This window comes from Helianthus annuus, chromosome 14 (assembly GCF_002127325.2).
Source record: "Helianthus annuus cultivar XRQ/B chromosome 14, HanXRQr2.0-SUNRISE, whole genome shotgun sequence".
Classification (NCBI taxonomy): Eukaryota; Viridiplantae; Streptophyta; class Magnoliopsida; order Asterales; family Asteraceae; genus Helianthus; species Helianthus annuus.
Window position 1 is genome coordinate 100,258,704 of NC_035446.2, and position 72,089 is coordinate 100,330,792.

Consider the following 72,089-nt stretch of genomic DNA (forward strand, 5'->3'; position numbering starts at 1 on the left):
CATTTCCCGTGCATTGAACATGTTGAAAAATCGATTAAGTATTTAAAGTCAAGTATCTCATGATCCGAAGAGTAATCCGATCGAATGGTAGTCCGATCGGACAGCAGTTCGTTTAATACTCAACTTCAATTAGGTTGATTAAGTGTGGGACTCATGTGCTAGCCGATCGGCTGGCCAGTCGTTCGGCTGTCTGTCCGTTCGGACAGCAGTCCGATCGGACAGCACCTTGTCTTGGTCGGCCTGTTCGTCTAACACTTGGTTGTTTTGATTGTTTGTCGTTTTGTCGAGGTATTTTGATAACGAGTCAAACAACAGGAGTCGCGTCATTACTTAGTTCTCCTGATCGGACAGGAATCACCCAAATCCGGTTGGTGAACGGTTCGGGACGATGTTTGGTGTTTAACGCGAAATCGGTGAACCTCATGGATAGAATCCGGATCTTAGGCCACGCAACCACCGGAATGATTGGTAAGCCGGCACAAGCTCCGTTTCTATCGGTTTTGAAGGCATTGAGTGTAAAAGAGTTGAAAGAAAGTTGGAAAACCATCTTTCAATCCCTTTCACCGCGAATATGTTTAGATTGTGAAAGATCTTTGTTTGTTTATGTAGAAATCTGTTAGATCCAAGTTATTCTTGGTGGATTGGGGCCAAAGCATGAAGTTCTTCAAGAACACATGATGACGTCATCCTAGAATACCTTGAATCTCGATGATTTCACGGTTAAAAGTTAAGATTTAAAAGATAGAAAGGTGTAGGAGTGCGTGCAGATCAAGAAAGTACAAGATTTGGGACGAGATCTTACCGGAATCGTGAGAAATCTGAGAAAAGGTGGAGAGCACGAGCTAGTCGGTCAGAGAGTTTCCAAAAGTGGAAATGATGACAATGACAGGGGTATTTATTGGCTTCCAAATGAGGAAAGTGCTGATCGATCGGCCAGGCAGCTCTATCGGACAGCCTGTCCGATCGGACAGCAGTCCGATCGGCCAGCTGGTCGATCGGCTGGTAGCCCGATCGATCATTTGACTGATTCGAGTGTTCGGTGCGACGATTTTTGGTATTTCGATTTCGCTTTCGATTACGATTGATGCGAGTGCGATAGAGTTTCCTATTCAAATTACTTTTAATCCCAATCACTCATATCGAGCACTATCATTTCTCCACTAATTATCATACTATATCTACATACAATCATCCTTGTTTCATATTGGATTTGCGAGTTCGATTCGTTTTGCGATTGAGTTCGATTGCGTTTCGATTGCGATTCGATTGATTACCACATATAACATAAATAAACATGCACAAGTAACACATAAGGCGCGCACACACACGTATAACAGTAACCCAAAATGCGTATATTCGAGTTTGCGAGCGCGATGTTGATTAGATTAGTTCGATTTTCGTTTGATTAACTTTATCGCATTGTTACTTCTATTATTCACAGTCGTAAAGCGGTTCGCGGCGATAAACAATTCGATTACTTCGATTTTAACTAATTACTCCACATAATACAACTAACGTAAAAACTCAAATAGGCTAACTACAGTCAAAGAAGTCAAAACAGGGATTAAGCAAGGAGTGACAGATCACAATTTGCGATCTTTTCTTCCTTTGACTTCAATCTTGACTTTGACTTTGACTTTCGAAACACGGGGTGTTACAGTTTTTTTTACAAAACTATGGTAGTGTTTTATTTTAATGGGTTGACTCGGTGTAATTTTTTTTCATGCAAACACACTCTCATCTGCCCTGAAAATTACAATTTTGCCCCAATTTAAAATTATAGACTTTCTATCATTTTAGTTTTTTAGCAAAAGTATGGTAGTGTTTTGTCTTAATTGGTTGACTCGATGTAATATTTTTTTTTTGAGATCGTGTAATCTTTCTATAAACAAAAATCCTTTTTGGACACGTGTCATTCTCTGGTAATTTCCCACCCTTATTTTTTTTATCTATCTCTTTTATTAAATAATAATAATAATAATAATAATAATAATAATAATAATAATAATAATAATTGTTAAGATTCTATCCATTGTGTGGTGACTATCCACATCTATAACTCCTATCCCTTTAGTGCATCCATTATGTAGTGACTATCCACCTCTATAACTCTTATCTCTTTAGTTACTATTGTACTAATGTAAGAGACTATATATAATGACATTTGTATATGATGTTGAAATCAATCAATAAGAAATCAATCTCCCATTCTCCCATTCTCCCATTCTTCTCCATACATTGCTAGTAGGTCGTTTTACAACACGTTATTAGCAAGAAAGTGTTTTCACCAAACCCCTAATCCCCTTCCCTGGTTTTCATGCGAACAACGGGCGAAGTAAGCAACTTTTCATCTAAGTGTGTTTAATCAAACTATCCTACGTGTAACTTTTATTCTAACACATGAGATTTATTGTTTATTGATTTTTTGTTACTTATTATATAAATTTCAAGGATTTGTTAACTTTTTGTATTCTATTCATCATATAGCCATGGTAAATATCAAAATTGAAGGTACTGAAAAGGATATTCTAAGATCATAAATAAATCCTTTTGGATCGTAACTAAAACTTGAAATAAATGATATTTTATTCAATCATATCAAATAAATTACTTTTGTGCATCTCAAACTCTTTTGTTAAATATATGTAATCATGGATTTGATATACAGATATATTTATCAACTTATAATCGTCATGAATTGGCACCGTTTTTGTTTGTTTAGTTATTAATTTTAGTTAATGTAAATAATATAACAAAATGGTAATATGGCATGCGTTCAGTTGGTGCCAACTGGATCTTTATTGTAACAAACTTATTAGTGATAGGATAAATTGTTTTTGTTGTAATTTATAATTGGTAATCAAATAATCGTTTAATTTTGTTCTATTTTCTTTGGTGAAGATCAATCCATTTTATAAAATAATTATATCCAAAAGTGTTTATAATTCTTTGTTAAAATAATAAATTAAACCAAGAGATTCACTAAAAATTCATATCTATTCGGTGTGTATATAATTATATGGGTCAGCCCAAATCATATATTTGTGGGCTAGTAAGGGCTCTTTGTTTTGCCAAATTTTGTATGGACCCTTTGTTTTCTATTCAAATTAGACTTGAGAAAATCTAAACTTGAGCCAAATAAAATGAAATTACGAATTCAGTTTTTTAAAAAAAGTTACTATAAAAGTATGATTCGTTGATTACCCTTAACTTGAGGATTGTCGTTTAGTTAAATATTTATTGTAGTAAGATGAATTATGGCTATGATATAATCATTTTATTTTATTTGTTTGAGACAAAAAAAAAAGAGGGGAAAAGTGAGATATAGAAATTATACATGTTCCTTTTTCCTTTTGTCGAGATCCTTTTGAGCTACTCAAGATAGGCTCGTAGCGAAACGAGTTTGGCTCAGTCCTGAAATTTGTTATCTTTCCGTAAGTTGTATTGTTTACATATCAGCATAGTATACTCTTTATACAAAACGAAATCATATATTACATTCTCGTAAATTATATTGTCATTCTAAAAAGGATACCATAATTTTCATTTATTTCACGAAGAAGAAGTTATGTCTTATAATAATTATTTCTTTCATGCCTACTTTCATGCCTACATGTGCATACATGCTTGAATATGCCTAGATGCATGTATTGTATTAGAGATTGAAATTTTTTTTAGTTTGTTTACATGTCACAAGTTTTTTCACTATATGGTTGAATATATGGTCCACGCCCTTTTAATTATAAAGTTTTAAGTGCTTGGTTTAACTGAAATTAGATATCATTTTATTTCATGAAAATTTAGAAGTTTATGTCAACTATTGGTATGGATTTTATTGCATTCTCGATAACATGATTTGTGTAAGAAAAAAAAAATTAAGACTCAAGGAAGTATAACAATGTTTTTTTTAAAGTCACTTATTATTATTGTTGACAGAGAATGATGAAGTTTTTATTGGAAGATCATCACTATTGTGATTTTCTTTAAGGAATCAGAATACATTTAACTTGTTTATGTGATGACATTTTATAACATTACAATTTGATTTTATAATATATCTTGCATTTTGTATGCTACTATTTATTTATATACAATACTACATACTATCATGAAAGGGTATACCTGAAGTGTCATACTCTTTAGATCTCATTATAAAGATTATAAGATTTTATACCAACAAATGTTACATGACTTGGTTCTGTATATATCTCTATTTATATTATACAAGAAGAAGAGTATTTATAAGGAAAAATGGATAAAAGATTTCTATTTGTCACACCTGAGATATGCTCCTGAAGCAGCAGTACCATTAGAGAGTACAAAAAGTTTGAAATGATTCTACATTTGTGTGACCCTTGTAATGAATAAAAGTTATAAAGCTTGTTTCGGTTCGACTACATTCTTTGAAGTGAATGTGACTTTATATTGAATGATGTAAAGATAACAATCATGGAGATAATATTATAATGATGAGATCGATCATGAGAATTGTAATGATACCACCATGAATGTTGTATGGGTATAATATATTCCTTGAATAGAATATGATGATATAATAATTGGTGTAAAGTTCGTGATGATGGTAATTGAGGAAATTGTTATGATGATCATGTAATAAGATCAACCATGTTAATAGTGCAATGACTATACAATGATCGTTATAAAGGTCATGATCATGGTAACTGAGGAAATTGTAATAATCCTCATGTTGACAACCATTTTAATATTGAAATCTACCACAAAAAGTGGCACACTTAGGTAGTGATTATACGAACATAAAACATGGGACACATGTTATAACATGAATGTTGAAATAATATTACATTATTCTCTCATACTTCCTATCGTGTATTGAACAAACACGATTCCAACTAAAACATATACGATCATAAACCAGAAGTTTATAGATCATGATTATTTAATTCAATGGCATGACCGGTCAGACCAACCCGAGTCATTGATGATGTGAAACATATTGAAGAATTGGAAGGAACTAGAAGATTCTTCAAGATAATAATTAGCATGTAATGTTTGCTCTCAAGGGAAATTATATATTTGCAAAATAAACGAGGGTGTGTATACCTAAATATTCTGGAAGCGATTAAAGGATATGCATATCCCAACATGATACCATTTAGTGTTTTAAATCGATGCATCGTCTAAATGGTTATCAAATCCACAACCTGAAGCTTGTGTGATTGTGGCTTAGCTAATGTCATAGCAAGCATATTAATCCAGATTAGTATATTTATTTGATAATAGTGAATTTGATTCCCAAGTTATTAACGGTCATTAGAATATGTGTTATTGTTGAGATGATCACTAAACGTCTACTATTGGTTACAAATCCAATGATCATGAGAAGAGCAAAAGTTTATTTAGGTACATATAATTTTATATATAGTACTATCAATTTACATCAAGCCAATAAGTTATAGTTCTCCCCATACAGTTGGTTTTTGGTCAGGAACCAAATATGTCTCATCAACGATTTTGGTTGTGCGAAATATATTGAAACTCATCCACCACACCGCACAAAGATGGGACTTCTAAAAAGTTTGAGAATATGTTGGGTATAAATAATCGTCTATGATTAAATACTTAAAGCCATTAGTAAGAAATTCGTTTATGGCTCATTGGTTTTCACTTTAGTGAATGAATGTTCCCAATATTAGGGGGAGATAACAAGCAGTTGGAAAGTGAAAAGTGAAATGAATTATCATGTCATCTTGATCCTCAGACTATAAACTATGAACTAGAAGTTTAAAGTATAATTCATTTACCAATATTAAAGAACAAATTACCAGACAAGTTCACTGACCTAAATAGAGTGACTAAGTAAGTCACATAATCAACTGCTTATGCTCCAGTTATCTTTGTGTCCCAAGAGGACAACCACATATTTTTGTAATGAGTCTATTGCACGCCTATAACGTGGTAGACTAGTTGATTCCAACAATAAAATTCCTCGAAAATTGGAGCAAGTAATTAAGATGTCAAGTCGAGGTTATAGTAATAAGATCCCCTGAAGGGACAATAGACATGATGGTTCAAGAAGAACCTCAGGTACCTGAAAATAAAGAGATCTCGCTAAGTTGTATCATGTCTAAGATATGTATGGAATCGAAATAAAAATCGACGTCGTTATACTTTTGTATATATTGTAGCGCTTAAAATGATTAAATGATGAGGATCAAGATTTAAGATCTGCCTATGAATGAATATTAAGAAATGATTGGCCAACTAGAAAGACACAAATAAGGCAGAGTTTAGTTCTCTAATGAAATGGAAAGTTTCTGGACCAATAGTCCATACAATTGAAGTTGTAAAATATGCTGGGTACAAAAGTGTCTTTTACGCGAATCATGTGAAAATCAAATTAAGTGATATAAGTCAAAATTGGTGGCACAAGAATTTTCACAAATACCTATGATTGATTATGAGAAAACGTATTCTTCAGTGGTGGATGCATTGACTTTCCAATATCTTATTAGTCTGGTAATATATAAAAGAGAATTGACACGCGTCTTATGAAAGTTATGTATCACTTGATACTAATTCATATAAAATAAGTTCTCGAGAATATTATGATTATTATATAAATTCAGATCTGAATACATATACATGTTGTATATGTTATTGAATTGAATATAATTGGAACTCCCCATGAGTATCATAGAGCATTTGAGTGCTTAAGAGTTTAATTGAAACACCTTATTAGGGCTGTAAACGAACCGAACGTTCAGCGAACAGTTCGTGAACTGTTCGACGGGAAGTTCGTTTATGTTCGTTCATTTAATAAACGAACGAACATGAACAAGAAATTTCGTTCGATTAGTTAAATGAACGAACATGAACAGAGGTCTCGTTCGTTCGATTGTGTTCGTGAACGTTCGGTAAGGTGTTCGTGAACGTGTTCATGAACATTCGTTTATTTGCGTTCGTTTATGTTCGTATGTTTGTGTTTTAATTGAAGATTTTTGTAATTTCTTATATTTTATTTGTACTTTTTATATTATTAAACTTTTATTTTTTTTATTTCCCTAACAAATAAACTAGGAAACCCACTTTCACCTTGTTTATGCATCATTACCCTTTCATTTCTCATTATTTACATCCACGAATACAATCGACCTCCGTTCCACAATAAGGGATTCAAGTTCGAGTGCTACTCTCTGGGCCATCTATCTTTATCCTTCGTCGCATTCGCCAAATTTATTTGTGTTCGTCTGTGTTCGTGAACCGTTCGCGAACATGCTCATTTCCTTAATGAACGAACACGAACATAAAATCTCGTTCGGTAAGTGTTCATGAACCGTTCGTGAACACATTTATTTCCTTAACGAACGAACACGAACAAGGCCTTGTTCGTGTTCGTTCGGTTCGTTTACAGCCCTACACCTTATGGATCTAATTATAGTCCACCAATACTCCAATAAACATACATAGAAAATGTGTACCTGGTTATTATGGCATCTCAATGTACACTGTGTACAAACATGATACAATATGAATTTTGGAGATAAAAGCAAGTGTTCTTGATATTTTTGCATATGATATAGATATCTATGTGTTAAAATGACAAGTTTATATAGCAAAACTTCTAAGAGTGAAAGCACATGTATATTTGGATAAGATGGAAAGAATTCTCTCATGGATTGATAATGCTAGAAGCATTAATGATGTCAAAACCTCAAGAACGTACTATATCAAGTTCATAGAATATGTATGGACTAAAATAGTTAGATCGAGTGTTATACAACTCGAGATATTTGCATAAAGAGGGATATAAGTTTGATTAAATTAGCCATGTTTTATCGACGTTCTACTTTTAAAAGTTCACTATAATCGCAGTTTACAGTGATGATGTCTAGGCATCATCGAGAGAAATTATCGAGCTTTTAGAGGGAGAATTTTTGAATGACCTTGGCACGGTCTAATTATTACTCGAACTGCAGTTCGCATATATATGTAATTATATTTTACCAATCCCCCAAGTACATCTAGAAGATGATGTTTGGATATTTAGTATGGACATAGTTGAACCTTAAAGTATGTTAAAGGTTGTTAAGTCATTTGTTATAAGAAATGTCTATTATCATATCCTATCAAAGTAGAGATTCTCATTCTAGAAGTACCATCGTTAAATGCATTAGTGCATTAATATGTTTTGCTAGCTATGTATGGTTATAATATCTTTCACTTGAGCTTATTGTCATGACATAACCCGTGTCAAGCGAAGAGACATTGGAATGAGTTCAAAGAAACATTTCAGGTATAAACGATATTTGATTATATTTTACTAACCCATCAAAACAAGTTTGATTAGTCTTGTAGATGCAGGAATGTAACGAAACACAGTCATGGACATATGATAATTTTTGGAAAAAGGCACCTAAAGTCTCGTTAGAAGATTATACAACATTGCTCAACATAAAGGATTGCACATTAAGGGATCAAGCAACAAATCATTCGCTACAAAGGCTTTATTCGACTTTCAAGGAAGATGGACACACGTCATTTAAAGGATACATGTTAAAATGAGGGGGAGACTTATTCAAGTTGCACTCTTTTTCCCTTGACTAAGTTTTGTCCCATTGGGTTTTCTTAGTAAAGGTTTTTAATGAGGCAACATATCTGATCCAAAAGTATCAGGGGGAGAAAATGCGCGCTGCACTCTTTTTCCCTTAGCTGAGGTTTTATCCCACTGGGTTTTCCTAGCAAGGTTTTTAACGAGGCAACATCACCAAGCGTATTAAAGAATAGTACATCATGTGGATAGTCAAGGGGGAGTGTTATGAATCTATCCATTATGTGGTGACTATCCACATTTATAACTCCTATCCCTTTAGTGCATCCATTATGTAGTGACTATCCACCTCTATAACTCCTATCTCTTTAGTTACTATTGTACTAATGTAAGGGCCTATATATAATGACATTTGTATATGATGTTGAAATCAGTCAATAAGAAATCAATCTCCCATTCTCCCATTCTCCCATTCTTCTCTATACATTGCTAGTAGGTCGTTGTTTTACAACAATAATAATATTAAACATCAATTTAACTAAATCAATTTATCTCTTTTGTTTTCATAATATGAAATTCATTTATTTTTAACTCTAAAGTTTCAATCTTTGATAATTTAAGTCTAAAGTTTCAATCTTTGGTATTTTAACCCCTTTGATTATTTGATTTTTCACTTCTAATTTCAAAAGTTTTCATCTTTTGCAATGTAACACCTTTAATTTTTTTTACTTTCAACCCAAAGCTTTTCATCTTTTGCAATTTAGTCTCAACACTTATTTTTTTCTTTCAACTTTAGTCTCTTATATACTTTTCATCCTTCATAAGTTATCCGTTTAATGTGTCGTTCTAAATTTCCAAGTTAACACACTGCAACGTGCGTGTGGGGTTCAACGTTTTTTCATCTATATTTTTCCTGTTTGACATGTTCGTCGCAGCCCGTCTTTTTTTCCCCATTTGATAGGTATGTCACAATGTGCGAGTCAGAGATTGACTTAGTTATTTTTTCTTGGTTTTACACACAGGCTCCTGATCATGTGAGAAACATTTGCCTTTCATCTAACATGATATATAACTAACGAATCCCCGCCACATTACGGCGGGTGATAATTCTAGTTAGTAATATGTACAAATAACCAAAACATAGATTAGTGCCCCACAAAGCGGGTCAATAACTAGTTAAATACAATAACTAGTTAAATACATACACTTTCAGGCATGGCATGAGAACATATCCGATCCGGTTCCGGATCCGGATCTTGGAATCGGATCATCTCATTTTCATATAAAAAACAAAACCCCCTTTCCGAACAATGGCGGGAAAGAAACCCTAGATTCACAAATCAAACACACTGCAACCTACTCAGATCGAGACGAAGAAGAATCATGGAGCCACCGACGCCGACGGTGGTGGAGAAAGTGGTAGCAGAAGCGGAGGAGCTGCCGAAGGCGATAGTAAGGAGGGTAGTAAAGGACAAACTGTCGCAGTTATCACAAAACGGTGCTGATATTCAAGTTCTCAAGGATTCTCTATTGGCCTTCTCCGAGAGTGCCCGTATCTTCATCCATTACCTCTCCGCTACGTCAGTAATCATTCTCTCTTTCATCTCATATGACTATTGTTAACAGATTGAATTCCAACATTGTTTATGCACTACAGTTGCTGTAGAGTAAAGGTGCTAAGTGTATTTTAGGTGTAGAGTTTGAGATCTAAAGTTAAAGTAATATTTTCTGAGTTTGAACAGGCTAATTTTATGTTATAGTTGATTTCAATAGTTATTTTTTTGGAAATATTTAATTGCCGTTAATGTATGGTTCGATGTTGGTGCGGGTTTTTAATTCAGTTTTGTTGTAATAGTTATAAGGCAAATGACATATTAATGTATAGTTTGATGCTGGTATGACCTTTTAATCCTGTTTCTTGGTAATCTTTATAGGTCGAATGACGTATTAATGTATAGTTTGATGTTAGTGTGATCTGTTAATCGAGTTTTGTTGTAAAATTTATAGGGCAAATGATATATTAATGTATAGTTTGATGTTGGTGTGATCTTTTAACCCAGTTTCGTTGTGATTTTTTAGGGCAAATGACATATGCAAGGAATCGAAGAGGCAAACAATTAACGCTGAAGACGTGTTCAAGGCGCTTGAAGAGATCGAGTTTCCAGAATTCATTGCACCACTAAGAGCCTCTCTTGAAGGTCAACCATTACTAATTTACTATGACGTGTGCAATCTCTTGTTCTGATTTATTTTTTGTGTTATAGCTAATCATAGTTTTAAAAAACGCCTGAGGCGTGCGCCTCGAGGCGAAACGGACAAAAAACGAGTCTGAGGCGCGCCTCATGGGGTTTTTACTGCATATGCGCCTCAGAGGGGCTGAGGCGCTTAGAAAGGCTGCGCCTCATGGGATTTTCATAGTTGTTTTTGATGTTTTTGACTTTTTGTGTCAATTTCAAGCATTACATGTCTTTGTTATGTATGTTTTTGATGATTTTGATGAATCTGATGATGAAATTAGTTAGTATTATTATTTTTATAATATATATAATATTTATATTTATTTATTAATACCGCCTCGGCCTTACGCTTCATTTCGCCTCGAGGCTTACGCCTCGTCAGGCGAAGGGAAAACGCCTCGAAACTCGTTTCCGTTCTTTTAAACCTTGTAGCTAATAAAATGTCATGGATCTGTATGAAGCTTTATGGTTGCTATATAACCCTGATGGCAGTGACTGTTATGCTAACAGCTTTGTTCATGGTTTCAGAGTTCAAGCAAAAGAATGCTAAAAGAAAATCCGATTCTTCCAAAGCAAAGGAAGCCAAAAAGAGCAAAACAGAGGAGGAGCCTGTAACGGAGAACGGAGAATCGCACGAAAACGGTGATGAAGATGGGAACACAGTTGCTGATGAAGAGTGATTGTTTACTCTCCTAAGCCCATTCAAGTCATCATTTGTTTTCTTTTAATTCTGGGCTTTGCTGAGGTAAGAACTTGTAGTTCTTGTAGCTGTAGGTAAGTTTGATGATGTCTAAATGGATTCTAATCGAAATATGTATTGGATTTTGGTTTTACCGAAATTAGAAAATACTGCATAAGTGCATATTATGATATGAATTATGAAGTTGTAAACAAATGAAAGTAGTACAATGCTTGTGGCTCATGAGACGTCACTAGACACGTATTTTGTTTAAAAAAACTCGTATAAATTATTCAATCTTTATATACACAAAGCTTATGCTTGATATTATGATTAAAACATTTAAAGTTTGGCATGCATGGATTCATGTCAACAAATTGTTCATCAAACAGGTATAAAGTGTGCTTATAAGCATAAAAGTTGTAAAACTAGACAGTAGACAGCAATTGTAGCATAAGCCCCAAGTATACAAAACTGTCTGAATTATGTACTTGCATTATTTAAGATCTCAACATGGCCCTTCTGTAAAGTAATATTTGTGTTTCGGGAAGGACCCGGAAAAAGCAAGATGTTCGGGTTGGGTGATTCGAGTAAAGGGTCAAAATAGAGTTGGGTTGCGACAGTTGGGTTGACCCGCAGTTACGACATTGCTTGCTTTTATTAAACAATTCACACGCTAATCTCGATCACATATACAGTATGATACATGCAACTTGGGGTTGGGGTGATGTAACATCTAAAAACCCAATGGAAATATAGTGTTTGGGACTTGGGACTGTTTGTGTTATATCAAGGGTTTCATGCTTTTTTGTGCATCATATCTCATCTTTTGTATAATAATGATATTTTAGAGCCATACTTTCATCTTCCTCCCAAGGTGTGGCCCAATTTGCTAACATATATAGTTTTTAGAAAATATCCTAATCAACCTGTTATCAAACATGAAGCTCATTATGGGTATAAAGGCCAGATAAAATACAAAGTCCGAATTTTCTAAGGCCACGCATTATGGATATTTTTTTTCCTTGGTACCAAATGTTTTTTTCACCCATACCATGTACCCTAAGGGTGGGGTGACATCCCACTTTTTCTTAACTTCTCACATCCTCTCTTTCGTACCATCTTCACGTCACCTACTCTAGTGGGTGTTTGGGTTAGCTTATTTTGGAGCAACTTATAACTTATTGACTTATAAAAGTTAATAAGTTATTTTTATGGTGTTTGGTTTAACTTTTATTTAAGTTGTTTTTGTGTGTGAAAAAATTGTTTTTGAGAAGTTAGAAATTCTAATTTATAATTTATGACTTATATAAGTTATTAAGTTGTTTTTGAGAAGGAATGCCAAACACCCCCCCTAATCTTTACTTTTTCCTTTCACAAAATCATTTGCAAATTGCAATGGTTCCTAACTCGTAATTTTTAAATTAAATAACTAAAGTAAATAGTTTGTAATAATAAAGCATTGCCAAATGATAGAACTTGGTGGACCGAAGGTGCTCGTCCTCCTTTGCAAAGCCGATGGTATGGGGCAGATTAGTACTTGAGTTTTTATCTAATGAATTTAGTTGTTAAGATTAATTTGGTGGCAATTTTGTAATTAACTAGTTATTACTAATGGTTGTGACTTGTGAGAGGTAAAAGAGAATATGGTTTCTTAAAAAGAATTATATCACAAAGTTGCGAATTTTATTTACTTTTAATTGAGTATGGTATTGTTATATTTAAAAATTTGCAATGACGTGTGTGGCAAACAATGTGTTTAACCCATTTACAGAATATTATGCAAAGTGCATGTACTCAGATATCTAAAAAGGGTTTTGATTATGCGTAACATAATGTTAGTTTTGTGTTTCAAAAACCAATGTACCTGTGTACATAAATGGACGCGAATATCCCTTGTCCATAAAACCTACGCATGTAGGTCTCTTACGCTTTTTGAAGAAAAAAAAACAGCTTTGAAACTCACATGTATATATTCAACTCACGGCCACCACATGCGAGACCCATTAGCTCTCAATTAAGACAATGATCATGTATTAAGAATGTTTAAAACAAGTCTTTTCCATCAAAAGTGAAGGGGCATGTTCGACCAATTTATTCTCCACCCGATTTAAGAGTCTATTCAACACTTTGACCAAGAATACGGTCGATTTTTGTTCCCTATTTTAATTTTCATTTCTAATCTCAGATGGATTTTCTAAGTGGCATAAATCATATATTTAGTTTACATAATATACATTCAGTTATATAATCGTAACCAAATTGCAAAATATAAAAAATTAGGCTGTAAACGAACCGAACGAACACGAACAAGCCCTTGTTCGTGTTCGTTTGTTAAGGATACAATGTGTTAACAAACAGTTCATGAACGTTTACCGAACGTGATTTTATGTTCGTGTCAGTTCATTAAGGAAAAGAACGTGTTCACGAACACAAACGAACACAGATAAAATCAACAAAGACGGCGATGGCTAGGGATTGATGGTGAGAAGGGGCGACTATAGACCTTGAAGCCCTTATTGTTGACTGAAGATCGATAATATATTTCGATGTGAATAATGATAAGGAAAGTGGAACGATGTATAAACAAGGTGGATATAGGGTTTCCTTAAATTATTCCTTTGGGTAATGAGATAAATAAGAATCAAATACTATAAAAAGTTTAGATAAAACAAATAAATGCTAAAAACCTCTTTAATGAACAACATAAACAAATGAACATGAACGAATATTCACGAACACATTACCGAACGTCCACGAACGCAATTGAACGAACAAGACACATGTTTGTGTTCATTCATTGAACTAACCGAACATAATTTCTTGTCATGTTCGTTCATTAAGTAAACGAACTATTCGCTGGACGTTTGGTTCATTTACAACCCTATAAAATGGTGAAATCCATTTTTGTATAGGATGTGTGTGTTAAGTAACTAGTACTAGCCAATATGGGACTAGTCAATTTGATAGAGACTTATGTCTCTTAGAGTAAAGGTCATAGGTTCAAACCTAGGCAAGGACCTACTTTATCATATATAGGCTATTGCAAATTTGCAATATGAAATTTTGATTACTAAAAATCGGATGTAATAGGAAAGGTCGAACTTGTGTGGATAATAGTCAAACCATTAAAACTTGGAAGAATACTTGAAAGTGAGTTTAATTTCACTTATTTCTCCTAAGTTTTGTAGTGTTTTTACATGAAAAAAGGTATTATATTGAAGAACTACAACAAGATAATTGGAACAAATGCCATTTGAGAGTGTATATATGGGTACATTTACAACTATGGTTGAACGGAAACCATTCTAAGCCTATGATGCTCATACGTAGCTCTTACGATGAAACGAGATTGTACTTTGTGAATAACCAATGTAACTTACAAAGGTTACATGTTCCCTTTTTATTGACTTCTTATATTGTTTTGTTAAGTTACTATATTGTCGTTTTGGTATGGTAACCCTCATCGTCATCTTATTTTCTTGGCATTTGACATAATTAAATGTCAAAATTTAAACTTTCATTTATCTTATTTTGTTGTAATCCTATGCCCTATTTATTTACGTGTGATAGGAATGTACATAATGTGCGAAAGTCTATTGGGCATTGAAGGGGTATGGTCTCAGATCTCGCGTCAGTACGACCGCGAGTGACCATTACCTTTATCAAAACCCTCACTAGCTAACAACTTACCTGTGTCCGTACGGGAACGCACGAACACAGTGGTTGAATCCAATCTGCCCAACGATGGAGGAGGACTTACCTGGAATATGAGAACGGTATAGTAATGCGACATGGCATCGCATCTGGTGTATGAAAACGAAAGTACTCACAGCAATGCGGCCTAGCACCGTATCCAGTGAACACTTCTATCAATACAAGGGAGCTGGATAACAGCAACAGTCATCACAGGCGACGATGCGGCTTGGCACCGCATCTCGCGTATTTCTTGATCAAAGAATGAGATGCGGGAACATCTAGAGTTACCGCAAGCAGCGATGCGGCCCGCACCGCATCCTGTACACTCAGCAAGTGGGACTGACACTACAAAGCAAGTAGCACCAATGGCAGCTGCCTGTCAGGTCTACGTAAGTGACAGGCTGATGTGGCTTCACCTCCACAACCGACAGGTCTGACACACCTGCAAAGGTGCAGCATGTTGTCAATCTATCCATCCACCTCCTCCGTCACTCCACGGCTATAAATACCAACCCCAAACCAGGTTTAAGGTATCTCTTCACAACTCTCTCACTACTACTACTATCATACTTTGCTTCCCAAGCAAACTACTGATTCTCACGCCGGAGAGTGGTAACAAGGAGTACCCCCCACCCCATCCTCCTTGTTGCGAGTTACGGTTTGTTTCCTTGTGCAGGAGATCAACCAGCAGACGATCCAGCCAGCGATCCTCGAGAGAAAGGGATTAACCACGATCCTCGAGAGGAAGGGATTAACCCTTCTTGACGAGACCAGTGTGTTAACCCAGCCCGGTTAACCATTGTTTCATCATTGGCGCCCACCGCTACTCTTATCACTTTTTTAACCATCCCTCTCCCTCTCAAAAAATCATGTCAGATCGACTAAACAACACTGCTGGGGATAGCCCAAACCCCGCAAACCCAGGGAATGTGGGGACCGCTCCCCCAGCCCTAAATCCTGGCCACATTGGCACATCAACGCAAAGGGGTCCATCCCTTACGTTCGGACACGACCTATCACAGTACGCATCTGTGATCCCTCCATACATGGACCCTCGTGCCTGGTATGACCAGCAGGCAGCCCTGCTGGCCGCAACATACAACCGAGCTTGCGCTGAAGCGCAAGTACAAGTCGGGCCTACCCCGGCACCACATACACCTGCGGGTCGTGTTTTACAATACGACGGCAGGGCACCCTCACGTCCAGCCTCCAGAAGTAGGCGTGAAGATCGCGGATCATCTTACTGTGATGTCCGCACAATTGATGAGAATGACTCCTCATACGGGTCCCACAGTAGGGGCCCAGTACATAGCCGCCTAGGCCCTTACAGCGAGGACAGGCGGCAATCCACAGTCCGGCATGGCTCCGGAATTCATAGCCGGTTGGGCCCACAGCTGCATAACGAATGGTATGGTCGTACCGATCCAGATGACGATACGTACCGCGGGGAGTCCCACGCTACCAGCAGCAGACCGGGAGGACGCCATTATGTTCCTCCCACTCATCCCCGAAACACATACCTCCGCGCTGCAAAGCGCCCCGAGAACCAACCCTACAGGCCAAAAGTTGCGGCCGAAAACTCCAAATTTGCCCCAAAAATCGCTCACGCCCATGTCATTACCACAAAATTCCCATTTAGTAGTGGGAAATACAACGGTTCGTCCGACCCGGACGATCACATGAACATTTTCATGGGTGCAGGGTGCAACGGCAGGTGGTGTCATTTTTTCCCCTAGACCCTCACGGGTCTGGCCAGGGCTTGGTTCGATTCTTTGCCAGTAGGATCACTGGCCTCATTTGAGGACTTACATGCAAAGTTACTCGCTCATTTCAGCCAGCAACGCGTCACGAACGTGATTCGATGGACGTCATGAATATCTGGCGCAGAGACGACGAATCTCTTGAAGGGTTCGTCGTCCGATACAATAAAAAATGCCTGGAGATAGGTGACGTAGCAGACCAAATGGCACGTAACCACTTCATCAAAGCCGTCAGAGACGAGCAGATGGTTAATCTCCAAAATAACATCTTTAATTTTACTAAAGAGTAAATTACGTTTTTGGCCCCTGTGGTTATATCACTTTTACTATATTAGCCCAAAATAAGATTTTTTAACATATATGCCCCCATGGTCTCTATAATTAACCATTTTGGCCCTAAGTCTAGAGATCATGGGGGCCCAAATGGTTAGATATAGAGACAATGGGGGCCAAAATTGTTAGACTTTGGGGTCAAAATGGTTAGTTATAGAGACCATAGGGGCAAATATGTTAAAAATTCTTATTTTGGGGTAATATAGTAACAGTGATATAACCACAGGGGCTAAAAACGTAATTTACTCTTTACTAAATTATTTTATAATATTACCCACTCATTTAGAGATATTATTATTATTATTACTAGGTTAGAACCCCATGTATCACACGGGTTGAATAAATGTAATTTTATATACCAAATAATAAAAAAATATATATTTAAAATCTGGTTTATTACTCGGGTTGAATAAATGTAATTTTATATACCAAATAATAAAACAATATATATTTAAAAATCTCGTTTATTACATTGGTTAAATAAATGTAATTTTATATACTACATAATAAAAAAGTTATATTTTTAAAAACCCGGTGTATTACACGAATTGCATAAATTTAATTTTGTATAGTAAAAAATAAAAATGTTATATGTTTAAAAAACCTCGTTTATTACACGGGTTGAATGAATCTAATAAAAATTTATATCTTTAAAAAAACAAACGGATATACTCGATATACGATGGATGGGGTGATTGCGGTGACGATTCTTATAAATGTCACGTAAACATAGTGATTACCGTATTTGAATTGAGAGTTGAACACGAAAATAAAAGTATAGAACCAATAAACATTGATTAATATTTTTGTTTACCCCTTATAAACATTTTTAAAATAGGTTCTACCCTTAACTACTTTAGTTTAGTAAAATAAATAAATCATTTACATTATATTAGTTTATATTTAGCGTACATCTTTTGTTAATTTCAGGATAAATAATTTTGAAATCTAATCAATATTTTAAAATATTATATTATCTCCTATACGAATTGTTTAAATTTATATTAAATTTAATTTTATAATTATCTTTTAATTGATATTAATTATCTGTAAAAATAAAATAGATGACTTCAATGAATGACATGTGTCCTCTCATTGGTTTCTTTTATTATATAGTATAGATATAGATATTATTTGTAAGACCCGTTCTTATAAATCAAGGCTTAACGTATATTTTGCGAAAATAATCATGTAATTAATGATTATATATACATCGGAAATACGGGTTTACTAAAAACTTTTACAAATCATAAGTTATTCTACATCACGTGGTTGAATTCGTTGTTTAAAATTTACAACATAGCAAAGTGCGGAAGCGTGTATCTATGGTGTGTTCGGTTCTTCGTTGAGCTTGATCGTCTTCCGGCATCCCAAAGTGTACCTACATTTCATAAACATGAAATGCTTTAGTCTTACGGGGTTTAAATCATGTCCAAACGAGTACGGGAAACAATTGATGTTCAAAAGAAAAACAAGGACTTGAAAAATAATCTCCACCGTAACTTACGGTGGCACCGTAAGTTACGGTGGCCCCTGAGTTCATACTCTTCTACCGTACAACAGTAGGTTACCACCGTAACCATATCAGCTCCACCATAACTTACGGTGGCACCGTAAGTTACGGTGGGCCCTGTATGCAACTTTTCCATTTTGCCGTAATTTGACACGAAATCTTTCGTATCTTTCAAACCGCTTATCCGTTTGACTTACCGTTTCTTCCTGCATGTTTAAAATTTGATTCTCCATCATATAGTGTTAAAATCCGATATCCGGCTTGATAAAATTTAAGACTTTTAAGTCTTCGGCTTAATACTCTTTTACCAAAATTTGACCCGTTTGTGATTTTATCAAACATACAAGTTTGTTCGACCCTTATTTCTCACCAACCTATTAAATTCAATAATGTCTAACATATTAGGTTCCGATTATAGAATTATATACCTTCTTTAATCCATTTCACCCATATGCTTATTTTGACCCGTTTGAGGTATTTACTCATTTTAGTCTAGAACTTGTGCTTTTCTTTTGACGCCACAAAAGTCCATGTCTAATTAACTACAAATATTCCACCACAACTATTTTGTGGCGGATTTAACATAATGAATCCCTTTTTCCCAAATTTACCCATTGGTTGATCATTTTACGCAAATGACCGTTTTTGAGCATTTGACCCATGAATATGAATCACTATACGACGAAGGGCTTTCGCTAAATATTTGACCAAAAATTGTATGTTTAACCAAAAGCATATTTAAACGTACCTGGCTCGGGTCAAGGTATTGACCCGTTTACATAACTTTTGCTTTAAAGCTTTATAGTTTAAGCAACGCATACTTATGTTATTTCCTGTGATTACAAAACTCAACAAGCGATTGTCAAATGTAATTGTCAAATGGTGCTAACAACACCATTTGACCCATTTAGTCTAATTTGCCATTTATCCATATGAGATGGTACTTAGTTACCATTTCATCCCTTTAAACCTAACCCGGTTTTCCTTTAACTTGTTTTACTTAAAACCGTTTTTATTTGTTCGTCATTACATGACTAATTTACCTTTTTACTCCTTTTACCATGATTCATGATTTCTACCATTTTCCCTTGTTCCGACTCTCATTGAATCGTGTCGGAACATTGTATACCAACACTTAGTAGCATTCATATGCAATACTTGAAATTAAGTAATTTTGCAAGCAATGTAAAGGGGCGTAAGCTCCACTTACCTCGCATCCGAATATGCTTTTCTTCTCGTGCTTGATTCGTTTGACCGCTTCTATCCCAAGCCTCCATCTAGCTCGTTAGGCGACAAACTATCATCATTCACAAGGTGGTTAGATTAGTCATTTCAATTCACGACTATTCCACCTCACGTATTTTCTATGTCGAAACTACTATTTGACTTTATCATTGGTTAGTTTGACTTTTAAAAGTCAATTGACTTACCAACATATTCATATGCACATTTGGTTCTTTGAACTCACTTAGGCATATTTCATCCGAACTCTTAACAAAAAAATCAATTTTTACATACTAACTAGTAAGCCGCGATTTCATTTAGGCATTTCATATCAATGAAAATTGGCTGTTTTTGGTGACTTGTTTAACCTGTTTACAAGTCCTCAAAAATTATGATTTTTTTATGTGGCGTACCACTCGGAGGGTTAGCCCTTGAGTTAAAATTTCAAGATCTAACTCTTTACCAAAAATTCGTGAAAATTCATTTACTAAGCTGCAATCAGATTCGTCACTTCTGACTGCAGCTTACGGAAAAATTCATTTAAAATTCCTCGTTTATCCGATTGACGAAATTCCAGTTGGCGATTTTTCTAATCACTTAGAACTTTCTACAGTACAAATTTGAGATCATAACTCAATTCCTAAATTGAGTTATGACATTCGTAATGGGCCGCAAATTCTGCCAGAAAACGCAGCTTGAACCTTTGATACGGAAAAATTCATAAAACGCTCAATTTTCGTCGAAAAAATGCGATTCCAGTGGGGTTTTAAAGATATTTCCTGGAATTACATTTTAGACTCAAGAAACACATGATTTTATCAGGTTTTGTCCAGGTTACAGCCAATACAAATCGGCTGTAAATTCTGATCAAGAATCGTTTGAATTCAGCTTTCAGTTTAAGCTTGTTCTTGACATCATAACACTATTCTTTTGAAATCAAAACCCTAAAAACATCTCATACATGAATTTGGTATCAACAAAGACTTGAGCTAAGCATGATTTCAACATATACTTGTCTAGGGTTTACTCCTAGACACTACTATGTTCCTATTTCATCTACATATCATACATGCATCATCAAATTTCAGATTTCCCAATTTCATGAGAATTTCAAACAGAGAATTAACATCAAATTTTACATACCTTACAACCCTCTTGCAATGGGGATCAATAATCTATGCTTGATTTTCGATTTTGACTTGGATTGAGCCTTCAATTTGCAAGTTTGGTGAAGATTGAGGGTTTTGATGTGTGGGGATCGCCCCCCTGTTCTTCTTGTACGACCAGACACCTCCTTGTGGGGTGTTTGGTGTGTTTTATTTAATTAATTAAAGTTAAGTTTCAATTTTAACAATATTGCCCCCTCTAATTTGGTTAGTTAATTAAGTAGGGCACAACCTACTTATTTCTAACAATATTCCCCACTTATTAACTAGGTTTAATATTCCTAGTTAACTTTGTGGGTTCGAGAATATTTATGACTAAGTTTATTTCGGGTCCCGTTAACTCGGGCCTTCTATCACTTTATTTCTTAAAAGCTTTTTATTCACTTCAAATAAATATTAGGATTATTAAATAAATTCCTAATATTTGCCAGTTTACTTTTACTACTAACGGTACTTTCCCCGTCTTTAGTATTAACGGGGCTTAATTACCAAACCCGTTTTCGGGGTGTTACATTATTATTATTATTATTATTATTATTAAATCTGATAAATATTTTAAAATATTAGATTATCTCCTATACGAATTGTTTAAATTTATATTAAATTTAATTTTATAATTATCTTTTAATTGATGGCTTCAATTAATGACATGTGTCCCTTTATTAGTTTCTTTTATTATATAGTATAGATATAGATTATATTAAATAAATGTTATATAAATAATAGCTCGATAAACCTCATAAGCTAGCACAGTAAAACTTGATGTGTAAAGCTCGGGTTTAAACTTGATTATTAAACATGGCCAAATTTGTACTCTGTTTGATTACAACTTTTGATGAACTATTGGTCCCAATAAAGGTTTGTGTATAAAACATGAAGTAACTTGTAGGGATGAAATACTCGGTAAATTATCCAAAATACAATAACTTGTAGGGATCCCAACTATTTTATTACATCCAGTTTAACAATTTTATTGTTGGTGTTAGGCTGGAGGGTGTGGGGGCGTCACCCTCATCACCTCACCATGTATAGTGCCTATATGGGCTCCCTCATCACACCCTCTATTTTAAGAGGGGGCGTCATTTTCTCTTCGCCGACATGGTAGCGCCAAGGTTGAAATGTTCAGGTGAGGCCCACTAGTTTTAGTCCAATCAATTTTTTTTTTTTTTAATTTTGTTAAGGTGGGGCTCCATCCACACCCTGCAATTTAAAAGGGGACTTCATGGCCGACGTAGATCCTACGTGGCTTGATAAAGCCCCTAGGAGGCTCCAACCACACCGTCCAACGTTATCATGTAATTTAACATGTTTAAATCATTGCTAGAAAACTTTCAGCATTCTTTAAAATTAGTATTAAAATTTTCATCATGCCTTCATTAATTTGGGTGGGTATGAGCTTGTATTAGCAATCTTAGTTCTATACTTCTATATGAGATTATAAATTAAATATTGTCTCACATCTAGTGGTGGACCCATAATTTATTTTCAATGGGGTCAATTTTTTTTGGTGTTCAAAATTTTCACAACAAAACGTTAAAATTTTTTGGTCGGTCTTCGTTTGAGTCGGGTCAGAGCGAGAAACATGTAACAAAAATATATAATTATTACTTTTTAGAAAACACACAACAAAAATACAATCTCATTCTAATTTCTTAACTTAATATTCATAGTAACAAATCCTTAATCAAATAGACAAGTAACAAAATTCAAGTTATAAAACAAAAAAAAATCAATTAGTTTTACCTGTAAAGAGGAGCCGACGTCTGTTTGTTTTTTCACTTTTTTGTTTGTTGAAGAAACCCTAGATTTGAATTAGATTAAAAAAAACAAAAAAGGGCTATACAAGGTTTGAACTTATGACTTCTTGCTGGTAAAGAGAGAGTTTACCACTACACCAGCTTTCGTTTTCTTTTTATGGTGTCTACCAAGTCATATTTATGAGGTTCTTATAAAATTTAATATATCGGATCTACTAAATTTTTATAAAATATTGGGGTCTGAGGACCCCGACCCGCCCTATGTCTGTCCGCCCCTGCTTGCATCTAGTCTTATATTTGATATGGGTCGTTATTCATTACCCATTGGATTCGTAGGTATACTAGGTTATAACCCGGGAATACTCCCGGGTTGTTAATCTATGTTTCTAAAATAATATATATACATATATATGAATAAATGAAAATTTCATGATGAATAGGGTAGATTAATCGATGATACGAACGTCTGTAGAAGTAAACATTTATAAAATGTAATACTGAGAAAAAACATTTATAAACCCTAATACTAAACACTTTAAGCAGCAACTTCTTCTTTAACTTCTACTTTAACACGTTCAAGACGTCATTCAGGAATTACCTTTCATAATGTAAGAGAACCAACATCTGAAATCTGAAAGATTTTGGGAAAAAAGAATTTCATTAGTCTCTTCAATGTTTTAAAAAATAATATATGATAAAACAAAATAAGAAGCAAAGGAACAATCATTAGCGACGACATTCATTGGAAGTTCAGAAGAAGATGAATATAGTTGTTTGAACGCATTATGCATTTTCTAAACACCAGCAGAAAGCTAAAATAAAATATCATAACACACGGTTATAATTATAGAATCAAAACTTTTATCTTCTAAAAAAATAATTAAAACTAACATAGGTTTATCATCAATGGAAAACATGAAAATACGTAGAAATGATAGTACAATACATGAAAAGTTACTGGAAATTTAAAGAGTGATGAAAAAAATATGACTGAAACATAAGATAGTCATTTTTTGTTATACAACTGTCCCAAACAACTTTGGTGAAGCAATCACCAAGTACAGGGCCCAAATCAGTTTTTTTCGGTCTTACAAACCATTACTTGTTGCCATCAACAATCTTAACAGATTATTTTTAAGGTGGTTGCTCTCCCCACACCATTGAAGCAAAGTCATTAGGTATTTCTATGAGTTTATTAAAAAAATAAAACAAAAGATAAACATCAGCTATATTAAAATATGAATAGTAATTAGAAAACCAATAAACATACCAAAAATAATGGGTCATCTTACTCAATCAGCTTTAAAATGAAGGATTGTTGTTACTCTGATCCATATCTGCAATTTAATTATGAACGCTTAAAAAAAATAAAACGGTAAACTATTTATAGAAACATACTCATAATAACGGGAGAAACTTATAAAACAAAAAAAAGGAACGATTTCAAAAAATTTTAAAAAATATTTATTTTTAGAAACACAATCAATATTCCGAAAAAAAACATATCAGACAATAAAAATATACAAATTCTTTAATGGATTGATAATTAATACAATACAAAATTTATTACTAAAAAAAAGACAGTAAAAAAACTGAGCATAAACGATGAAACCTAAAACTATAAGGGATCAAAAAGTAAGAAAAAAAAACTATCAAAAGAAAGTTACATGTAACATGTTCGACGAAGATTGATAGTCTGGCAGTGGCATGACATTTAGGTTTATTCATGAAAAAATTTAAACCTAAACAAAAGAATCAATAACAGCATCACTCAATAAAGACATCCACAAAAAATAATCCCCTCATAACATTCAAATCAGATAATGTAAATCATAAACAACAAAACAAAAAATACATGAAAATTCTTCAAAATTGAGTTAAAATACTTAAAACACATAACAATCTAATATTGTTTACATACCTTCTCTATATGTCTAATGATCTACAAAAAATAAGAACAACAACAAACATTACCAACTGCCGAAACGGTTTTCAACATCAAAAGCTTAACTTTTCTTGAATAAATTGAAGATCGAACAACATAAACAAACAATATTTAACCATCATCATGTAGTTTTACCTTAGATGTTTTTAAAGATTCTTGATTGAATATGCAGATCCAAGTCAATAGGTAGAGAGATATGGAGGTCAGCCATAAATAAATAGAAGTTTCATACCTATTTCAATTAAAAAACATATCAGTAGCAGATGGAGGTCAAAAAAACAAAGAAACAACGATGGTGATTAAGTTTGAATCTTAAACCACATATAATCAACAAAGAAATTAAAGGGAAACTATAATGCAAAGATACTATTTTTTTATTTCTAACCTGATGATAAATGTCGCACTCAGCAAGGTTTCGATTACTTTTCCCCAAAAAATTGGCATGACATATAAATCTAGCCACATAAGAATGAAAGATATACAAAATTAACAATCGGAATCACAAATAATGCTGAAATGATTTACTTATGGAATAAGAACCGGAAACAATCGCCGCTGATTACATGTGAAAAAATTATATAAACATTCACGTTACAAATGGGAAAGAACGATCAAATATATAACATAATAACAATTGGAATAACAAATAATACTAACCTGATTTACACTTGGAATCGTAACAATAAAGGAATCGCCGATTATATGTGAAAAAACCATATAAACAACATTAATAATAAAGACGGGATAAACCAACAAAGATGGATGAAATTAACAATCAAAATAACAGATATCAAAATGATTAATACATAACGATCGATTGTAGAGTTTGAATCGTAGAACAACAATGAAGAAGAAGGAGGAACATTTTGAAAGGAATCGTAAGGAAGAAGGAGGAGGAGGAACATGGTGGCTGATACCTAGGGTTTAGAGAAATGAGGTTATGAAACCTTATATAATATCCATATTGTTAATGGGTTATTATGTGAGACCAAAAAAGTCCGACCCAATATATGCCGGATCCCGTGTCCAACCATATATTTAAATTTTCTTAAACACAATTTTATATATATTTTAAATAATGAATAATGCGTGACTAATAAGGTATATTAATTAAATGTTAACGTCTTCAAAATTAAAAATAATTTTCAAATGTAGATTAGTTGGACAATTAAATTTAAAGACAAATGCAACTCTACTTTTTTCAAAATTTTATGAGTTGTTGGAAACATCTCTTCTCTTGACATAAGATGATTCAGATATCAGTTATCATACTAAAAGCATCTAATCATAATCAGTCTTCATACTAAGAGCATGCAAAACGCTGGTTAAAGCCCAAAATCCAAACCCGTCACATCACTTGCCACATCATTCCAAACTTTAACCATTACAAACTTACTTTTTCTTCTAACACTAAACCATTCAAAAACTCCACGCCACACCTCACTTTTGTAATTTTAGGAATGCCCGCTTAATACGCGGGTTTCAACCAAAACCATATTATTTACTTTGAAATGAAATATTCTGTACAAATACATAATTGGAAGAAAAAAAACATAAAGCTATTCAAATGCCGTAAAAAACTTCTACATTTGATCCGATCAATATCCAAATAATTTTAAATGGATGGATCACTATCCGGATCGATCCATATTAAAAAAAAATATAATAAAAAACACTAAAAATGAAAAAAATCACAAAAAATTCAAAAAATAAAAAAAAAATAAAAAAGAAGATAGAAAATTAATTCTATATTTAATAAATATAGTTAAAAATATATAGGATAGTTTAAAAAGTACAAAATAAATTTCAAATTTCAATAAAAATCTCCTTGTACACCACATTTGTTGTCTTACTTGCAACATTTTATGGTTATGGAGATCTCATAACCGAACCATTCGGTTATGGTTAGTTATGTATAAGATGATCTTCATAACCGAACATAACCGAACCGAACCGAACCAAACCGAACCGATTGTGTTTCATCTTCTTCATTTATAGATAGATATATATTCTCTCGTTTCCATCACCCCTTCTTCATTTGCAGCTTCAGATGCACTTGCAGCTTACTTTTCTTCATTTGAAGCTTCCGAAAACACCTGAAACTCAATAATGAATAATGCGTTAACCCGACCAACAACCGATCTATTTTAAATAATACAGCAAAATTGCAATATGCCACACTTTTTTTAATAATGCGTTACCCGAACAATATCCGAAACTTAATCGTAACCGAGGATTAACCGAACTTAACCGAAACCAATGATCGGTTACGGTTACGGTTACCATTACGAATTATCCCATAACCGAGCTATCGGTTATGGTTATGGATTATCCCGTTAACCGAACCGTAACCGATATGCTCACCCGTAGCTGAAACAGCCGGCCTTGCCCCGTAATGAACTAAGTTACGGTTTTTCATTAAACAAATATAGGTGAGGCTTTGCTAGCATGTGATTTCTAGAGCTTTTGGTGTAAAAAATCAGTGTCCCAATTTTTGCTTATGATGATAAAATTAAAAAAAAAAAACAGAAAATAAGTGATAATAGTAGGTATATTGGTACCTAATGGGGACTGTGTAGACTCATCAAAGATATAGATGCAAAGAACACGATCAGAGAAGTTGTTATTGTTAAATGCAAATTCGAAATCACCTTAGTCGCAGCGATCTTCAGAAGAATCCATGATTAGTGTTCTTAAAATTAGTTAGTTTCCTAAAAATTTAAAAATAAAATAAAAATCTTATTAGAGATATAGATTCTCATCTTTATCAAGCAGCTCTCAGTGACAAGTGACCCAAATTAGTGACAAAGTGAAAATACAATTTAAAGATACCCGAGTCCTTTTGAAGATCATATCCTTCGATTTGCCAAAATCTTTCCCTTAGTAAATCGAGTCCATTCTACAAAAAGAACCAACCAAATGATAAGCGTTTAACTACATAAAATCAACTTTGGTGTCGATAGTATGCTACCATGCCGTACCAATGGCGGTCCCATGATTTTATTTACAAACTATAAACTTATTGACGGGTAATGATGCACATTTATAATTTACTTTTACTAAAAAATTATTATTAATAAAGCAACAGAAAAATTAGTAAATATATTTAACACAAGTAAGGAAATTTAAATATTTAATTCATATAAAAACAATACGATAGTAATAATAAGGCAATGCAGCTATGAAGGTTAGACAACTAAATCAAGTGAACGAATAAGAGCAACTTGTGCCTGGTGGACCAAATCCACTCCATAAATTGGATTTTTGACAAAATATCGATTCTTGTAATAGAGTATAAACTATTTAAATGGTTTCTTTTTTTTTTTCTTTTTTTTTTTTTTTGCAAATTAACAATTCTTGTGCACTTAAACTTACATATTGGTGGTGCAATTTGTAGTAGAAGTGTGTTAGTTGCTTATTGCTGGAACTCTGCTGGACATCGTTATGACTTCAATTTTTATGGCAGCACTTCATTGAGACATTTTGTCGAGTAATTGGCGTGCAATTATGTACCAATGGCTTTAGAACGTTGACAAATCTTAAATCTTGGATCAAATCCACCCTTTCCGTGTAATCTTTTCATAGAAATAACACCATTAAATAAAGAATACAACAATTCTTGTATAGCTAATGAAAAAAAAGTACCACATCTAACAGATCAAATTCATAATCAAGTTTATTAACGAAACTAAAAACAATAAGCAAAATCCATACTTTTGTCTTTGCGAAGAGCTCTAAGCTTCTTCGGCGGTAGCCAAGTGGCCAGCGAGCAATGTTATCCTGCAACTGTATACATCTTCACGCCGTTAATGGAGGTCAATTTCATAGTACCTCCTTGGTGCAAATGCCTGTCATTCCATAATAAACAAAATAAAGTTCTTTTATTGTGCAACATATACTATTAACAGCAACAAAAAGTCTCTCCAATTTACCACACCATAAAAAGTCTCTCCAATATCTTTCACAACCAACTACTACAACATATATTCAAACACAATATACGAAGTAGGAATAAACTACCTTCAAAACAACTTCCATCACATCCAATATAGAACCGAACCATCCATTGCATCTCTAGGAGGTTTTCCGGACGCCTTTGAAGTGAAAAACTTCTTATCCACGTAGACACTCTTTATAAAATCTCAAACTTTCTCCACATTGCTGTAATAGCGAGCATGCATAAAAAACTAAATTAACATTCTTTCTACTCAAACACTAAATGTAAAAACGTAAAAGTATAAAAGTGCATCACCTGTTATGTAGAAGTCTATGTTCTCGTGGGTCCCAATCTCTTATAAATGTTTCCATTGCACGCTGGAGAAGTAAATTGTAAATATCGTGTGAGTAAATAAACAAATTCCCCCGACAGAAAATAATATTAGATGATATATGTACCTAATTACTGCCTTCTTTAAGGGCTTCAACTTCTTGTGAAGTAAAATTAGACATTGACACGGATTTAACATGGTGAGTAAACTCACCTCTGCGAAACGCAGTGATACAAATTAAAATTGATTAATCAATGTTATAATGTATGCAATTAACATTTCAAACATGACAGCACACACTATAGTGTTATTATAATAATTAAGTTGTGGAGAAAGTGATTAGCAAAAACAATATTAAGTTGTGGAGAAAGTGATTAGCAAAAACAATCTGTAGACAGTTTTCAATTCATATTTTTAGCATTATTTTAACAATTTGACCCATTAAAATAGAACATAACCCAGATCAACCCAATTAACCCAGATCAACCAATTTATAATTAAATGGGTTGAAATAGCAAACATCTATCTTTACCTGTCTATGACATTTTATTCATCAATAATTCTTTCTTCTCTTTTTCTTAAAGATAATTAATTTTGCATCTAAGGCCTGCAAAGAAGAAGAAAAGAATGTCAAACTCATTTTCATTAGAAAAAATAAACTATTTGTAAGAGCCTAAAACTTCTACGGAACTACACAAATTATGATTCCACCCAATAAAGATAAACTTCATTCAATGTGGGGTAATAGCATCATTGCAATTCATCAAATTAAAAACTAAATACAATTTAATGATCTGAAAGAATGCATCAATCCCATTTATTTTTAAGTGATTCTTATTGCTTATATACTCATACAAATAAGAAGTGATTTTATTATTATAAAGCTTCAGGTTTATATAATTATTATAAGCGATGAAAGCGTATGTTCAAATTATTCTTACTTGCTCTTCTACAACACCATCAAGAAAAACACCTAACGTGTTCATACTCTAATCGCCTCTTGTTTAAACTAAAAAGAGCAAATTTACATGCTTTCTCAATACAAGACATGTGTGCTTATATCTGCTAATGAAATAGTAAACATAACCATATTCTAGAGTAAATTCAAGCTAAGCTAACCTTATCATTCACTTCATAGAACTTTAACTTTTGTGAATATGCAATCCCCATTACTAACCTTGAATTGATGAGCTCCAATCTACATCAACACAACATACATATCTTTATTTGTAACATATACATTCAATATTCATCAATTGCCTACACACACATGTTAACATCGGGTCCTACTATTCATCAAAACTTTTGGATCTAGATGCGGAAAAACAAACCTTTGGACAAAAGTCGCAAAACTGGCCAAACCTCAGCGACAAAAATCGCATTTTACTCTAAACAAAAATAACATACCAGCATCCTCCTATTTCTCTGCCAATGTTGTAGTTGCTCCTGTTGAGTGCGTCTCGGTACAGCAGGGCGTCCGTCACTTTGAAGAGCCCCACTTAAGTTCTTTGCAGCAGTGAAATCATTTTCCTGAAGATTAGTGCAGTCTAACGGTTTACATAATCCAAAATCTGATAGTTTCATGTGGCCGAATTTATCAAGCAGCAAGTTATCAAGTTTAATATCCGTGTCACAGTTAAAAAACATTACATTTCTAATAAAAAAAAAAAAACCCACCACGTGTTTGTATGAAGTGAATTAAGGAAAACTGTTATAACCTCTGAATATAGTAATGTTTGTGAATGGATTCGATTGCCAAAACAGTTTCTCCGACATAAAACCAAGCTTCCTCTTCAGTTAATGTATCTTTTCACATAAGTAAAGTCATTATATCTCTACAAATTTTTTTTTTAGCAAAGTTGGGTAAGCGACACATAAGTTGAAGCCAGAATGATTTACATGTATCATCTAAAACAAATAAATCCTTTGGTATACGTGGTAGTAGAACCTCATCATCACTGAAGCGTTGCGCTACAAACTTGTCAAATAGCTCTCCTCCAGCGACATATTCCATAACTGTTTTGGAACAAAGTTGACATCAACAATTAGAAAGCAACTTATATGTATAACTATTATAATGTATAGACTATTATAGAAAAATTAAATTACATCTAAAATAAATTTGTAATCAAAGAGCAAGGAACACTAAGAACCCAATTAGTAACATGTGAAATAGAAATCACTTTTGTTGTAGCATTTCATCAAGCACTTGGTGTGCGTCTTAAAACTTTTAAATTGTAAACAAAATACTGGATATCAAACCTAATACTTGTATACATACAATAACCAATGTACAGAAATAATTCATATCCAAAAGAATTTACAAACAACTGTACCGTTTATATATTCTTCAATGGCGAGAGAAGTGTTCATATCCTCATACAATCTACCTTTTGAACTTTGAAGAAAGAAAAACACATTATAAAATATAGGAATTCTGATACAAAACATCAAGATTCAAAGTGAAATCGCTCACATTCATTACCTAATCATCAAGATCCAAAGTGAAATCTCTGAATGGTGGAACTGAGGTTGAGGGAGAACTGCGTAGCGGGATTAGGGTTTGGTGATTAGAAATTAGTGTTTGATTGCAAAAAAAAGAAAAAACTCAAATTTAGGAAACGTGAATGGGGAAGATACAATAGGGTTTGAGAGCAAGAAGAAAGGTATAAATCCATATCAAATACAAAATCAACATACCTGGAAGAACTGAGATGTGAGAAAAATTGCAGAAGAGGCAATATGATCTGGAATAGCGTAGCTGAGATGTGAATCTAGGGTTTCAAGTATGATGCGGCGAAGGAGAAGAATGTGGATGTAGAGAAGTTTAGGTTTTTTAGATGCCTTATATACACGGGTTTGGAAACCCCATGCATCCGACCCGAAAATTGCCGGATCCCGCGTTCACTTCTTTTTTGGTTTGTGTTTTTAGAATTTTGGTTTGTGTATTGAGAATTGAGATGGATTCCCTCCCAAAATCAAAGTCCACTAAACCAATGATTGCCACATCATCAAATTGGCTTCACCATCTAAGGACAAATAGCCCAAATCATCTCCTTTATTAATATATATAGATTTGTGAGTATCATGTGTAATCGTTTATGATCTTATGCAGTTAAAGATTACCCCTTAGGAGATCCATTACCCAATACCCCGTCTTCAACTCAACTACGTTTATAATAACTTTGTAATTTTAAACATTCTATTTATAACATCATTAATCATTATATGATGTATAACTATATTCGATGTTGGCACGGATATGTGCTATGGTAAATTAACGGGTATCACCCAATACCATAATTAGTAAAAAAAAATTAAAACTAATAATCGAATACCCATCCCATTTACACATCCAACATGTTTAGGGTTTTCCAATTGGGGCCGGGATTATTCTCAAGTCCCTACTCCCATTACAAAATCAACTTTTCATATTCTTGCTTTTGTTTTTCCAATATAATTTATATTATTCATGGGATATATTATAATGAGCTGGTAGTGTAGTTGGCCAACCAATTTCAGCTTAATATTAGAAAAAGTTGTATGAAAATATGTTGCAATGCAAAGACAGGGTGGAATGAGTCAAAAGAAGGGTCGCAATGATGCAAATAGGCACCACTAAATCTCAACTAATGGACCCCTTTTATATCTCCTCATGGACCCATTTCCCGCCACTTTTTTTGTTTTCCCTCCATGGAATTCCCATTTGATCACAACTTCCCTCCATGGAATTCCCTACATGTTTTAGGTGGATTTGTATTTCATTAAATATATACATTTATAAACATATATTGTGAAATCAAAAAGAGTTGTTAATGACCATTTATTTTAGCCTTTTAGGTATATGTTGTTCTAAATTGTAAACTACATGTATGGATATGAGGTCACATATGCTACAACAATCACACAACTATGAAAAAATAAAACACATAGAAGGGTGATGCTTTTGAAATCCTAAGAGTCATTTCTCATTTAAACAACACTCTTAAAATAAAAACTAAAGCTAAAAACCTAAAAAAAAGGCTATTTACAGAACATAAGTGTCACACCCCCAAAATCCACCTGCGGAGTATCACCGCTTGGGAGCGTGACTGACCAGGATCAAGCCACCAATCATATTGAACATGCATTTAATATTAAGTAAAATAACTGAAAACCATCCATTCAATACAAAAGGTGATCAACAAATCATCGTTTCAAAATGTAGCGGAAGCATAGTAAATAAACCAGTAGTAGTTAACAGTTTTAAGTGTCATAATAGCTCAACAGAAAAGCCACGGTCCATGTCCACAACGACCCGCTTCTCCAGTGCAAGCTCCAAGTACCTAACGATCTGCAAGGCATGTAACAGAATGATCAACAAACTAGTTGAGCGAGTTCACAGTTAATAGTTTAGTTTGGGTAATAATGCGTTCGTTCAGTTAAGTCTCATATTGTATCAGTTCCATCGCGGCCTCCCAGGCATGTGTGCGAAGATTAAATTCATTAGTTCGCGACCGTAGTCTTTACCGACCAGGGTGTGTGCGAAGGCAATTTATCAGTTCGTTCGCGACCATAGTCTTTACCGACCAGGGTGTGTGCGAAGGCAGTTGAGTAGTTCGTTCGCGGCCATAGTCTTTACCAACCAGGGTGTGTGCGAAGGCAGTTCGACAAGTATCATTTAAGCATGCACGAATAATCATCCAACCCATTCCCACCCTGGGAACCCATGCCTTGGCTGTGTGAACTCACCTTGGTTTGCTCGGTATGCTAGGTTATGCACTCACAAGTAATTAATCATGTCCTATTGTATGCACGTATAACAAATCAGTTCATGTTCGCAATGATACGCATGCAATTTAATGTTCACAAAACAGTCAGTTTGCATATCGGCACAACACGTATTGTTTCACATCAAAGCATCAGCTAGTGTTCACGAATACCAATGTTAACATTCATCACCAAGCATGGCATGTCAAATAAATCAAGCATACATTCAATCATTCAAAGTACATTCATAACCATGCATCTTTCGATCCACCCTTATCTTTCGGTCTATGATTAACACAATTATCTTTCGGACCAAAAACTATGTTTCGAACTATATGTCATCTTTCGACCATAGCTATCCTTCGGTCCACTCCAGCTATGTTTCGGTCAAGGTTATGTTTCGGTCAAAGCTATGTTTCGGAGAACACATATCTTTCGGTCACAACCTATTTCTATAGCACCATTGGGCCGAAGCCACAACCAATGGCCTTTACTTGGCCGCCCACCCTCACCAAACAATTATCACACACATGACTTCCTGAATTCTACTGACCTTGATCTAGAAACCTACATCACTAGAATGAAATACTAGCCGCAAATTCCACATGAACCAATCCATGCAATACACATCATGTTAGCCGACAATTTGCTAAGAATTCACATGTAAATCCTCAGATCACTATCATATGTATGAAATCATTATAAACCCCTTAGCCATCCATGAAGTCACGTGCAGCACTTGTTAATTTATGATATCACCCTATTCGAGGTTCCACAATACCATTATTTAACTCACAAAAATTCATATAAGACCAAGCAAGTCATCGGTTAACAATTCATAGTGAAAGCCTACTCCCTATTCACGAGAGTACTAGGAGCATCATGTCAACCTTAATCTTCCTGCAAGTCATTAACTAGAGACACACATATTAAACCATCACATGTCCACTGTCATAATCACATGTCTACTGACAAAAGTAACCACCCTAATCATGCACCATCTTATTCTATGCACTATCTTATTACCATTGGTCCCATAGTAAACATTCAAGGTATTATCCATTCATTCCATATTAAAAGGATTCACATATTCATTGTTTATGCAGTTATCTACCTATCATCATTCTATTAACACCACAATATTTATTATCCATTATGTTCTCTAGATCAAAACAGCCGTATATGATTACAATCAAAAAACACCCATACACGACCTAATTTATATCATGCATGAATGCGACAATCAGGTTTATTCAACATCAAACAATTAGTCGGACATGTTCATGAGTAACAACCTACTAAATATTTTCACAAGATACTAACCAGATTGAATGATGAAATGAAGAGGGCTTCGAGTGACAGGAGGCAGCCGTCGGTTTGCAATAGGAGGGGAGAGAAGTTTAGGGTTTTGTGGTTATAACAAATACTATCTTAATGAGAGGGGGTTTTCACAAACCAAGTGTATATTCGCTGGATGTGAGCCGAGCCCAATTCTCGGGTTTCGTTTGGGCCGAGGGCTAGTCCAAGATAATTAAAAGAGTGTTGTGCGACACGGGGGTGTATTGTGAAATCGGTTATACATTGTGCGGTCCACATATGTTACACGTATATACATAACACACTAAAATCTCATAACACTTCTCACATAATAAAACATAACATTTAACATAACATACCATTTAATCAATGAATCATATAATCACGTAGCATTCAAACATGTTACACTAAGTACAAAGATAGGTTCGAGATACGAGTTGTCACATTATCCCCAACTAAAAAGAAATTTCGTCCCGAAATTTGGTACGCACTCACTGAGGAAGCTAGGCAAGTTACATCGTTCACTGGTTTTCCTGGGGTGTCACATCATCCCCCCGTTGATTTGGAATTTCGTCCCGAAATTCAGTAGTAGTAGCTTCAGCCTCAGAAGTGGATGCATTGGTTTCGAATAACTGGGGATACATTTCTTTCATCTGATCTTCGCGTTCCCAGGTATACTCTGGGCCACGCTGGGAGTTCCAACGAACTCGAAAAAGAGGGATTCTCTTGTGTTTGAGGACCTTAACATCCCGGTCCGTGATTTCAACAGGTTCCTCGACGAACTGCAACCGCTCGTCGATAGTGAGTTCCTTAAAAGGAACTATAAGGGTCTCATCTGATAGGCATTTCTTCAGATTCGACACGTGAAATACATTGTGAACTGCACCGAGTTCAGCTGGTAATTTTAATCTGTAGGCTACTTTGCCAATCTTTTCTAAGATTTCGAATGGTCCGACGTACCGCGGATTCAGTTTGCCTCGTTTACCAAATCGAACCACACCCTTCCAGGGTGAAACTTTCAATAAAACCCGGTCCCCGACCTCAAATTCCAATGGTTTTCTACGCTTGTCCGCGTAGGCTTTCTGACGGTCGCGTGCTGCCGCCATGCGTTGTCGTATCTGTGCTATCTTTTCTGTGGCGTCCACAACAATATCTGGACCCGTAATCTGACTATCCCCCACCTCTGCCCAACAGAGAGGTGACCGGCATTTACGTCCGTACAATGCCTCGAATGGAGCGGCTTGAATGCTGGTGTGGTAACTATTATTGTATGAAAACTCCACTAAAGGGAGGTGCTTTTCCCAGCCGTTGCCGAAATCGATAACACACGCTCGAAGCATGTCTTCTAGAGTTTGGATAGTTCGCTCAGACTGCCCATCCGTCTGAGGGTGATATGCTGTGCTCATGTCTAATCGTGAGCCGAAGGATTTGTGCATCGCTTGCCAAAGCTCTGACGTGAATCGTGCATCGCGATCCGAAATAATGGAAGTGGGCACTCCGTGCCTCGAAACAACTTCTTTCAAGTAAATGTCTGCTAAGGTAGAAAACTTATCCGTTTCTTTGATAGCCAAGAAGTGAGCAGACTTTGTGAGTCGATCAACGATCACCCAAATAGTGTCATTCCCACGCTGGGATCTTGGTAAGCCCGTAACGAAATCCATGGAAATTTCTTCCCATTTCCACTGCGGTATCTTGGGCTGCTGAAGTAGACCAGCTGGTTTCTGATATTCAACCTTGACTCTCGCACAGGTTAAGCATTTGCCAACATAGGTGGCGATGTGGGCCTTCATACTAGGCCACCAATAAGTAGTGCTGATGTCGTGGTACATTTTATCCGACCCTGGATGTACCGAATAGCGAGACTTGTGAGCTTCATCCATTACAAGTTCGCGTAAACCGCCATAAAGTGGGACCCAAATACGCCCCGTTACGTAGTAGGCGCCGTCTTCCCTTTGTTCCATGCGTTGCCTTGAGCCGCGTAAGGCTTCAGCTTTGACGTTTTCGGGTTTCAGTGGTTCTAACTGAGCAGCTCGTATTTGTGCAGGAAGACTGGACTGAATAGTAAGCTGTAGCGCTCGCACGCGCTTAGGTAGAGTGTCTTTCCGACTGAGGGCATCAGCCACAACATTGGCCTTGCCTGGATGATACTTGATGGCGCATTCGTAGTCGTTCAGAAGTTCAACCCATCTCCGTTGACGCATATTCAAATCCTTTTGCTTAAGAATATGCTCGAGACTCCTGTGATCGGTGTAAATCGTGCACCGGGTACCGTACAGGTAGTGTCGCCATATCTTAAGCGCGAAAACAACAGCTCCCAGCTCTAAATCGTGCGTCGTGTAGTTCCGTTCATGAACCTTAAGTTGCCGCGAAGCGTAGGCTATCACTTTATCACGTTGCATCAACACACATCCAAGACCCTGGATGGATGCATCACAGTATACCACGAAGTCATCTGTGCCCTCTGGCAATGAGAGAATAGGTGCGCTGCAAAGCCTATCCTTTAGATACTGAAAAGCGGTCTCTTGCGTATTACCCCATCTGTAAACGACACCTTTCTGTGTTAACATAGTAAGTGGTTGCGCGATCTTGGAGAAGTCTTTAATAAATCGCCTGTAGTAACCCGCCAAACCCAAGAATTGGCGTATTTCAGTCGGTGTACGCGGTGCTGGCCAGTTTCTGATCGAATCAACCTTGGATGGATCGACATGAATCCCATCCTTGTTCACCACATGGCCTAAGAAGTGGACTTCACGAAGCCAGAAGTCGCATTTTGAAAACTTTGCGTACAGTTGCTCTTTTCGAAGAAGTTCCAAGATAAGACGTAAGTGCTGCTCGTGCTCCTCCTGACTCTTGGAGTAAATCAAAATGTCGTCGATGAAAACAATGACGAACTTGTCGAGATAGGGTTTGCACACCCTGTTCATAAGATCCATGAAGACTGCTGGCGCGTTCGTAAGCCCGAATGGCATGACAAGAAACTCGTAATGACCGTAGCGAGTTCTGAAAGCGGTTTTGGAGACGTCCTCATCCCGGACTCTCAGCTGATGATACCCTGACCTTAAATCAATCTTGGAATAGTAACACGACCCTTGCAACTGGTCGAATAGGTCGTCTATGCGCGGAAGAGGATAACGGTTTTTCACCGTCACCTTATTGAGTTCGCGGTAGTCGATGCACATCCTGAACGTACCGTCTTTCTTCTTCACAAATAACACTGGAGCTCCCCAAGGCGAAGAGCTTGGGCGAATAAAGCCCTTTTCCAAGAGCTCTTGTAGCTGCTTCGACAGTTCTTCCAGTTCGGTTGGAGCTAAACGATACGGTGCGCGGGCTATTGGTGCTGCTCCAGGAGCTAACTCAATCTGAAACTCGACTTGACGATGAGGAGGTAAACCAGGTAAATCTTTAGGAAACACCTGAGGAAGGTCGCGTACAGCTGGATGGTCTTTCAACTTCTTTTCTCTGCATAGGATTTCTGCTTGCTATTGCTGCTGGCGATTCTGATTTGCAGGTCGTGGACTCCTGAATCCTTAGCTTCTGCTGTGCTCTGGTGATCACTATTCTTGCGCTGCTGAGACTGAACAGAAACCGATCCCTTGCTAGAATCCCCTTCCCATTTTCTCTTGTTGTCACTGGGGGTAGCAGAAGTAGTGACAGCAGTAGTGGTAGCCTTGACACGTTTTGGCAGTCTGTTCTGATCCACTGCCTGATCTGTAATACGATGAGCAAGGCGCTGAATTTCCTGGATGTTGTCGAGATTAGCCGAGGTAACGTGGCTCTGGATTTCTGGTGCCAACCCCTTGAGATACAATTCGATACACTTGCTTGGAGGGTCCACCATGGTTGGACACAAGATGGCCAATTCGTTCGTCCGTTTCGTATAAGCATCAATCCCTGACCCCGTCATTTTCAAATGGTAAAGCTCCACTTCCAACTTGTGGATGTCATAACGTGTGCAGTGTTCCCTTTTAATGCGTTCTTTGAATTCGTTTCATGGGGTGGCGTTAGCAGTTGCCAACCCTAGTATCCGTACTTGCGCGTTCCACCAGATTAGCGCGATTTCTTCCAAAGTACCAGTGGCGTACTTGACCCTGCGAGCCTCAGGGCATTCACACATCTCGAATACCGACTCGAGCTTCCCAAACCAATGGAGTAGTCCAACTGCTCCTTCTGGACCACTGAATGTGTTTGGACGACAGTCCATGAAGTTCTTGAATGTGCAGGCATGTTGCTATGCGTTCTGACCCGTTGCGCGAGAAAGATAGGTCAAGGTTAAGCGCGAGAGTTGGGTCACGAGAGTAGGATCTAACATCCTAGAATAGGTCTGGAATAGCAGGTTATACCTCCTGCTTGTGCGGCTGCAAGTGCCGCAGCAACTTGTTCGTTAATGAGAGCCGTCAACTGGGCTTGAGTCATGTCAACACGTCCAGACATGATCGAACAGTAAAGGTAGCATAAGTAAGAATGGTTCACGAATAGTGCGATGACAGAAGAGTGTAAGCACATAAGTATTCTCATGCAATGACAAGTTGTGAGCAAGGTAATGTAAGCATACTACGAGCAAAGTTCTATGCAAATTCTAGCATGTAGGCAATAAACATAAACCTTATTACCTAGGATGTCGAGTCTTGCACGTGGAGCGAAGCGTCGTTGTGGATCGTTTGAGAGCACTGTTCTGGTTATAGTCTGGTTTTAATAAAAACGTTTTCCCATATTAAAACCAAGTTCTCTATAACCAATGGCTCTGATACCAATCTGTCACACCCCCAAAATCCACCTGCGGAGTATCACCGCTTGGGAGCGTGACTGACCAGGATCAAGCCACCAATCATATTGAACATGCATTTAATATTAAGTAAAATAACTGAAAACCATCCATTCAATACAAAAGGTGATCAACAAATCATCGTTTCAAAATGTAGCGGAAGCATAGTAAATAAACCAGTAGTAGTTAACAGTTTTAAGTGTCATAATAGCTCAACAGAAAAGCCACGGTCCATGTCCACAACGACCCGCTTCTCCAGTGCAAGCTCCAAGTACCTAACGATCTGCAAGGCATGTAACAGAATGATCAACAAACTAGTTGAGCGAGTTCACAGTTAATAGTTTAGTTTGGGTAATAATGCGTTCGTTCAGTTAAGTCTCATATTGTATCAGTTCCATCGCGGCCTCCCAGGCATGTGTGCGAAGATTAAATTCATTAGTTCGCGACCGTAGTCTTTACCGACCAGGGTGTGTGCGAAGGCAATTTATCAGTTCGTTCGCGACCATAGTCTTTACCGACCAGGGTGTGTGCGAAGGCAGTTGAGTAGTTCGTTCGCGGCCATAGTCTTTACCAACCAGGGTGTGTGCGAAGGCAGTTCGACAAGTATCATTTAAGCATGCACGAATAATCATCCAACCCATTCCCACCCTGGGAACCCATGCCTTGGCTGTGTGAACTCACCTTGGTTTGCTCGGTATGCTAGGTTATGCACTCACAAGTAATTAATCATGTCCTATTGTATGCACGTATAACAAATCAGTTCATGTTCGCAATGATACGCATGCAATTTAATGTTCACAAAACAGTCAGTTTGCATATCGGCACAACACGTATTGTTTCACATCAAAGCATCAGCTAGTGTTCACGAATACCAATGTTAACATTCATCACCAAGCATGGCATGTCAAATAAATCAAGCATACATTCAATCATTCAAAGTACATTCATAACCATGCATCTTTCGATCCACCCTTATCTTTCGGTCTATGATTAACACAATTATCTTTCGGACCAAAAACTATGTTTCGAACTATATGTCATCTTTCGACCATAGCTATCCTTCGGTCCACTCCAGCTATGTTTCGGTCAAGGTTATGTTTCGGTCAAAGCTATGTTTCGGAGAACACATATCTTTCGGTCACAACCTATTTCTATAGCACCATTGGGCCGAAGCCACAACCAATGGCCTTTACTTGGCCGCCCACCCTCACCAAACAATTATCACACACATGACTTCCTGAATTCTACTGACCTTGATCTAGAAACCTACATCACTAGAATGAAATACTAGCCGCAAATTCCACATGAACCAATCCATGCAATACACATCATGTTAGCCGACAATTTGCTAAGAATTCACATGTAAATCCTCAGATCACTATCATATGTATGAAATCATTATAAACCCCTTAGCCATCCATGAAGTCACGTGCAGCACTTGTTAATTTATGATATCACCCTATTCGAGGTTCCACAATACCATTATTTAACTCACAAAAATTCATATAAGACCAAGCAAGTCATCGGTTAACAATTCATAGTGAAAGCCTACTCCCTATTCACGAGAGTACTAGGAGCATCATGTCAACCTTAATCTTCCTGCAAGTCATTAACTAGAGACACACATATTAAACCATCACATGTCCACTGTCATAATCACATGTCTACTGACAAAAGTAACCACCCTAATCATGCACCATCTTATTCTATGCACTATCTTATTACCATTGGTCCCATAGTAAACATTCAAGGTATTATCCATTCATTCCATATTAAAAGGATTCACATATTCATTGTTTATGCAGTTATCTACCTATCATCATTCTATTAACACCACAATATTTATTATCCATTATGTTCTCTAGATCAAAACAGCCGTATATGATTACAATCAAAAAACACCCATACACGACCTAATTTATATCATGCATGAATGCGACAATCAGGTTTATTCAACATCAAACAATTAGTCGGACATGTTCATGAGTAACAACCTACTAAATATTTTCACAAGATACTAACCAGATTGAATGATGAAATGAAGAGGGCTTCGAGTGACAGGAGGCAGCCGTCGGTTTGCAATAGGAGGGGAGAGAAGTTTAGGGTTTTGTGGTTATAACAAATACTATCTTAATGAGAGGGGGTTTTCACAAACCAAGTGTATATTCGCTGGATGTGAGCCGAGCCCAATTCTCGGGTTTCGTTTGGGCCGAGGGCTAGTCCAAGATAATTAAAAGAGTGTTGTGCGACACGGGGGTGTATTGTGAAATCGGTTATACATTGTGCGGTCCACATATGTTACACGTATATACATAACACACTAAAATCTCATAACACTTCTCACATAATAAAACATAACATTTAACATAACATACCATTTAATCAATGAATCATATAATCACGTAGCATTCAAACATGTTACACTAAGTACAAAGATAGGTTCGAGATACGAGTTGTCACAATAAGTGTCACACCTAACTTTATATATATGTTTTGTAAATATGATATGATTATGGCTTTATTTCAAAATAACTCTTCTATATCGACTAGAGTTGTATGTTACAAGACTTTCCCTATATAATTTTTAGCATCAAGAAGACTTCAAATCAAGTTTTTTTTAGTAAAAAAAATGTCTCAAAGCGTATAATTTATGGGTTAGGACAATTACTTGATAAATTATTAATTAAGAAAACGATAATCATTACTTAAACTCAAGTGGGCTTAAAACATGGGAAATTATTATTCTCCCTATTGATTGATTTAACCACATATACAATTTTATATGCCTTTGCTTCAAAATGTCCCATCTCTTTTGATTATTTGATTATATTAAATTGACTTTTCATCTAATTGCTTTTATATATTGATTTAAGAGTATTTTAATTTTAGTATTAAGACGTGAAGCTTAGATGCGTATGAAATCACCAATGTTCCCATTGAAGAAGATGCCTTCAAATGAACATAGAAATGCTCTCGATACAAAAAAAAACATAATACTTCATTGTAAACCATAACTATTTTCAAGCCGGAACAACACTCACACGTTTGAGTAATAAAAAAAAAATCATAAAACAAGATTTAACGTCTTTTCACATGTCTTATGTAGTGGGATTCCTCATGTGATGCGGTGGGAATTCGGTATTTGTTCGATTATATATGGTATTGATACGGTAGCAATACTTAGTATATCAATCGATAAAGAAAGCTAAAAAATAATAAAGTCGTGATAGCCAATATGATTATCACACCGTGTTTTATATATATATAAAACCATACAAAAATAATTTGCATGGACTATGAATAATAGTTTTACTACAATATATTATTGTTTTTAAGTTTTAATTTCACCTTTATACTTTAAATAATATACGTTTTTAACTCAATTTTTTTATTTAATTGGATAAATTTCTAATAATATATGTTTGTTAACTTTTTAATCAAATTGAATAAACATGCATGTTTAATACGACTTTATTTTTTGATATACACGCATACCGTGCTGGCACCCTTCTAGTTATTATATAAATACGACATTATTTTTTGGTTTATCATTTGTTAGAGTTGTATTCAAACTTGGTATCGTAAACTATACTGGATATTGGTTTTGTATTAGCGCCACAAATGAGTCAAACTAATACAAAAGGAAACCGAATGACATGAGAAAAATGCAAAAATCGTCTCTGATGTTTTAGCATATTTGCCAGTTCTATCCAAAACTTTTTTTTTGCAACATGAGGTTTGCTATTTGTTGTCATTCCCATCTATAAATTAACTCAGCTTGTTTATTCGGTTAACTCAAGGGGCTTTTTGGACTTTTTGCATTGGGTTTTATTTTAATCCATTATAAAAGGAATTTCAATTAAAATGGATTTTCTCTTACGGCCCTTGTGTGTATTTATATAGGATAAGGTTCATTAAGAATCACCCTTATTGTGATAACCACGAGAACTAATGTGAACACAACAAAATAAACATACCCCACCACCACCTAAAAACCTAAACACCCCCCCTACCACTACCACACACACACACAAAAGAAAAAAACCTAACCCCCCACCTCACACCCACAAAAACCTAAAAAAACCTAAACCCCCACCCACTCCACCCAAACTAAATGTTAAAAGTAAAACATAAAGCTAAACGGGGTTACCGGGTTTTCACCGTCGTGCCAACAGACGGGTGGTTACCGGGTTTTTCCCCGAATTAGTGGTGGACTCGGGTTACTCTCGGAGTACTCCGTTTGGTCCAGTAGGTGCCCTAAGAGTGCTCGAGATTGATTCTGTTTGCTGTTAAAAAAAGGCATAAAGCTAAACCCCACAACTAAATGCTAAAAAAAGTTTTTTTTTATTAGAATTCGTTAAATTTCGTCACTAAATCACTAAAAAAATTTAGTGACAAAATTTAACGAATATTAATAAAAAAAATTGTGTGTTTTTAATTTTTTTAGGTATTTTGATTGTGTTTATACTGGTTCTCACAATAAAAGGTGGTTCCTAACGGATCTTTATCCTATGTATATACCATCACCACTGTCACCACCACCACGCGACCATTAACCCACCACTACCAAACCACCAACGTCACTACCACCCTGCCACAATCATCCCCCACCACCACGCCACCATAAGCCCACCCCGCCCACCCACCACAACTCTGACCATCCCACCATCATCCCGGATGGTGGTTAGAATCTCCTCTAATGTGTGTGTGGGTGGGGAGGGGGGATAGTATACGAAAAATATGTTATGTTTTTATTTAAAAGTACATAATTTTTAAAATAGAAAACAAAAAAGTTACAAATGCAAAAATACACTCGAGTTCACAAAATAAACAAACACATTTTGCGCATTGAATGAAAATGACAATAAATTGTAAACCTCGGGTGTACTGTGAGGTACAACTTTTTAATGCAACTAACAAATTTACTCAAACCTTATAATTTTAACATTTTATTCGTAAAACGCTTATTAAGGCTTGTATTTCCAACCATTTTCATAGGAAGAATTTTTGCAGTCGGCTCGTTCTGCGGTGCTGATTAACGGATCCCCGACTTTTGATTTCAGTTGCCAAAAGGGATTGAGACAAGGGGATCCTTTGTCGCCTTTCTTTTTCCTTATTGTTATGGAAGCCTTGGCTTGTTTAATTGCCAAAGCGAGTGACTTGGGGGAGTTTGAAGGTGTGAAATTACCTAATGGGGGCCCGGTTTTATCCCATATGTTGTATTGCGGACGACGCGTTGATATTGGGTAAGTGGAATGCTAGCAATGTGATTACTACGAATCGAGTACTTCGGATCTTTTATCTATGTTCCGGGCTGAAAATAAATATTCACAAGTCTGTGATTTTTGGGTTGGGGGTTGCGGGTTGCGGAGGAGGAGGTGATTCACATGGCGGACCTTCTAGGGTGTAAAGTTGGTAAGTTGCCTTTTACTTATTTAGGCATCAAGGTGGGAGCGAATATGAATCGGGTTTCCAATTGGGAGTCGGTTGTGGAGACGGTCCGGTATAGATTATCCTCGTGGAAGTCTAAACTTATTTCCATTGGGGGTCGTCTTACTTTGATTAAATCGGTGTTAGCCAGTTTACCGGTGTACTATCTTTCTATCTACAAGGCCCCAGTCGCAGTCATTGATGCCATTGAAAAGTTGATGAGGAGGTTCTTATGGATGGGGTGCAAAGAGGGTAGAGGTATGTATTGTGTCACACCCCAACCGATGGCGGAAACATCGAGATGAGACGTACAAACTGTTCAAAGACATCATAACACTAATTGTGACAATAATTAAAGTTTATTCCATTGATAATCATAAGTTTCATACGATACATAGAAAAGTTCAAATACATAACATAGATTTGGAAATTTAAATAGTTGATGGGTTTCTAAGCCATCCTAGTCTTTTCTTGTTTTTCTTGGATCCTCAACCTGCAGTATGCATTTAAAATACAATCAACAAATAATTGCTGGCGAGTATACAGGTTTGATATAGCATAATAGAGTTAATAGTTTATCAAATCTAATCCATGTGAACAACTGATATTCAATTAACTGTCATGCTCGTAACGATGAAATCCACATGTCCAAACCATAGTTACGCAATTAACATAGCCTAACCCTCGAAAGGGTGGTAATAGAGTTAATAGATTAAACCTAACAATACCCGTATATACGGGAGGGGCGTTACAACCTACAGCGCTAAAATTGGCGGATGTTACAGTCTCCCCTACTTTAGGAGATTTCGTCCTCGAAATCTAAGATTAACGTATTTCATAAAAATTTAGAACAATCCACATGCCATACTTAGTTAACAAGATTAACGTATCCCTGGCATGTGAATACACAGGTCAACCCATCGAGTATGTTAAGGTGTGGCTTCTTACGAAGTTAATGACAAGTTTATCACATAAAGTTTAACCCAAGTAACACGAATCCAGTATATCGTATTAGCATGCACGTGAAATAAATTCTAAAATTTTTGAAAAGGAACGTTCAATCATAAAATTTCATTGAGAACGAATAAAAGTTGGTAACTACCTCCGAGGTAAGAGAATCACCTCTAGCTCGTTGGTGAAGTTAGAAAGTGAGTGGAGCTAATCATCAAGGTTTGGGAATCACCCCTATCTTGATGATAAGTTTCCATTTTTTTTTTTTTTTTGGGAATATGAGTATTAACAAGCATCAAGATGTATCAAAGTATTCATATATAATGTATTATTTTGTGCATTGCATAAGAAAATGTTCATGTTTAAATGGATAGATTGTGCAATGAAAGTGTTTATCATTGTGTTTTTGATATAGGAAATGCATACTACACCCAAAAGTGTAAAATGGAAAATGGGTCAAGTATACTCACCTTAGAGTGCGTTGCGTATTCTTGGAATAAGATAAGAATAAGAATAATAGATTTCCCAAGAGGCGTGCACAAGAAGATTACCCTATTAATTTGGAAAGATTTATCAATTATTGGGAATTTTGGGAATTATTAATTAACAAGGCAATCAATAAAATAGAATTAATATCTCTAAATTATATAAATTATATGCCTTATATGTTTAATAATTTATGACAAATAAATAGATATAATAAAGATTAATCCTACCAAATATCACAAATAGGATTTCCAAAATATTGGATTAGATAAATAAAATTTAAATATGTAAATAATTATTTTAGATTAACAATCTAAAATAAATAATTTAATATTAACAATTCTATAAATAATAAACTTATTTATAAAATTCTAGTTATATAAAATAAGATAATAAATCTGAAAATTTAAATAATAAATTCTGGAATTTATAAATAATTGCAATATAAATTCTGTTTTTATTAAAATAAAAATTCTGATTTAATATATAAACAATAATTCTGAAATATATAAATAAACAATAAAAATTCTGAAATAACTAATATTCTGAAATAATTAATAAAATTCTGAAAATAATTCTGATATTAAATAAAAATTCTGATTATTTAAATAACAAAATAATAATTCCGAAATATATACAATAATAAAGAGAATTCTGAAATAATAAAACTGATTTATTAAATTTCTGATTTAATTAATAAATCAGAAAATAATATATATGTTTATAAAATTCTGATTTTAATTAATTATTCCAATTCTGAATATAATTTCTGAAAAAGTATATTTTCTGATTTTAAAATAAATAAATCTGATTTTTAATAAATCTGATTTTATAAACTGAAATAATTAAATAAAATTCTGAAATATATATATCTGAAAATAAATAATAGAAATAAATTTCTGAAAAATAATTATTTCAGATTTAAATAAATCTGATTTTATAAAAAAAATCTGATTTAATTAATAATCAGAAAATAATATATCTGATTATGAAAATTTCTGATTTTAAATTTTATATTTCAGATTTAACATAAATAAAGCTGTTTTGTAATAATTATATTAATATATTTGTTTAATAAAGATATTAAATATAACTATATAAATAAATCTGATTTTAATAAATTTCTGAAAATATATCTGATTGTTTAAATAACTCTGATTTTATATTATCTAATAATATTAATAATAATAATAATAACAATAATAATAATAATATTAATAATAATATTAATAATAATAATAAGAATAATAATAATAATAATAATAATAATAATAATAGTAATCTTAACAGTATATAAACCGGAAATACGAATCGGAAAAGACGGAATCGTATACGTTACCGGACGACGACGAAGGTGGTGGCCGGAGATGGTGAAGACGGTGGCAGGTGGCGGTTCCGGCGAATAGCTTCGAGTCGGGTTTGGTTTCGATCGGGTTCGGTTTTGTCTCGGAGTTCGGGTGAAAAGGAAACGAGATAGGGGAGGATGAACGCGAATATATAGGCGTGTGGGGGTGACCGGTTAAGGGATTCGGATGGTCACAGTTTCCGGTATATAGCTGGAAGGTCGGGAAGAAGAAGAACAGACTTGGCGGTTTCTTTTGATTCAAATCCGTAATTAATGTGTTCTTAAAAGCCAAACAGATCCATGATGTTCACATGTTGTGGTGTAGACCAGCTGGTTGTGCGTGTTGTTTCTGTAGTTGTGGTCGCGAGTTCGAATCCGGGTCACGCATAATTCCCATTTTTTTTAACTAACAAACCAACTAACTGGGTTAGCCACTAACTGAGTTTTCTAACTCAGTTAGTGCTGCCCTTTAATAAAACTAACCAGGTTAGGCTGATCTAACCCGGTTTTCACTAACGGGGTCAGATTGGCTAACGGAATTTCTTAAAAATCAATAAAAATTTAGAAAATACTTATTTACTTAATTTAAATTGTTATTTTATTCATTTAAAATAATAATAAAATAATATAATAATCAAATTTAACCCAAATTTCAATATTTTTACCGAATTTGCGTATAAATTCCCAATTTTGTACGGTTTAGGGTAATCTCTTGGCAATGATGAATTTAAGAGTCGAAATTAAGATGGAATTTCTCTGTTTTTACGTGTTTAACATAGTTTCAACGTGTTTAACATAGTTTCAACGTGTTTAACATAGTTTCAACGTGTTTAACATAGTTTCATAGTTTCAATGATTCATAGTATTCAAACACAAAATATGGATAAAATCATGCAATTTCATTATGATTTCAAGTCTCGAGTACAATTTTGGAATTTGAATCAAGTACAACAAAGGTACAACTTACAAAAGTAGAAAGTACAAGTAGACTTTCCAAAAATGGAAAGTTTGAAAATACGAAATGTTACAGTCTCCCCTACTTTAGGAGATTTCGTCCTCGAAATCTAAGAGGAAGACTGTTGAAAAGATGGCATCCAAGGATCCCACAGAGGGAATAGATGAAACTTGATTGTGAATGGGAGTCATATCAAAGACATGGAATAATAGAGAATAGTGGGAGTATGGAAGTGAACGATTGACTCTAAGTGGATGCAAGTATAAGAATGGCATAAGTATTGGATATACAAAAGTTGCGTAGTAAGAATGGAGTTTCGTCTTGGATAATCGGACATAATGCGTTTGTAAGTTGTTTAAAGTTTGCATTAGGTCCAAAAAGGTGTGCAAAACACTGAATTTCTCATGGCACGTTTCACGAAAGTTTGGTAACGTGGTGAAAACACTTATATATAGGATGTACCAGCGGTGTATCCACCATGTTTTGACCATGTTACGTCCGTTTCGTTATTCGCGTCATGTTACGTTCCATGTCTTACCATACACAGTAGTACACTCTATGGTTCTCATGCGCTTATTACTATAATCCCGTGTGCACCCGCGATTATACCAATCGTCGCATGATCCGCATAGCTTGTACTAATTTGCGTATGAATCAAGGTATACATAAATTTTGAAAATAAGATTGTGTGCGTATAAAAATGTAACAGGTAAGCATGTTCGCGTTCCAAATAGTATAAGACTAACGTAAACGAATCCTTCGGGTTTCGCCCGTGTACATGTGCGAATATAAATTTTGAGTAAAAAGCATGAGCATAGTATAAGTTTAAATTTGAACACGCACGTGAGCATAAACATAAAACGCATGCCAGGAGTGTGAGCAAAAGTATAAGCATAACGTGTATTAAAATGAGCATAAATGTGAGCACGATTTGAGCACAAACGAATGACGTGAGTATGGACAAAATTCGTATAAATGAGAGTACAACAAAAGTACGTGTATAACATAAATCGTATAAATGAGAGTATGAACACAAGTATGAGTGTGAATACGAGTATAAATATGAGTATAAACATAAGATGTATGAGTATGGTTGTAAATGTGAAAATTAAGTGTAAAACATGAATGTTTAAGTACGAATGGAATGTATGAGTATATATATATATATATATATATATGAGTGTAAACGTGATCGTATAAGTACAAGTACAAGTATGTTGTTGCGACTATGAGTATAAATATGAGTACAAGTGTAAGCATACGAACGTATTGTGGGGAGTACGTGTGTAAATATGAGTCAAAGTATAGACACGAAATGTGTCGTGGTAGTTATGAGTATATAAATACGAGGATCATAACAGACGTGAGAATGTGTCTGAATATAAATACAAGTATAAACATAGCGGTATAAGCGTATACGCAAATTGCATACGTATGAATGTGTATATGATTATAAGTAAAACGAAGGTGTATGAATATGAATTTAAGTATCACGTAAATGTATAATTGTGAGTGTGTGTATAAACGTAAAACGTATGAGTTTTGAATCGTGAGTATAACATAAATGCGTAAGTGTGAACATAAGTGAAAGCATAAAATGTATACGTATGGACGTAGGGATTAATGATTTTGTTTATAATATAAAATTAAAATACATGAGTTTATGCGCATAAAAGGTTTAAAGTTTTGAATATGAAAGGAAAAAGAGAACGAGGGACACGCGTGAGATTGTTGTGAGATATTGACTAAAACGTGTAAAATGATATACATATATAGTTGTCTGTGCAAAACGTGAAGTTAAATTAGATTGAGTTGTCAGGAATGTAGAATCTAGTTTGTGAATTGTAAAGAGAATATAAAGGAAAACATCTTTTGATTATGCGAAAGGATACTTTGTAAAAGAATGGAAGTGCTATTATGGTTTTTAAAAAAAAAAAAAAAAATTTTCATAGCTGAAAATTTGTCGTCCTTATAAAGTTTCCTTGCCCACGCGTTTTGAATTTAATTAACGTATCAAGCGAGGTTTTGAAAAGTTCTTCGAATTAAAAAGTTTGCATCGTTTTAAGAAGTTTTTTTTTTTTTTTTTTGTATTACTAACTTCGAAGTTTACAGATTCTAGAGAAAAGGTTTAACCTTAGGAAAAGGAATTTTGGTATATGAACCTGGTGATCGTGAAAGGTGTCCTTAATAAAATGTTTTTGTTGATCTTGAAAAGAGTTTTGATAACTGATCGGATAATATTTGTAATATTCTGTATGAAAAGTTGGTTTGATTCTCAATTGGAAATTTAGAATTCTTTAGTATAGTGATGCGAGATGAGTGAGAGTACTGACGAGATGATGACATCTAGAAATTCAAGACAAGAAATGGATGAGACTTTTAATCATAATGTTTTTGTTTAGGAAAATTGATTTCATGTATGCATCACATAGCACATAGTTTCTCACATGAATCACCAAATAGTTTCACATAGTTTAACATAGTATTTCACATAGAATAATGAAAGCAATATAAATTTAGTTTGTTCACGAAAGAGAGTAGTTATTAATTGTTTTGGATTGCGATAATAACGTGCTTCGTGTTCCCAAACGTGAATCGAAGATAACGCTCAAATGTAAATCACATGATAATTGAGATAACATAAAAAGAGATTCATCATAAAATATAGAGTGTCACGGAACGTAACATAGACTATTCCAAAGTGAATCGAAGTCCTTTTCGAATTAAGGAAACGTGCTTTGGCCTAATAGACAAACATTCTCATCGAGGAGCGACTAACGATGTTTGTCCTTCCAGTTACTACACGTCCTTAATCGATTGGGTAAATCGAAACTTTGGCGAGATCGAAAATCAAGGAATGGGACTAGTTAACAAGATGCGAGTTTCACCTCTAACTTGATAACATCGTACCCTAACGTGGTTAGTACCCATCCAAAGATGAGGGTCCACTAGATTAGGAAATGGAAAACTCCCATCAAGATTTGGATATCACTCCTAACTTGAGGGTAGATTTCGTGCAAAATCAAAGTATAGCTGAGTGAAAATCATCACCAAGTGGGGGAATCACCCCTATCTTGATGAATCATTTCGATTGTGTTATAAGAGTGTCTTCAAAGCTTCCAAGTGTGTATTGTGTTAGCCTTAGGAAAGGCTTGTATATTAGAAGTCCAAAAGAATAGAGAGAAGCAAAGAAGAAAGCAAAGGATAATGTCTTTAACAGCAAGTAAATGAGAAAGCTCTTAAACTATAGACTAGGTAAAGCAAGGCAATCCTAATTCCCTATAGTTATGGCTCTGATACCAATCTGTCACACCCCAACCGATGGCGGAAACATCGAGATGAGACGTACAAACTGTTCAAAGACATCATAACACTAATTGTGACAATAATTAAAGTTTATTCCATTGATAATCATAAGTTTCATACGATACATAGAAAAGTTCAAATACATAACATAGATTTGGAAATTTAAATAGTTGATGGGTTTCTAAGCCATCCTAGTCTTTTCTTGTTTTTCTTGGATCCTCAACCTGCAGTATGCATTTAAAATACAATCAACAAATAATTGCTGGCGAGTATACAGGTTTGATATAGCATAATAGAGTTAATAGTTTATCAAATCTAATCCATGTGAACAACTGATATTCAATTAACTGTCATGCTCGTAACGATGAAATCCACATGTCCAAACCATAGTTACGCAATTAACATAGCCTAACCCTCGAAAGGGTGGTAATAGAGTTAATAGATTAAACCTAACAATACCCGTATATACGGGAGGGGCGTTACAACCTACAGCGCTAAAATTGGCGGATGTTACATATTGGGTTTCATGGGATGTTGTCACGAAGCCGAAGAAAGAAGGGGGTTTGGGTATTTCTAAGCTTTGTGATGTCAACACGGCATTACTTGCTAAGTGGGCTTATAGATTTAAAACAAATAGTGATGGGATGTGGAGGAGGACTATTGATTGTTTGCATGGAGGTAGAAATAGGTGGGCTTTTTTGCCTTTAAAAAATTCACTCACCGGTTGTTGGAAGAACATTGTTCGGCTCTTGGAGGATTTGGTTATAAATGGGGTGTATTTTAAGTCCTGTTTGAGAGGCAAGCTTGGGAATGGTGAGGCGCTTAAATTTTGGAGTGATATTTGGATTGGTGTTGTCCCTCTAAAAGAGAGATGGCCTGCTTTGTTCCTGTCGGATAGGATGAAAAACGGATGTGTTGGTTCTCGTTTTATGAGGGAAGGGAACAAGGTGACGATTGCTGACTCATGGGTAATGGAAACAAACACAGTTCAGGCGATTTTAGAAGCGCAGGACGCTGTTTATTTGCTGTCCCAGGTTAGGTTGACTTATGGTATGGACTTGTGGTACTGGGAGCCGGATAAACAAGGGCTGCTCCCTGTTTCTGCAGTAAAGAAGTGGCTGAATTCGAGCAGACGTAGACAGGCTGGTATGGCTTTGAAATGGGAAACTTGGGTCCCTATTAAAGTTAACGTTTTTATTTGGAGAATGGAGATTGATCGCCTTTCGACCCGTGAAGCTTTGGTTAAGAGAAACGTTTTTATTTTGAATCGAGCGTGCCCGTCGTGTGATACAGGGATCGAGACGACACAACACTTATTCATTGATTGTGATGTTTCATTCGGTGTTTGGTGCAGCGTTCGGAAGTGGTGCAAGCTTCCTGGGTTTTCGGTGAGCTCGATCAAGGATGTGCTTGAGATGGACGGGGCTGTTGTAGATTCCAAGTGGAAGAGGAAGACCTTAAGAGGTATTTTGATGATTGCTTGTTGGGTTATCTGGAAGGAGCGCAACAAGAAAGTTTTTCAAAGTTTGCAGCCTCGGGTTTTGGATATGGTGGCTTCGGTGAAGGTTACTTCTTTCTTTTGGTTTAAACATCGTACTAGGTTCAAAGATGTGGTTTGGAATGATTGGGTGAAAGACCCGTTGTATTGTTTGTAAGTTTTTGAGGGCGTCCTTGTTTTGAGGACGCGCCCTTGTGTTAATGAAAGTTTATGTTAAAAAAAAAATTCATAGGAAGAATCTTTTATGCAGGTAAATATTTTGTTTCATTTGTTTAATATAAAATCAAGAGTTAATTGCTCGGATGGTCCCTGTGGTTTCACGTTTTTTCACATTTAGTCCTCACATTTTGAAAATAGCATGTATGCTCCCTAGGTTTGTCATTTTGTTACTCGGATAGTCCCCCAACATTTACTCTGGGGACTATCCGAGTAACAAAATGACAAACCATAGGGAGCATACCTGCTATTTTCAAACTAACTGACATCTACTCGGGGACTATCCGAGTAACAAAATGACAAACCATAAGGAGCATACCTGCTATTTTCAAAAGGTGGGGACTAAACGTGAAAAAAATTGAAACCACAGGGACTATCCGAGCAATTAACTCTAAAATCATTATCATGAAGTTTGCAGTGTATTTTCTTTTGTCATTCATCTTAAAATTACACCCTCACAATTTTTTTGTTTTTTCTTTTGGTAGGTATGCTACAAAAAAATGAAGATTATTTAAAGGATGATTAATAACAAGAGTTAATCTGAAGTCTTTTGAAAAACGTCAATCCAGTAATTGTTTTTGATTTACAAAATAAAAATAAAAATCCAACCCTTGTATTTTATTGGCCTACATTTATATCTTGATATTAATTCGGTAAGATCAAAAGTTAATTATAATCATTTATATTATCTTATATTATTACTAGGTTACAATCCCGTGTATTACACGGGTTAAATAAAATAAATATAGGTAATGATAAAGATTAAAATACTATAAAATAAATTTTGTGATAAGATATTATTAATCATTTTAATAAAAATAAAAAATTGAATAATAGAATCTGAAAGAGAGTGAAATAAGAGGGAAAATAAATCTTCGGCTCAATAAATTATAAGTTTATAACATATGACGCAAAATAATAATAATGATAATAATAACAAAAAGATTGTAGCAAATTAAAGATAAAACTCGAATATAAAAAACGTAACCTTAAGAAGTTTTATTACATTATAAAATTTGTAAAGTAACAAAACAAATTTAGTGCATGATTATATAACATACTGGTAAGTGATTATATAACCTGGTAGTACGTGATTATATGACTTTGATACGTAATTATATATGAAATTTATATCTCTCACCTAAAATATATGTGTCACATTTTGGTCACCAATAAACCATTTGTACGAAAATCATATATATGTATGTATATACATATATATATGTATATATACATATAGAGAGAGGGGATCATAAGAAGACTCAATATTAATGATAAAGCTTGTAATACTCCATACGAAGTTGTATTACATGTATACATACAAAATACGTTTATTCAAAAATGCTTGCAATCCACAATGAGAATAATGAAAATCGTATTTGATATCAATTTTATTTAATCATACTTGTACAATATGTAATCAATCACAAAATAAGTGTTTTATATACCAAACCGACCCATACTTTAAGTTTAATATTCACTTCAAAATGTGATCATCCGTGTTTTATACTTATAACATAGTTGCATACACCTTAAATACCCAAAAACATGCTTATCTATGAGCTTTTAGCATGAAAAAGCAATAAAATCAACTTCATGGGGGTAAAATGGACACTTTGCAAAATTTTGGAAAGCATGTCTCCTTCGCGCCACGAGAAGAAGCAATAGTGCTTTTTCGTGTGGCGTTACGAAGCCGACTTTTCAGCCAGATGTTTAATTTCACGAATTTTGAACTTTTACTTGCTTTCCCTCATCCTAACTCCCAACTGCCTTCTTAGGATTGTTTTTCGAGGTCTAAGGTAAACAATTTTGGTACATCACCATTTTGAGGGCAAAGTTAGGATTGTTTTTTAAGTTTTGTTAAAACTTTTGAAACGTGTTCATCTTGTTTTATCTTTGGAGCATCTTCGAGTTGCCAACAAATCCTCATGTGGGTAGGTTTGGATTGATGTTTGCTCAAAAAATAATAGGTGTATTAGCTTACATTCCGTACAATTTTAGTTACCAAGCAACTTTCAAGTGAACAACCTACACCAAGTCTTCAAACAATAACCATGTTCGGAATGCACTCGTCCGGTTGAACTCGCTTGGTTACTTGGTGAATTAGATGATTTATTTTGTCTTTCATACTTGTATTCATGACCATCCGAATCACCCTTGTGGTGAATTTGTGCAATGGTGAACACCAATGAGGTTAATGGACTACCCTACCTCTAATGCATGACAATACATGACTAATTCATACTAAATAATATACATATAAAATACATTCTAAACCAGACCGTGACAACAACCAATTCATGGTTGAATGTTATGTGTTAAGGTGGAAAATGTTTTAGTTTTAGATTCCTTACTTGGACTTCTAATAAGTGATTTAGTTCCCATAAAACACACTAACAAATTATAGTGTCCAAGTAAGTGTCTAAACGAGATATGTTTTGTGTATTTCCTTACGACTATAATGATAATCGTTTACTTCTTCCAAACTCCAGTTCATCATACTCACACATCTTTGTTTACCCCTTTAGGGTAACTTGGTGACTCCATCCTCCATACCACTTACTCGTTTTTTTTTTTTTTTTTTTTTTTGTGGAATAGCTTCACAAATCGTGAGTATAGTAGACCCATTTTACATTTTAAATCACTTTGGGTTGCAACATGTACCATTATTAAATTCACAATCACACATATAATCAATCTTATCCAAACACTCAATTCTTAAACATGTTACCTGTTTATACAGACTATGACAGTTTTATGCACGCTATCTATCATTAACTTTGCAAGCCTTCCTTGACATGTACAGTGCTACAGGAGTAGCACACCGCCCATTTTGTGGTCATTGTTAAGTATACAATCAACACGGTCATATTCACTTCGGTAACATGTTTATATAACTTAGTGTACAATTAACATATGGATTCAAGACATTTTTAAACTTATGTTATGTAGACAAAACTTGTATGCTCACCGACCGTTTTATGTTGGCAGATACTTTATATACACGTTGCAGGAAATATATGATGCTGCACAAGAAATTGAATTAGGGTGGAACTAGACCAGCGCGTTGCGAATGGCCCGTTAAAAGTGTATACTTTATATACTTGTATACACTTCGGTAAATATGTTTATATACCGTTTTAAGTCGACTTATGACTAGCGCGTTGCGAAGGGCCCATTAAAATTGTAAAAAATATTGTGACAAAGTTGAAAGTGGAAAAGTGTTACAGTTAAAAATAAAAAAAATATTTTAAAAGTTAAAGTATAAGGGTTAACCATGAACATTATTTTATAACACATTGGTAAATTTTGAAAACTATAGGTTAAAAGGTTAAAAAAATAAATAGTAATTTTTGTAAGTGATAAGAAGAAGAAAATTAGTAAATTCTATATAGTTAATAATAAAAATAATAATTAATATATTTTTATTTAATATATGTATAAAAATATAAATAAAAGATAAAGAAAAAAAAATAGAGTTAATTACTGTTTTCATCCCTGTGGTTTGTCAAAAATCACTATTTCAGACCATTAGTTTAAAAATTGTGATTTCAATCTCTGTGGTTTCACTTTCGTAACCATTTCAGTCCACCCCGTAATCATTTCAGTCCCTGTACTAACAAAATAAATGGATTGAAATGGTTATGAAAGTGAAACCACAGGGATGAAATTGTTATAAAAGTGAAACCACAGGTAATGAAATTGCAATTTTTAAACTAATGGACTGAAATAGTGATTTTTAACAAACCATAGGGATGAAAACAGTAATTACCTCAAAAAAATATCACTATCCCATGTCCAAACACACCCTATACTAAAAAGCCTAAAACCCTCTTCCCTCCATCTCTTCAAAAACCGGAGGGAGACGGAGACGAAACCCATTTTATCACTTATCATAACCGCCGCCGCCATCATCATCTTCCAACAACCACCATGGCCTCCTCCGATAACCTCCTCCTCGCTCAAATCGCCACCATCCTCGGCCCGGACAACACTCAATTCGAAACCCTAATCTCTCACCTCATGTCCGCCGCCAACGAGCAGCGTTCACAGGCCGAAACTCTCTTCAACCTCTGCAAACAACATCATCCAGACACTCTCGTTCTCAAACTATCTCAACTCCTCCACAGTTCTCCGCACGCCGAAGCACGCGCCATGTCCGCCGTCCTCCTCCGCCGCATCCTCACCGCCGGATCTGGTAACGACGACTCTCAATCGGTAACTCTGTACCCTTCGCTTTCGCTACAGACGAAATTAACGCTTAAATCGAGTTTATTAGAGTCTGTTAGTAGAGAATCGGTTAAGTCTATAGCGAAAAAGTTGTGTGATACGGTTTCCGAGCTTGCGGCGGTGGTTTTGCCTGAGAATGAGTGGCCGGAGCTTCTGCCGTTTATGTTTTCGTGTGTTACGTCTGGAAACCCTAGGCTTAGAGAGAGTGCGTTGTTGATTTTTGCTCAGTTGGCTCAGTATATCGGTGAAATGTTGGTTCCGCATTTGGATACTTTGCATAGCGTTTTTTTAGGGTGTTTGGGGACGGGTATGGATGCGGATGTGCGGATTGCCGCTTTGAATGCTTCGATTAACTTCATTCAGTGTTTGGAGAAGGCGTCGGACAGGGATAAGTTTCATGATTTGCTGCCGTTGATGATGCAGACGTTGACCGAAGCGTTGAACTCTGGTGAAGAGTCCACCGCGCAGGACGCGTTAGAACTGTTGATTGAGTTGGCAGGTACTGAGCCAAGGTTTTTAAGGAAGCAGATAACGGAAGTTGTGGGAGCGATGTTGCAAATTGCTGAAGCCGAGACTCTGGAAGAGGGGACAAAGCATTTGGCGCTTGAGTTTGTTGTTACTTTGGCGGAAGCAAGGGAGAGGGCGCCCGGGATGATTAGGAAGTTGCCGCAGTTTATTAAAAGGTTGTTTGAGATACTGATGAAGATGTTGTTGGATGTGGAAGATGATCCTGCGTGGCATAGTGCTGAGGTTGAACATGAGGATGCAGGCGAGACTAGTAATTATAGTGCTGGTCAAGAGTATTTGGACAGGCTTTCGATTTCGTTGGGTGGAAATACGATTGTTCCGGTTGTTTCTGAGGTTTTGCCGGCTTATTTTGCTGCGCCTGAATGGCAAAAGCATCATGCTGCACTCATTGCGTTAGCTCAAATTGCAGAAGGCTGCTCAAAGGTATTGTTTTTTAATGTTTTCTTTGGTTTGTATTGGAACCTGAATTCAAAGTATATGTCAACTGTTTTATTGTTTTGTATTGATATAGGTTATGACAAAGAACTTAGAGCAAGTTGTCACTATGGTTTTGAACTCATTTCATGATCCTCACCCTCGGGCTAGATGGGCAGCTATCAATGCAATTGGTCAGCTATCTACAGACTTGGGACCAGACTTGCAAAACAAATATCATCATCTTGTGCTTCCGGCATTAGCTTCAGCAATGGATGATTTTAATAATCCACGGGTGCAGGTGATATAACTTTTATCATTCAGTATGTATATGTTGATTGTGTTAAACAGTTATTGTGTCATGAACCATTAAGGTAGTTTTATTAATCTGTTCGAGGTTTGGAAGAAACACAAGAGAATGACTTGCTGTATGTATTGTCTTATGTATGTTTTGCAGGCACATGCGGCGTCAGCAGTGCTCAACTTTAGTGAAAATTGTACACCGGAACTTCTAAAGCCGTATTTGGATGGGATTGTCGGAAAATTACTTGTATTGTTGCAGGTATGTCATTGTGTCTTGGTTGTTAAAATTTCTACAAACAGTTTACATTAACAAAATAGTTTTAATATTTGTTTATTGATTGAACTGACACACCAACAGTTTTTAATAGAAACTAACTATTGAACTTTAATTGTGTATCCAGAATCCTAAGCAGATGGTGCAAGAGGGGGCATTGACTGCATTGGCATCGGTTGCTGACTCATCTCAGGTATTGTGCATATTCATTTCTTTTTAACTTTAATTTGCTTATTTTTCTGTAATATTGCTTCTCACACAGTATCTGTTTGGCAGGAGCATTTTCAAAAGTACTATGATGCAGTTATGCCTTACTTGAAAACCATACTTGTGAATGCAACCGACAAAACTAATCGCATGCTTCGTGCCAAATCTATGGAGTGTATTAGTTTGGTTGGAATGGCTGTTGGAAAAGACAAGTTTAAGGATGATGCCAAGCATGTATAGTTCATCACTTCTTTATAATTTTTATCATTTGTTTTATATACACACACGCACATTCTCTTTTAAGGACTAACATTTTATTATGTGGCTCAAGGTTATGGATGTCCTTATGTCACTGCAAGGTTCCCAACTTGAGACAGATGACCCTACATCAAGCTACATGTTGCAAGTATGTTTTTATTTTGTAATAGCTTTTCGTATAATACAGAACTTTTTTGTATTTATATTTTATAATTGACCTTCTTTGTTGCAGGCATGGGCAAGACTTTGCAAGTGCTTAGGGCAAGATTTCCTCCCTTACATGAACGTTGTCATGCCACCGTTGCTTCATTCTGCTCAACTTAAACCAGATGTTACGATTACATCTGCTGATTCAGATGCAGATATTGATGAGTCTGATGATGAAAGGTCTGATAGCTGATTAATACATATTTAATCTTTTACAGATTTCTCATTATTCGTTTTGGTCTTGGATCTTTATAAGTTTACTCTGTATAAAATTGTAGCATTGAGACTATCACACTTGGAGATAAGAGAATAGGGATCAAGACAAGTGTCCTTGAGGAGAAAGCTACAGCATGCAACATGTTGTGTTGCTATGCTGATGAGCTGAAGGAAGGGTTTTTCCCTTGGATTGATCAGGTGAATGTCTGCTACTTAACTTTTATCGTCTTTTTATGCATCTTTTTTATATAACAAGTTGACCTTTTTAATGATCAAATTCAATCAGGTTGCTCCAACACTAGTACCACTTCTTAAATTTTATTTTCATGAAGAAGTTAGGAAGGCTGCAGTTTCAGGTACAACCCTACCTATAATAAGCTTAATAATAGTTAAATATTCTGTTTTGAGCATTAACTTTCTCTTTGATTTGTAGCTATGCCGGAGCTTCTTCGTTCAGCAAAATTAGCTGTTGAGAAGGGTCAATCTCAGGGTCGAAATGAGTCATATGTGAAGCAGTTGTCTGATTATATCATACCAGCTTTAGTAGATGCTTTACACAAGGTTATTTTCAACTTTATCTTATACTTTTAGAACTCAAGTGATGATTTATTCCAAAATAATGAAATAAATCATTCATTATTCATCGAATTCTTGGTTTTAGGAACCAGAGACTGAAATTTGCTCTAACATGCTGGAGGCAATTAAGGAGTGTGTACAGGTGTGATTCATTATATACATACATACTAAATCTAGACTTTCATTTGTTTGTAACTGTCATGAGATATTCTGATTTATTTTTTGTTTCAGATTTGTGGGTCCCTTTTAGATGAAAGCCAAGTTAGAAGCATTGTGGAAGAGCTAAAACAGGCGATGACAGCCAGTGCAGCCAGAAGAAACGAAAGAGCCGAAAGAGTCAAAGCAGAGGACTTTGATGCAGAAGAGGGCGAAATGCTCAAAGAAGAAAATGAGCAAGAGGAAGAACTATTTGATCAAGTATGTTTTTATTGACTTACCCTTTTATGCCATTTTATTCTGTTAAATAATTTTTTCTTTTTCTTTTTCTTAAACCTAGGTTCTGTTAAATAATGTTTTCTTTTTCTTTTTCTTAAACCTAGGTTGGTGATTGTTTGGGTACTCTACTTAAGACCTTTAAGGCTCCATTTTTGCCTTTATTTGACGAATTATTACCGTACTTGATGCCTATGTGGGTGAGTTTCATACTTTCATCATATTTTTGTGTTCACTTCTCAATTATAGTTGTTTTGCAAATGCTGTCTGGATGCATGCCTTTAATATGGGATGTTACTTTAGGGCAAGGATAGGACCGATGAGGAGAAAAGAATAGCTATTTGCATATTCGATGACGTTGCTGAGCATTGTGGAGATGCAGCTGTGAAGTAAGTAATCTGTTCTACTTACTTAGTATTATCGATGTTCTTGGTCTTACTCGTATACATTATTTAATTACTTGTTACAGATATTATGGTACTTTTCTACCATTTGTGCTGGAAGCATGCAATGATACAAGCACGGATGTCCGCCAGGTATGCATGGTTCTATGCCATGGTGGCCTTTGTTATCTTTTTTGGGCATCTAACTAACATATTTGACACCTGTCAGGCTGCTGTTTACGGGGTTGGCATGTGTGCAGAGTATGGTGGAGTTGCATTCAGACCATATGTTGGCGGTAGGCCTTTTGTTTTGTTTTTGATTTTAATTATCTCCATAATTGGACTATTAGTGAGTATTGATTGTCCACCTTTTGCCATTTTATAGAGGCGCTTTCTAGATTGGATGCTGTCATAAGACGCCCCGATGCATTACATCCGGATAATGTAATGGCTTATGACAATGCTGTTTCAGCTCTTGGCAAGATTTGCCAATTTCACCGTGATAGTATTAATGCTGCTCAGGTAATTTAGTCTTTCTTTATTGTATATATCAAATTAACATGTTCTTAAACATGGTCTTTTTTTGTAAGTATGATTTGTTGGACAACTACGTGATAATTGTAATGTTATAAATCCTGTTTTATTTGGTCAGATTGTTCCTGCATGGCTAAACTGCTTGCCAATAAAAGGTGACTTGATTGAGGCTAAAGTTGTGCATGATCAGCTTTGCTCAATGGTGGAAAGGTATAGTCTGAAATTTCAAACGAGACTCGAGAACATAAGTTGTCCGTTAAATTCTTTAAAATTAATTAGCGCGTTAAATATGAAAAGTTTCATTCTTATTGAATTGTATTCAGGTCTGATGGAGAATTGTTAGGGCTTAACCATCAGTATCTTCCGAAGATAGTTGGAGTATTTGCAGATGTACATATATCCACACTCGAATAATTTTTTATTAATTTTATTTTTTCATCTACATTCTCTAATAATCATGACTTTCACGTATTAGGTTCTTTCTGCTGGTAAAGATTTGGCTTCTGAAGAGACCGCTACTCGAATGATCAATCTTCTGAGGCAGCTTCAGCAAACATTACCACCATCTGCCATGGCATCAACTTTGTCATCGTTACAACCTCAACAACAGCTTGCTCTTCAATCCGTTCTCTCTTCCTAGAGGTTTTATACAATCACATCTTCGTTTTTCTGTTTGGGGTGTGTATTATTTGTTTTTTGTCCACACAATATATACTTAAAATTCAGTTTTGCATGCATTTGGGGTGGTGAAAAGATGTTGGAAATGTGAAATAGGTGTAGGTTGTGCATATACATATTGTGAACATTTGGTATGTGTCGGCAGTTTTGTCCTGAAAGATGCCAAGGTTTTGAGTTTTGTGGTCTTGGATTGGTCTTGCATAATGAGATTGTACCTTAAAATGTTTGGATTTTGGAGATTGAAGATTTTGGATGAATTTTGTTGTTTTTATTTGCCTTTTCTGTTGATGATTTATATTGTGATTCACTGGACATACTGTTTATGTTTTCAATTTTATAAAGGGAGTGATTATGAGCCGCAATAATGTTAAATAAACCATATATCAAAGAATTAAACGCTGAGCCGAGTTAAACTGGTGGGCTTGGTTGAACGGGCTTCTTAGCGTAGTCGACTGTAGATGGTATTTGTTGTGATAGTCGGGTATTGATGATGACAAGATTTTTTCTGTTGCTCTTACCAAATTCAGTGTGTTTCTTAATTTTATAGTTTCATGTATCACTTGATTTGAGTAATCTGTGGTTTAAAATGCTGAACGTGTATGTTAGTTATATGCTGTTTTGACTGACTCGTTTTGACTTGATCTGTTTTTTGCTCTTCTCGCAAATTGCTGGATTCGCCACTATATAACACTCTTATAAACCCACCCCACAAATCAACAAAAATCTCACTTTTTTTTGAACTTAAATGTAATGAGAGCTAAGATGTTAAAAGCAGAGTGGTTGCTGCTTTGCCTAAAAGAGAGAAAGCACCAATACTTGGTCTCAAATGTCATCATCTGCACAAAGAAAGTACTTTAAAATAAATATATAAAAGGAGAATTTAAAACACAATCATGGGCTTGTTGGGTGATTGACAACTTTGTTTAATCTTTATTCTCAAGCTAGAAACGAAAAATAAAAATAAAAATCAGAACCCCAAGTATAAGTAACATATCTCTACAGACATTTCAAAACTGAAAATTAATCACGAAATATAGACTGGGTGTAATTTCCCAGAAAATCGAGGGAGAATACATATGAACTAAAATCAACTCACCCAAAGAATATTAAATTCACAAAACAATTTACAATAATCGACATGCAAGAGGGAAGAATTTCTAGAGCCAAAAAAGACGAACACGAAATATAGGGAAGGGGTAATTTCTTAGATTTTCCAATCGATTTTGGTTTGTTGTGGAGGGAATGGGGAGGGTAGTTGGAGAAGAGGGGACGTGGTGTGAACAGTGGATCCCCAAATATAGGGATGGACTAATTTTTTAGATTTTCCCTAAATTTTAAGAATGAGGATGCGGATAAAAAATGGGTTGAAGATGCCATCATTTATTCGCAGCTATCACGGTCTTTTAAACGTATTAGAAAATAAACAACAAACCGAAGATAGTTACAACTTTAAAAGATCCAAAAGAGAAGTTAAGAACCATAAAGTTTTTCTGTTAATGATGGAAAAAAACTTTACAAAAAGAACTAAAGTCTTACCATTAATGATTAGCAATTTTTAAAAAATACTAAATGTCACCCGGAAAGAATGAAAAAGGAATGGAGTATATAACTGCAAATAATTCCGATAAATAACACATGAGGCCACAACATATAAAGAGTAAGAATAGTAAAGACCACATGTTTTACACAATCCATTTAAACATATTTTAATTTCCTTGTTGATGAAGGTTTGTGTTCGCGGTATTTTATTGTTGTGTGCTGTGACATGTGGTAGAAAACTTAGTTTAATTTGCCTTAAAAACACTTTAAATACACAATTTAAACAATTTAACATGTGATTAACTTTTGAGCACGACAACAACTGTTGTGACACGGTTAGCTTAAGCATGCACTCAACCTTTGCGGTTTGTTGATGTCACCTTCGGCGGTTCAATAAGCTTAGGACTCGTAACAAAACTTGGCTTGCGCGAGCCAGAGAATTCCGGCTCAGATTTGTGTTCATAGGTCAAGTATTGATAGGTTGGTTAATGGCATTGTTATGCGCAAATGAAATAAAATTTGACCCAAGCTATCTTAAGCTTTGAGTATTGATGTTTTGTTTACCATAGCTCCACTTTGGGCACATTTGAAACTCTCTTTTTTAAATAACAACTAGCAATAACACCCGCGCGCGTTGCAGCGCGGGTACGTAACAAACATCGAATGGGTTAGTCAAATGTTATGTGATGCGTTAATCATATGAAAACGCGTATTTAGACGTTTCCCGATTGAACTCAATGTAACCTATATAAGCATTGCGATTGGATCAACACATAAAGTAAATCAAATTTATATCATACAATCATAATGTATTATATGTAACCCGACTCATACATATGTATTATATGTGACACAACTCATACATAGAAAACGTAACACATGTAACGGGAAAGTTGACACGTATAATTAAAAGAGATTAATTAGAACCTTGTGAAAAAGGGAAAAAAGAAACCCCGATTTGACTCCACTCGATTCAAAACAAATTTTACCAAACATTCTTAAAATAAGCACGAAAACATATTATATTGACCTGACTCGTTTCCCAAATTAGTTTACGTCGAAACATACACCAACTTGAATGTATACCGAAACGTACATAAAAATGGTTTTTTTATACGAACACATATTATATTTGACCTATCTCGTTTTTAGAAAAAGTTTACTTTGAAACGTATAGCAAATCGAATTCTTGACGACAAATACATAAAAATATACACGTAAAAATAGTTCTTTTAAAGTAAATGAGGTATAGGGGTAAACTCGAAACAAATCATTAGTAAAAAACTTAATAGGTTAAATACGTTCCTAAAATCGTGCCAAGTAACACCAATGCCACACCACTGCCAACGGCCACCAATATCAGGAAAGCTCGTAAAAATAAAATAAATAAAAAAAGAATAAATTACACCAAATGAAAAAACATACGTAAAATTGTTGAACCACGGACGCCCATTGCATCATGTTAATGCGAGAAATTAGACCGTAACGTAAAAACGTAGAAAATAATAACTAAGTCGATCTAGGACCCGCACGTTGCGATGGACTTCTCAAACGGAGAAAAATAGACGCATTGTGATTGGCCTGTAAAACGGGAAAAAATAGACAAAAAATAAAAGTATGAGGGACTAAAGATGAAAATAAAAAAAAATGTTTGTGTTAAATTGCAAAAGATTAAAAAGCTTTGGGTAAAAGTAAAAAAATCAATAAGGTTAAAATGTAAAAGGTAAAAGACTTTTAGATTTAAAGTAGTAAAATTCAAAATTTTTTTGAAAAGCACCCTATGCATAATGTATAACCATAGGAAGCAACAACATGTTGCTTATTTATAATATGGTAATTTCTTTGAAGTTCAAGTATCATGTATTGGACCCGATTTTCTTCGGTTAGACTCGTGTATACAGGGCCGGTCTTGAAAATTTGTGTACCCTGTTCGAACTCGAAAAAAATGTGCCCATACGACTTAATGAAATTGGGTAAGGGGCTCACTAAAGGTCTAAAACTAATGCCAAAGGGGTTAATAACTAATCTAAATCATAAGAATAGTTTTATAAGGGAGCCTATGTTGGTGTTTATATGGGTATACACTATTAAAAAAATATTTTACATATACATATCGGGTCTTTTATCATAAAAACGTGCCCCTCGAAATACCGGGCCCTGGCCAGTGGTCCTCCCCGCCCACCCCCAGGGCCGGCCATGCGTGTATAATCTTCTTTTGTTATAGCCATTTCTTGGGAGTTACCCTCGGTCTCGGTTCTCTCTTTTTCGCGACATGGAGCAATACACATCCTAGAGCAGTTAGAAGACATATGGAAGAACAACTTAGTAATTGAAATTAGTTTTGTCTATTTATTAGTTTGTAACTATTGTGATTGTACTGTTGTGTTAGGTATTTCTGGCTTATGTATAAGTTTTCTAAATTTATATTATTAGTCTTTAATATCTATAAATGAAGTAAATCCTAGACATGATTGTTTTTCACATCAAGCCATTTAGTCGAGTTTACGTGTCCAATCAAAGGCCATAAATCACACACCAATGTGAGCAAAGAAACCAACTAGAAATTTCATCGCCATCTTTCGGTTTAGGTTTAACATGTCTTTTAGACAAGTGATTATTTTTCTTACCTTAAACATGTTACGTTTGTTTTGGATGGAACATCTTTTTTTTTTTTTAATTTTAACTTGTCATGTTTCACGTTCTTAATAATAAATCTCGTTCTAGCATTTAAAAGAAGAGAAATTTACGAAAAATAGCCAATAATAAGTTTGACTTACCAAAATGGCCATCTCATGTGTCGGTGGAGCAGGGCATCACCGATTACGAGACACCTTATGCGTCCTTAAATATAGAAGTGACACGTGTCCGTGACTCATCCCATGAGTTGCCGACTCATCCCATGAGTCCTTAAATATACAAGTGACACGTGTCTCAATGGGATACATGAGATGAGTCACAAACGCATGGGATGATGAGATGAGTCACGGACGCATGGGATGCCTCAAATCTCATGGACGCATGGGACACATGGGATGCATGGATGTCATTGAGTCACGTGTCACTGTATATTGGCGGACGCATGAATCAGCACTGCAGACGCAAAAGGTGTCTCGTAATCAGTGATGCCCTGCTCCACCGACGCATGAGGTGGCCATTTTGGTAAGTCAAACTTATTCTTGGCTATTTTCGTAAATTCCCCTTAAAAGAAAATCTTAGGCCACGGGATGTACTCTAACATCTAGAGTGTTAACAATGACATGACATGTTAACTAACATTGCAAATCACTCCCTCCTTGTGTTAAAAGTGCATTAAATGAGTTATGTGTTAACATGTTAACCTAATGTTAAAAGATTAAATTAATTATTATTTTCTTTTTTAGACAAAAACTCAATGTTAAAGTGCATTAAATGAGTTATGTGTTAACATGTTAAACCATTTCCTTAGAGTGAGACAAAGTAAAATGAGGAAAAAAAGTTGATGTGTCACTTATGTGGAATTAAGTTAGTTTAAAGTATAACCAAAAGGCGTTATGCCATGCCTTTTGAATCTTCGATAACAAGGGTCAACCACCATTCCAAAATTCTATTTGTCCTTGAAATATGGCTTGATGTTTTCAATCAAAAACTTTACAACTTACAATACATTTTATCAACAAATTTGAATAGGTCCCATTCACATAAATTATATAATTTTTTTCTTGTTTCTCCATCTTCTTTTTCAACGTCAAACTCTTTATTGACCTCTTTGTGTGGTTAACACTTAACCCTCTTTTTCTTGGATGACTTAGAAATTTCAATCCAACAAAACGCAACGTTTACGACAAGCCCTTATTTTTTTTAAATAAAAACATTTTTTTTATGTTTGTCATTTTCTCCATCAAACATTTTATTGTTTAGACTTTAGTATTTGGGACCATTAAGATTATTGCTAATTTTCCTCCAAGTGGCAGCATTTTAGGCCATATGATTTTTCATTTTTTACCCATTAGATTTCCTTATTTTCATTTTGATCCCTTGTTGTTTTCATAATCAAAATTAATATAATACTTTAAAAAAAATATTTAATTGCTAGTTAGGAATTTCAATTACATTATTTTGATCTTTAAAAGGTTTGATTTTATTTTTGCATACACCTGAAACGAATCAAGAATAAAAAAAACTTATACAAATACGTACAAATTAAAGATCAAAGCTTTTGACGAATTTATTCAAAGCCCGACAAATTTTCAAGAACCGATCGAGCTTCATCCGGGCAAAGCTTCAGATCCTGTATGCTCAAATAGGCACCTGAAAACAAGAAAACGATACATGAATAACTACTTTTGGAAGATCGGTTAAGTGTCTTACTGCCAGTATAACATTCAACTTAGGATAAACGTTAACACATGAAAAACTTAAGGGGTCGAAGCGTATATTTTAATAGTTAATAGTAATTTACTTCCCACACATATAGACATTTCCCACCATAGCTTGGTGTTATATGACCAAGTCCACCTATAAACATTTAGAGGTCAAATTGTCATATTTGCCCTTTAGATGAATTATATCCATACCTTCAACTTACAACTGATAAAGGGTAAATCAGTCAATTAACTTAATGGAATGTTTATATAAAAATTGCAAATTGGCCATGTTAATTAGGAATAGTTTTGTCTTAATAAGAGAATAAAAGAATGTTCATTCAGAAAACAACAAACACTACAAACCAACACATAGAAACCTCAGAAATTACAAGTAGAGACCTATACATACACTCTGTATATGTACACACATGTATGCATGTATATATATAGTAACATACATGAAGCAAAACAAGAAGATAGAACTTAGAAGAACACTTTTGAGTTCATATTATTTGTAACTATATCTTATAAAGTTATCATTCCAATGGAAATCCAATTCCAACAATATCCAAGAGGAGGGAATAGAGCGTCGGTTCCAAAACCGAGCAAAGGAAGAGGTAGAAACGGCAATGGAAACAACAACAACAAGTATATAGGGGTGAGACAAAGGCCTTCAGGGAGATGGGTGGCTGAGATCAAAGACACAACACAAAAGATCAGGATGTGGCTCGGGACTTTTGAGACGGCTGAAGAAGCGGCTCAAGCCTATGATGAGGCGGCTTGCCTTCTTCGTGGTTCAAATACACGAACCAACTTCATAACCCATGTCTCTCATAACTCCCCACTCGCTTCCCGCATAAGAAACTTGCTCAACACCAAGAAAATGGCCAAAAAGAGGAATCAAGATTCTTGTATTCCCGCGGTTCCAAGTACAATTAATGTTGCTAATAGTTTAAGTATTAGCAACAGTAGTAGCAGTAGCAGTAATAGTAATAGTAATAGTAACAGTAGTGCGAGTCATAGTGGTGGGAGTGGGGACTCGCTTTCTTCTAGTGAAAAAGTAGAAGAAAATGTTTCTCAACTATTCGATGATGCTTATAAGCCGGATTTAAGCAACTGTTCTTCTGAAGCATGTGATTTTTCATGGGGTTTTGGAGGTAAACTTGATCAAAAATATCCATCGAGCCAAGCAGTGTTTGAGTTGCCTAACTCAGGAACGGATCTTTCTGAATTCGAGAGGATGAAAGTGGAAAGACAAATATCGGCTTCATTATATGCCATGAACGGGGTTCAAGAATATATTGAAACCGTTAATGACTCTAATGAAGGGATATGGGATCTACCTCCTTTATGTTCTTTGTTTTGTTAATTTTTATATTTTTAGTATTTAGTTGCGGTTTTATAAAAACAAGGAACTTTCTGAGAGATGAACCGATGTAGATGTTCTTGCTATTGCTAAGATGTAAGAAGCAAAAATATCAAGTTGTTCATTTGACTTTTGTGGAAGGTTGGTTTCCATTGTCATTTTCAAGTTAGTTTAATCTGCAATCATATGAATATCAAGATATTGATGTCGTAGTTTGAATTATTTTGTTTCTCTTGCTTATTTAATAAAAAAAGTTACATGTTGATTAGCTCATCAAATGATGCCAACTTTATTATGAATTAGCAAAGAAATCCCTTCCAATTATTTTAACTATTTTCCATGGTTGTACAAGTAAAAGAGAAGGTTCAAGTGCGAATTTGCCAAAAAAAAAAAAAGTCTAAAAACAATGTATGTTTATATTTGACTTTTATGTCTGGTTATGGATTTGGAGTCGGGGGTCTCACTTGAAGCAGTCTCTCTATTCCTTGGGATAGAGTAAAACCTGCCTATATACCTTACCCTCCCCAGACCCCACCAATACTTTGAGTACGGTGAGGACTATACTGGGTATGGTTGTTGTTGTTGTTAGTTATATTTTCGTACAAAGTCCAAAAAATGACTAACAAGTTAAAGCTGTTCCTTTTTATTAACGACAGTCCAATTACGATCCGATAGAATAGTACAGCTAAGTGAATTAGGCTTTAAATAATTCAGGTTTGTTAATATTAAGGTTGCTTCTAAGTTATAATATCCTAGTCTCATAGGGACAGATCAACTTACTCATATGGCTGCTAGGAAAACTACATATGTTTTGTTTTGTAAGGCGGAAAGATCAAGATTCGGCATCGCTAATAACAGCGTAGCTAATTAACCTTAGTCTATTAGTGTGGAAGTTTCTAAAGTTTGGTGCAATGGCCATGTCTCTATGCTCTTGTGTGTGTGAAACTTATGTTAAACTATTTTCCACATCTATCAAAGACTTGATTATTCATTTATTCCTAAGGAAATGCAAAATATTACGAATTTAATAAGAGTAAATTACAAAAATCGTTCTTTATGTATGTCACTTATTGCAAACTGTGTCCTTTATCTTCAATAATTACAGAAAACGTACTCGATGTTTGCAAACCCTTGCAAGTTATGTCCTTTAGCCCTAACTCATTTAATTTTTTGTGGTTAAATCTGACCAAATGGACCCCACATGAGGGTATTTTGGTCATTTTACTCTCATGTGGGGTCCATTTGGTTAGATTTAACCACAAAAATACCCTCATGTGGGGTCTATTTGGTCAGATTTAACCATAAAAATTAACCGAGTTAGGGCTAAAGGACACAACTTGCAAGGGTTTGCAAACATCGAGTACGTTTTCTGTAATTATTGAAGACAAATGACACAGTTTGCAATAAGTGACATACGTAAAGGACGATTTTTGTAATTTACTCATTTAATAACTACAAATGGAAACAACTATGCA

The 72,089-nt window shown here is 35.2% G+C and overlaps 4 protein-coding genes and 3 long non-coding RNA genes across 7 annotated transcripts in view; 3 read left to right on the forward strand and 4 right to left on the reverse strand.

Annotated features, from left to right (window-relative positions):
- Window positions 1-9,807: 9,807 nt before the first annotated feature.
- On the forward strand, window positions 9,808-11,706 carry LOC110908742 (DNA polymerase epsilon subunit 3). Its single transcript, XM_022153720.2, has 3 exons — window positions 9,808-10,110; window positions 10,610-10,728; window positions 11,296-11,706. Exons 1-3 carry the CDS (start codon window positions 9,914-9,916, stop codon window positions 11,445-11,447), a joined length of 468 nt encoding a protein of 155 aa, XP_022009412.1. The 5' UTR covers window positions 9,808-9,913; the 3' UTR covers window positions 11,448-11,706.
- Window positions 11,707-24,773: 13,067 nt separating this feature from the next.
- LOC110905617 lies at window positions 24,774-25,592 on the reverse strand. The gene is made up of 3 exons (XR_002573276.2): window positions 25,501-25,592; window positions 25,229-25,298; window positions 24,774-25,075 (listed from the first exon to the last, which is right to left on the reverse strand). It is a non-coding gene; the product is annotated as an uncharacterized LOC110905617 (long non-coding RNA).
- Window positions 25,593-26,675: 1,083 nt separating this feature from the next.
- Window positions 26,676-29,160, reverse strand: LOC110905618. Its single transcript, XR_002573277.2, has 7 exons — window positions 29,096-29,160; window positions 28,864-29,004; window positions 28,558-28,691; window positions 28,219-28,418; window positions 27,676-27,742; window positions 27,405-27,554; window positions 26,676-26,939 (listed from the first exon to the last, which is right to left on the reverse strand). It is a non-coding gene; the product is annotated as an uncharacterized LOC110905618 (long non-coding RNA).
- Window positions 29,161-45,755: 16,595 nt separating this feature from the next.
- Window positions 45,756-48,304, reverse strand: LOC110908745. Its single transcript, XR_002574863.2, has 3 exons — window positions 48,146-48,304; window positions 46,791-46,872; window positions 45,756-45,862 (listed from the first exon to the last, which is right to left on the reverse strand). It is a non-coding gene; the product is annotated as an uncharacterized LOC110908745 (long non-coding RNA).
- Window positions 48,305-57,956: 9,652 nt separating this feature from the next.
- LOC110908744 (importin-5) lies at window positions 57,957-63,640 on the forward strand. The gene is made up of 20 exons (XM_022153721.2): window positions 57,957-59,307; window positions 59,396-59,599; window positions 59,756-59,860; window positions 60,003-60,068; window positions 60,152-60,316; window positions 60,414-60,488; window positions 60,573-60,727; window positions 60,826-60,961; window positions 61,050-61,119; window positions 61,197-61,324; window positions 61,425-61,481; window positions 61,571-61,756; window positions 61,879-61,971; window positions 62,075-62,160; window positions 62,241-62,307; window positions 62,384-62,450; window positions 62,540-62,676; window positions 62,807-62,898; window positions 63,012-63,078; window positions 63,164-63,640. The coding sequence occupies exons 1-20, from the start codon at window positions 58,060-58,062 to the stop codon at window positions 63,326-63,328; spliced, it is 3,369 nt and encodes a 1,122-aa protein (XP_022009413.1). The 5' UTR covers window positions 57,957-58,059; the 3' UTR covers window positions 63,329-63,640.
- Window positions 63,641-68,940: 5,300 nt separating this feature from the next.
- Window positions 68,941-72,089, reverse strand: part of LOC110908746 (tubulin alpha-5 chain) — a 5,988-nt gene continuing 2,839 nt past the window's right edge. Inside the window, exon 6 of the mRNA XM_022153722.2 lies at window positions 68,941-69,192. The gene's annotated coding sequence lies outside the window, so the exon portion shown is untranslated. The remainder of the gene's footprint in view (window positions 69,193-72,089) is intronic.
- Window positions 69,689-70,879, forward strand: LOC110908747 (ethylene-responsive transcription factor ERN1). The gene has a single exon (XM_022153723.2). The coding sequence runs from the start codon at window positions 69,793-69,795 to the stop codon at window positions 70,615-70,617; it is 825 nt and encodes a 274-aa protein (XP_022009415.1). The 5' UTR covers window positions 69,689-69,792; the 3' UTR covers window positions 70,618-70,879.

Coding starts and splice junctions, on each gene's coding strand:
- LOC110908742 (XM_022153720.2), top strand. CDS start 9,914: ATGGAGCCACCGACGCCGACGGTGGTGGAGAAAGTGGTAGCAGAAGCG. Junction 10,111..10,609: donor ATCCATTACCTCTCCGCTAC/GTCAGTAATCAT, acceptor GTGATTTTTTAG/GGCAAATGACATATGCAAGG. Junction 10,729..11,295: donor ACTAAGAGCCTCTCTTGAAG/GTCAACCATTAC, acceptor TCATGGTTTCAG/AGTTCAAGCAAAAGAATGCT.
- LOC110908744 (XM_022153721.2), top strand. CDS start 58,060: ATGGCCTCCTCCGATAACCTCCTCCTCGCTCAAATCGCCACCATCCTC. Junction 59,308..59,395: donor TTGCAGAAGGCTGCTCAAAG/GTATTGTTTTTT, acceptor GTATTGATATAG/GTTATGACAAAGAACTTAGA. Junction 61,120..61,196: donor TAGGAAGGCTGCAGTTTCAG/GTACAACCCTAC, acceptor TTTGATTTGTAG/CTATGCCGGAGCTTCTTCGT.
- LOC110908747 (XM_022153723.2), top strand. CDS start 69,793: ATGGAAATCCAATTCCAACAATATCCAAGAGGAGGGAATAGAGCGTCG.